Here is a 69,312-nt window from a genome sequence, read left to right on the forward strand (position 1 = left end):
GAAACAAATCAATGATTTAAAATCTCATGATGCATACTCTCTTATACAATTTTATTTACGTGATAATGTGATGAACCATCTGTGGTCGTTTTATATAGTTCTTGTATTTTGTAATGTCTTGTACCATACTGCAAGACTTTTAATGATTTTGTTATAATCCAAATTGAGGAATTTTGAGATTGAAACTTTAGAACATATATAATGTACGTCGATGATGGTAGGATCTATGTGAAATTTAAACGTAGTTTATTATATTTGTAGAGGTGGTTTATCAATATAGCTATGGTAACAGGTGGTGTACAGAGTCATGCAACAGATGGCACCAATGATGGTGATGTTATTATCGATTTCTTGTGGTGATCGTTACCCATTCAACCGTATCTATTCGTTCTTGACATCTTTTTAATGTATCATAACAAAGCTTAACACTAGTCAAGATAAAAACAAAGCAACTTGATAACTTATATAACTCGGAAGGCTTGTAACTACATTTGATTGAACTGAGAAACAAATCATTAGCACAAGAAATATTTGGTGATCATATCATGACATGTCTGGTACTAAATTTTTTTTCCAACTCTTTGACAAAATGATCAAAATCATAACATAATGACATTTTTTTGGATAGGTATCCCAGACTATGTCGATAAATTGTAACTGTAAAAAACCAACTCTGATTTTGAATTACATTTTTTGAAATAACAATGATTTAGAATGAATTCTAAATTTTTTTAATTGTGTTTTAACAATATTCATAAAAATAATTCTAACTTATTGAAAAATGTTATTTTATGACAACCTTAACATGATAACTGATTCTTGGTCACGATGACTTGTCTTTGTACATATGATATGGTTCTTGGTCATGATAACTTGTCTTGTACATATGATGTTGATGTCGGACAAATAATTTGAAAGCTAAATCAGATGATTTTATTTGAACATCTATCAAATTCTTAATAGACACCTATTTACAAATTATGATTACTTTGATTATTTGTTGTCTTTTTAATTTTGTCTAAGGTTTTTGTTATTGTCAATATTTAAGGGTACAATAGTCTAGGGAATTGCATATTATCAAATAATAATAATATTAAGTATGAATATATCATTATTATTATATAATAATAATAATAATAATAATAATAATAATAATATATAATGTGTTGTGTATGGATGCATGCACAAATTGTATATATTATAATACAAATATTTAAGGAACAAAAAGAATAAGACAAAAAGAAACAATAGGGTTAGAGATGTAGTTAGCAAGGGTTGGTTAAGGGTGCCAATAGTTAAATTAGCTTTGACCCTAGGATCGATTGGGACTAGCTATGTCTTTACCATCATTTTCTATGGGATTTTAAAGCTTCATGTGGAACTCCACCCTTTTTTTAATATAAATAAGCCTTTATAATTATAATACAAGTTTTCTAAAATTCTCAATTTTTTTATTTAAATTTTTTATCTACTTAAATGTGTTATTTAAAGTGTATTTTAATATTAAATTTTAAAAATCGTAATTATGAAAACATGTATAATATTTTTATATAAAAAATAAATTTTTTTTTTTAAACCAAGTCTCTGAACCAAACTGAGACCGGTAAGCAAGCCTAAATGGGTCCTGAGACCCGAATTTTGGGCCATCACTTGAATTCAAGTTGTACTGTAGCATGCAAGATCCAATGTTTTTGAATCTCTTTTATTGGAGTTCAATTCCTTATGTTTTTGAATCTCTTTTATTGAACTTGAACTTGAACATGAACATATACAGTTCCAGTTCAATCCCAAGGAATTGAACCCTTTGTTTCCACAAATGCAAGTGGCGCTTGTACTTTATTATTATTTCATCCTTGGTTTTTGGTTTATTTTCATTTAAACTGATGTTGATTTGTGTTTTAGATAGTCTATAACTAATACGTAATTGAATGCTTGCTTAACGCTCCCTTAATTCTAAATTTTGGCTTCGTCCCTGTCAACATGAATGAATACGGACGGCATGCCCATGCCTTATCGAGTACTCGCTCCTAAACTTTGCATATTTAACCCATACACGCAATTTCTGGAGCCCAAGTCATGAATCATGTATAAATCACAATCTCAGCAGTCCTCTCGGTAATCCTGTAACAATCTTTTCATCCTCATAGTTTTCAAAATATATAATATTCATATATGAGAAAACTTACACACTCTTCATCTTTGATGAGTCTTAAACCCATGACACATTCTTGATTATTCACCTTTATCGAGGCTTGAACCCATGACACACACTCTTCATCTTTCGTCAAACTTGACACACACACTCTTCATCTTTCGTCAAACTTGAACCCATAACCTCTAGAAAAGGTGGGATCTACCATATTCACCCAAATATCTATGGCTGAACCATTCACCATTTACAATGCCCATTCTCTCTTGGTACTTCAATGCATTTATGATGTAGTACTCTTGTTCTTCCTTCTCCAAAGAACATATAGCCTCAATTTCTTTAGAATCTACATCCCTCTCAATATCATATGCATATCTTGATGCTAAATTTCTACCAAGACTTGTATGTGTCTTCTTATTTCATTTCAATTTCATTCACTTGCTATATAAACAGAAATCATATACTCGTATCATTGTTTGGTTCTTTCTGCTGTATAATCAATCTAGTTTCTGAACATTGTGTGAAAACAGTTTGAGATACACAGAATAAATGAACCAATGTTATAAATTTCAATCATTCATTGTGAATAACATTCATTCTTAATTAAGTTTTTAGAACATAGATGTAAGATGTAAGATGATGTCCATATGGGTTGAATCCAACCCTTATCTGGTAAAGAATAGTTGCAGCCCATCGACTACTTAAACCTAATAAACATATGATATATTCAACTCCATGATCCCAATTTGGAACTAGAGAACAATATGCATTTCCAATTTCATGACTTGAATTCCATGATCCCATCACTAGATCATACTCAGAATGACCAAATTTCGAATGCTTAAATTCACAATAAACTTAATACTAAGTTCTTGCTTGTATCAAGCAATCATCTCACTGAGTTATAATGTGAATGGAAGAAGAGGAGATATAGAAAAACTGTGAATAATACCTAAATCAATATCAATCAAATAAATTTGTGGAAAAGAATGACATACAAGAATTACCCATTTACAAAGAAGCTCCAGAATCAATCATCTCATCCTCCAAATCTGTAATTTCAATAAATTAAAAAGGAAAAAAAAAAATTCAAGAGATCACTGTTCTGTTAAAGTATCTGTCTTCATGGGTCTTCATCAAATGCCTCCTCTTGATTACCAAAAAGGTCACCACACAAATCTGTAAGATCACGGCTAAACCCGCGAATACAAATCCAAGTTTCTTTCCCAGTTTGAGATTCTTCGGAGGATGGTGGTATTTTCTATGTTGTTGTTTTGATCCCATGGTGTTTCTTGATCCTGGAGGGTGTGGTGCCTTTCTTGGAGGTGGAGGTGGAGGTGGGATTGAAGGAGATCTCGGCGGTGGAGGTGGAAGAGGAGGAGGAGGTGAAGGTGGAGGCGGTGGGGATGGGGTGGGAGGAGGAGGCGGAGGCGGAGGCGGTGGCGGTGATGACCGCTGCAAATCTTGTTGGGAATCAACACATCGAGAAAATACCCAAAAGTATAAGAAAAAGAAAATCAAGAGTGGGGAATCCATGGATGCAGATGAAATTAAGAGAAGACGTCGACAGATTTGGGAAGTAACATCTGGGTTTATTGGGTGGAATCAAGAAAGGGGGATTCTTTTTCTACTCATCGACGATTCAGGATCTACAAACCTGAGATGGAAAGGTGAGAGATTTGTATGAATGGGACTTGAGAAATTGGGTGAGAAGGTGTTGGCGGATGAAGAAAGAGTGTGGGTGGGGGAAGGCGACAGCGAAGATGGCAGAGGGAAGCTGGATATGATCAAAGGATTTTATCGGGAAATAAATATTCATTTCACTTTTTTTAATTATTTTATATATTTTTTTAACTTAAATATTCACAATAAAACTTTACAAAGAAGAATAATGTCTACATAAAGCTTGTTTTCATGTAAAAAATAAAATAAAAAGGTAATTTATGGCCAAAAAAAAACTTTATAAAAAAAAATATTGTTATTTTTAATATATTAACGGGACGATTATAATGATTTGTAATTTATATAAAAAAAGATGTATTTTTTTCTTGTATTTTAATTAATATATGATTATATGTATGAATATAATAAATGTATAAAATGAAAAAAGTAAAAGATATAAAGTAAATTAAATAACTAATTATAAAATTAATTTATGGAAAATATATATATATATATATGTTTGGTGTAAGTTACCAATCCTATCTCTCACCTTCTACCCCGAGGCTCCGTCTACACTAGCTATAAATCAAATCCCCACCTCTAGTCGTTTACAATAACGTAAAGCCATCATGTTTGATCTCAACTACTTGTGTTACATCCTTAGTTATTTACCTTACGTCCTTCTTGACCTATGATAATTAAATTAAATTTAAATCGAGTATTGTATGTGATTCGAGTCCTTTTGTGTAAATTTTCTTTTGAAGGCAACTAATAAGATTAGAAAGTATTAAAACAAATAAGAAGGTTGAAAAAGCAAGAAGTAGAAACAAACAAGCCTACCGCATAAATAGAAGCATACAGAGACTATATATGAAAATAAAATTGGAAGCAAAGAAAGAGGCAGGTGCAGCCCAAATTATGAAGCAAAAGAGCCCATAGAAGAACATAAACGCTATCCACAAGAGATAACAAAAAGAGATATTTGATAGCTAACCTCAATGAGCTTTATAGACCGGTTTCTTTAACAATCGGAAGATAAGAGTTAGTAATTAAGAACCAACATGTTGAATGTGATGGTCAAAGATACACGTCTCAAATGAATGAAGAAAAAATAATTTTCTTTTGATTTCAATGAAACAAGGTTCAGTTTTTTTTTTTTGTAAAAATAGGTTTTTGCTAAGAAAATATCAATACGGAATATGAGACATTTGATGTGAAGGTAGAAATGTAGTGTAAAATATGGGTATGGATTTGGATGAAATTGGGTTCTTGAGGAAAAAGAAATAATTGAGGGTGAGGGTGAGGGTGAGGGTGTCAGAAAGAAAGACGAAAAAAATGAAAAGATGGAACGAGAATCGAGGAGGAAGAAGAAACCAACAATCACACCTCTGATTCACTTATTAGATTCTGCAACCAAATTTTGTTTACCATCTCCATCTCCATGTCCGATCATTGGTTGGGTTTTTCCATCCACCACCACCATTCTTCTTCCATGCCGGTTATGCCTATCCACCCTCATCAAGGTTGCTTCTTTTCTTTCTTTTTAGATTTTAGATTTTAGCTTTTAGCTTTTAGCTTCTGCTTCCATTTCTCATTACTTTTCTTGATGCTAGAATGGAGGTTTGAAAATGGCGACGCTGCTCCAAAGCTAGAAGATTTCTTGGGCGCCGCTTCTTACTCCACCACTGCACAACCGGATGAAGCCGCTGCCGCTTCTTACTCCACCACTGCACAACAGGATCAACCCGGTGCCACTATCAACGTTAACATATCTCCCAACTCTCACTATCGGGAATATCTTCTTACAGATGATGATGATGATGATGATATTGTGGAGTCTAGAGATGCCACCGATTGCTATTTCTCTCCGCCTCCGCCTCCGCCTCCGCCTCCACCGCCGTGTCTGTTATACTATGGTTACCCTTATTACACCACCGCCACCACAGACCAAAACCCACTTCCGAATTGTTTGATCCCAGCAACGACAAACGAAGTCGATGTTGCAATCCCTCCAATATCAGAGTTCAAATCTTGGTTACGACAACCATCACCTCCGCCGCCACCATCAGTACAAACTAGTCGTGAACAACCCAACAACAACGATTACCAAAAGTGTTTGTCACTGGCGGTGACACCACCGACCGCCATCATCTCCATGCCATCAGACTCTCCTACGGCGCATACCCGGAAACGAATGGTGCAGACGAAATCATCAACGAAAAACAGCAAAGCAGTAACAGTTGCTCGCAAATCAGTCGATAATTTTGGCCAAAGAACTTCCCGGTATCGTGGCGTTACACGGCACCGGTGGACGGGAAGATATGAAGCTCATTTGTGGGATAATAGTTGCCGGAAAGAAGGTCAAACCAGAAAAGGTCGCCAAGGTAAACCTCCATCTTCCATTTTACACTAGGACCAAATGGGACTTGTTTATAAGACATGACCAAAACCATCATTTTATAGGATGTTTTTTGGAGTCTTTTTGATAATACCATCGATTCACGTCTGATTCCGTTTCCTTTCATGTGGTTTTCCGGCAACGCGTTCCCCGGCCGATCATCATCGTCGTCCTCAGTTTATCTTGGTAAGTCGATATTTGTCCCTCCGGAGACTCTACTTCTGGCAGCTGCTTCATTCTTTCAAGAATCTAACCGTTTATTTTAGTCGGTAGCGATTCCTTAACTCGATTCAAATCAAGAGCACATCTTTACTTGTGGGTACTGCCTAGAGGTGTTTGAAACAAAGTGTCTCTAAAAAGGCCTGTCAAGACGTATAAAAAGATGCGTAATATGACATTTTTGTTTCAAAATTGTTCTAAAAATCTTGTTCAAAAGCCGGTTTCTATTCTATAAACTTATTACAACACTTTTAGATATGACATACAAATCTATTAAAAAGTAATCTATTAGGACACCAAAACCATGTTGATATTTCTGGGATGGGTTGTTTGAGAAACCGAATTTGGTGGTTGTGTTTTGCTAATTGAGTATATGATCTTCAGGGGGATATGATCAAGAAGAGAAAGCAGCAAGAGCTTATGATTTGGCTGCTCTTAAATACTGGGGTCCTACTACACATATCAATTTCTCTGTGAGTTGTTTGATTTGATCGAATACACACACACACACCTACCTAGAAGTATAGAAGTATAGAAGTATTCGTGCGATCCGACCTTAAATGATTGATTGTATGATGGTGATGTAGCTAGCCATATACGAGAAAGAACTGGAGGAGATGAAGAACATGAGCAGGCAAGAATTTGTTGCCAACTTAAGAAGGTAGTAACATCTATCATACATCAAAATATGTGTGGATATCTATCAAGACTGTTTTATTGAACCTAACAATTGGCGTCTTATATAAAAATGTTAATATAAGTTGATAGAATGCTTTTGGACGATATAAACAAGTTTTTTCCTTGGGAATTTGTAAAAATGAAGTCTTTTTCTTTTACATTATTTAAAAAAAATCTGTTATGGATATAAATTGAACATGTTCATAGAACAGCTGGTCCTATAAAAATAAAAATGAAAGCTAACAGGATATATTTTTGATTTTGTTGATGTGAAAATGAATACAGGAAAAGCAGTGGGTTTTCGAGAGGAGCATCCATGTACAGAGGAGTCACAAGGTAAGAGGTTTCATTAGCTGAATCCGGAAGGACATATGATATGTAGAGAGGAGCCACGGAATTCGCCTGCTGCTTTGTAGGGGGCACATATGAAAAAGCCCAACTTTTTTCTTGATGACAAAACATTATATGATCTCTGCAGTTGCTTTTTTGTGGGGTTACCATCTCAATCTCAATCTCAAATGGCCAACTCATTTCACAGTTTTTCTCATAAAATAAATAGTGTCAATAAAAAACAAAAAGTCTTCTTTTTCATGATAACCCCATGCAAATCTGACATGTTTTATCAAAGGGTTACAAATGAAAACCGTAAATACTTCTGTGAATCCAGGAACCATCAAATCATACATTATTCATTGTGGATGGTGATGATAGATAACCATAACCATCAAGAATAATAATAATAATAATAATAATAATGATCGTTCTTTTTTAGGGTTATTCGGCTCAATGTAGCAGTTGGATTTCAAGATATTTATGGTTTTTATGTGAAGTTTTACGGACCATCATAGAACGAATGTGAAGGATCTTGTGATTAAAGGTCCTTGATCATTTTGCAGGCACCATCAACATGGAAGGTGGCAAGCTCGGATCGGGAGGGTTGCAGGCAATAAGGACTTGTACCTTGGTACTTTCAGTAAGTTCCGTCATTGTACAACCAGCCTTTCATCTGTCTATTCTTATAAGCTATCTTATTTTCTGAGCAGTTCCGTTCAGTTGGCCATAAAATAAACTAACTTACAATATAAACTCATTGCAACTTTGAGAGAAACAACCCTTTTTGTGAATATTCATGATGGATATATTCTTTCATGAATACCAACAAAAGATGGTGGTTTTGGGTTCCTAAATGAACATCCCCTCAAACTTATTTTTCTTTTAGATTATTTTACATTGTTATGAAGTTTATGAGCTAGTTTTTACCAAACATGACCGATTTATCACTTATTTTGTTACAACTTGGGATATGTTATAGGTACACAAGAGGAAGCAGCGGAAGCTTACGATATAGCAGCCATAAAGTTCAGGGGGACAAGTGCGGTAACCAACTTTGATATTAGCAGATACGACGTGAAAAGAATATGCTCGAGTTCGACTTTAATTGCAGGGGAGCTAGCAAAACGGTCCCCTAGCGCGCTGATGGTCGAGGACCCTCTGCTTGCTATAACAAATGGTGATGAGTTTGCGGACATGGTATGGGCTGGGACTTGCAACCAGGAAGAGCAAGCGAGTGCAAGTAACATGGAGTCTGCTACCCCACAAGAAGAAGAGCCCATGTGAGTTGCGTATGGTGCAGGATGGAAGTTATTTCGGTAGAGGAAATAGGAAATTTTTATTATCGAACTTAAAAACATAGATACTTTGTCGGTCGTTTAAGCAAAAAGTCACCGTAGTCGGAAAATTTTGATATTATACAAGGGTGGTGTTATATCCGACTTTATTCATCAAGTTAAAAATGTAAAAAATGAGTTTTGATATTGATGCGTGTGAGTAAATAATTTGTATATACGAGGGTGTATTCTTGTATGTATAAGGGGTTTAATCATTTAAGAAAAATTCAAATTCCAGAAATATATATATCTTGTAACATGAAAACAGAATGAAAAGAATGTTAATATTTAGAACAGCACTCGAATCCGTGATGAGTATAAGTATAAGAAACAAATACATGGATGTTTTTTTACAAAAAAAATTATGATTGGTTTATTATGTGTTCAAGTAAAGTTGAGTTGAGTGTAAGAAAAGCATTGCAAACAAAGAAAATCAACGTGTAATCAAATAGACCATTGGTGTTGGTCAAACAAGACATATCATTATCCGCTAGTGATGGTCGTACGTGTTACAGTCAGCTACTGTGTCTCTGTTGCTACTATTTCAAATCACCTTTCTTTTGCTCCTCCTCTCTTCTCTTCTCCCAAAACCAGTTCATTTCCTTACAAACTAAAAGGCTGATTGGGTGGCTTTTCTTGTGTCCACTAATACATAACATGTTTACAAGATTCTTTCTTAATTAAAAAAAGGTAAGATTTTCAATGCTCACCCAATAAGGTAAGTTAGGTAACTGACACCTCATAAACATTTACCCTTTATTTGGTTTATGTAGAACCAATGGACACTCCACAATTTGAATTATTTCTAATCAAAGGGTTATTGGTCCGAGGGTATCAAGTCATCATAAATTAAATACTCACAAGAAAGATAGATGTTTAATGGGTTCCTAAAATAAACCTGTAAAGCTATGCAATGAAAATAAGAAACAAAGAGGATCTCAACACATGATGCTAAAAACAGTTGCAAACAAAACAACAACATCCATCCATCCATCCATATAATAACCACAATTTGTAAAACTATAGTGTTTGTGTCTGTCTGTTAACTCAAACTACCTCCCTCCCTCTTCTCTATATCATACACTTCCACATCCTCCAATCTGCAAAAACATACCACATACAATCACTAAGACAAACCAAACCAAATACACCCACTAAATCCCACTCGAAAGTAGGCTTAAAGCAGAGACAGAGACAGATTTTTTTTGAGTGATGACACAATTTAACTATAAATATCTAAAGAAGAATTTCATAATATTAGCATAGATCTGTTGGTTAGTTCTTTGTCCTTCCATAGAAGACACCCATGTTGAGTCCTCCCTACATATCTTTTTAGAAACACAAAAGGTATATAGAAAACACCAAAATTTAGGCTAAAAATTAACAATTTTGACACCTGTGAACTCGAACCCGGTTCTTTTCTACAAAGGTAAAAGTATTAACCATCTCCGTCATCAAAGTCTTGTGCTTAAATTTCAGTTTCAAAGACTATATGGTGGCACCCAACAAAATAATATTGTGTTACCTTCAAAAATGTACTTTTTTCCCTTACGACGGAACCATGAAGCGCTGGCCCATGCCACCGTATCAATCAATGTAGGTCCACCCCAGGTTTAGGGGGTGAGATATATACAGACCTGACCTCTATCCTAAGAGAGTAGAGCATTTGTTCCGTTAAGACCCCCGACTTGTGCAAGAGTATGTGTTGTGATAAGAAGCACGAAAAGAAGGAAAAAAAAAAAGTAACGAGTATGTGCATACGAAAAGGTACAAGTTTGCAATAAAAGGCAACAGGTTTTGGACCTGACTTGAGCACCGCGGTTCGACATCACAACTAGTAGCCATCGAACCCTTGTTTGTGTTGAGAATGAGGGTTGAGCTGGTCTGAACTCGGGGAAGGTCTGCTCTGCTGATTGCCACCGAATTGGTTTCGAGGGTGGTCCTGTCGAGTAACTACTACTTCCTTAGAATTATTAGTCATGTTTGTTTCAGAGTATGAGTTCTCCATCAGTCCTTGTATCTGAATCGATCATGTTCGTGTTATCAAAGAAAAAACGATTACAATATCAAAAGCGAGAAATATATGATATGATCGATCGCTCACCAAATCCAGACGCTTCTTGTGGAGATCACTCGGGGTCTGCATATTTAGTTCCAGAAGAAATTGGATTTTAGTTCCAATCACAAATACAATAGAAAGATAAATACATACATAAGTTGAGGGAGGATCAAACGAGAACATAGTCAAAATAAGAGAACACGAGAACGGGTAATTTACATGTGATTTTGCACTGAAATCACATGTGATTACGGAACACGGTCAAAGCAAGGGTGTGATTTTGCACATAATCACATGTGATTTTACACGTAAGTTTCTAGTAAAATCACATGTGATTAGGTTTAACATGAAAGTAGCAATTATAAGTAGATAAATATGAAGTCGGATAGCAATAAGCATAGCATAAAGAAAGGAGCTTACGTGATTTTGTTCTTGTTTCCTCTCTTCACTTGAGAACCCAGGAATCGTCAATTTGTAGTTTTTTTCTGCACATATTACAGAATCGTAAAGAACAATAGAACACATCGCTACCGTCATCCTTATACTGTTGAATTAATTCAATTTTTGTCACATTATATCATTGATTTGTAAGGTGGGTAGTTCCCCAATTTAAAGCTATTTGATCTTTTTGCATTCATCGGTTAATTATGCCTTATTGATGAAATCCCAATTTCAGTTTCATGCGATTGGTGAAGTAGAGGAGATGAGTTTAATTCTTACATTGCTAAACAGAGACTATGTAAACTGAAGTGTTTAAAAGTGGTTGTTTGAGGAGAGGGTTAAAATGGTCATTTATGTCATTCATACCGTTTATTAGGGTTAAAATCTTCAATCCTATGAGCACCCCTACCGTTTATTAAGCACATAAAACAAACAACTGATCATAAATAGACATCATAAAGCACAGAGACATCTTAGTCCAGACAGGTCTTAAGGGTTGGTTGTTTGTGGCTTAATGGGCTTGATGGTATGGAGAGCTTATTCACCAGCCATATGTAGACGTTCGCTTACAACTTGATGAATAAGCCGGTAGCCAATTTGGCTCAAATCAATCAGCCATTGCCCCGGTCCTGTATGCATTCAGCCACATCAATTCCTATAATAACCTTGGATTAAATACCCTTTCTCCATCTCCCATTCACAGAAAAGAAAAAAAAAACCAAGACCTCTTTCCTTCCCTCCAACATAGCTGCTGCTCCCCTTAAAGAGGGGTAAAACGGGTATGATATTGTTTTCTTGGTCTAAGGTCAAGCACCTTGACAAAGGGGTAAAATGGTCAATTTGTGCTGTCAAGACCATTACTCTAGACACAAAATACAAACTACTTGTCTAAATCCATAGAGACAGCCTAATCCGTTCAGGGGTTAATAGAAAAAGAAATAAACAGGCCCTTGGTTGGAAAATCGAACAGACATTATGGATGCATTTTGCAGTGCCCTCGATAAAAATGCAAGTCAAATTGCAAAACGTAAGATATAACATGCATTTAATAATTTTTTTGGGGAATGCTAGGGTCGGATACCCTGAGTGGCCCAACAAGCCCAAGGTCCATGACCCACTTCGGATCCATATGGCCGGACATATGCCAGACCTGACCCAAGAGGTGGGAGGCTCGTCAATCTGACAAACAGACAGGATGTGTCCATGAACCCTACTCTAACTAGACCCCACATTCAATCAACATGAAGGGGGGGGGGGGGGAGCAAGATGCCAAACCGATAACATTTAACGCACTTGATGCCCCTAGAAGTCAATCAACGATATAGTGACATTATGTTGAACTGAAACTAAATGCATTGGCAAGTACATGGAGTTCAACCCACTACGATATAACCACAAGGTCATTGGCCCAATGATACCCAGGTTACCGGTAGAGCCCAGCCTCCCAGGCGATCAAGGGTTCAAACTTCGTCAAAAGTGAGGAGTGCGCCTGAGTGTTTGCGGATATACTTAAAGAAAACCCCACTATGATACTCACTAAATATGCGAAGGGCTGGGGTTTTTGTAAATAGTTGCAATGTGTCAGGAATAAGCACATACCAAGGTGTAGCAACACATCTTTCGATTCCACAATTGATGAATTGCGATGTTTGGCCAAGGTAGCTCCAAATGTAGTAACCTACAAAAATCCACAACCACAGAGCTAAAGTTGTTATAAACTTCCCAATGGCAAGTCACAATAATGTATATAGCGCAAACACACACACACACACATGGTCAGGTTCAGGGGAAAACAACAAAAAAATGAAAATTTGAAAAACATCCTAGTAACCATTCATTTGTACAGTATGCACATGTGCATATAAGTAAGTTGTAAGTAATTTTTCCAGTATGCACGTGCATAGAAACTAGGAAACATCTTCAAACTTGTATGCACATGTGCATACCATACAGATGAACGGTTATTAGGGTGTTCCTCAGTTTTTCATCTTTTTGGGGGTTTTCCCCTGAACCTCACTCACTCTCTCTCTCTCTTTATATATATATATATATATATATATATATATACACACACACACATTTGAGTTGCAACCATGATGATTTGACTCCCAGGCAAACATGAGTTAAACTGGAATACTCCAGTCGCCACCTAGCTTTTAATTTTGAAACATTATGGCTTAAATACACCAAATAAGGACCTTAAACATCACAAACTTCAACAAGTTTAGGCATTGCTTATATGATCAACTGTGAATGCTTTCCTGCTGGTCTTGAGATCGAACAGGCATCAGCAGTGGGGATGAAATACCAAGCAGAGTAAATTTACAAGTCATGCAATTTTAATCATATGTAATTTGCTTTTTTTTATTTAGATCAATCATTGAACACCTTTTTCCCTTGATCTTTTCCAAGGAAATCAGAGAATACATATTAGATTGACCATGGTAAGTACAGAATGTTGATTTGGGAGCATATCTTCGAAGTGATTCAGTTAAATCATATTATGATTTATAATTATGGTGTCGAGGGTTCTTATTTCTTAAAATATAATGAGACAGATTACAGCTTTTAAAAACCCAACAGCTATTATAATACAAAGGTTAATAAAAGGAACCAATCAATAAATAACTGCGGGCAAGGGTGGTTAGTGCCACAACTGAAAACTGTAGATCTGGGATACTAATCACCTAAAAGGAACATGGAAAAATATTAAGACCCCCTGTAGGATAGAAAAATAGAGTATATATATATATATACATACATACATTTAATTTTAAGATTTTCAAGCATATAAGCATCTATCTATTTTGTAAAGACTAAGATTTTGGATAGGGAACCATAACTAATATGCTAAATTTCTGATTGCAAATAGTGGTGTATAAGTCACAGATCAATCTTGATACGAATGATATGTTGGACGTATGCAGACCACATTGAAACACAATCCCATACCGATATAATAAACTTCGTATAGTACAGCTTAGCAAGTCTCACCGAATCGATAAATTCATCAGCAAGCATCAAAAGAAGATCCTCAACTTCGGGATCTAAAGTCGCATTTGGATCTATCTGAAAATTGAAACAGGCATTACATGTGAATAATTTCATACAAAATTCACTAGATGAAAGATACCCGCAGAATTGAGAGTCTTGACTCTTGACCATAAAAAAAACGCTTAAAATCGAAAAACTGGATCTACCTTTTAGGGGAAAAACAGGAATCAACAAACCACAAAAACTAGTTATTGCAAGTCATTCTTGATATTCAAACATCGACACCCCCTAATTTTAATGGGTTATTTAGAAGAAGAAGAATCCTCTGACATATTTAAGAACGCTTTTGTCTAACACAAAAATGTCTCAGGATCCGTCAACAGGTCATGCATTTAAAAAGAATCTATCAGAAGGTCATCCTCATTAATAACCCTAATATAAATGCAGAATCTTGACACTATCGAACGATGCAAACCCACCTGTGCAACCAAATCTTGTATTTTCCTTTTACCGAGAAGATGATTGCTGGCTTCTGTCCCTTGGCTTGAACTTCCACCAGGTGTGGTTGTCCCAGATGCAGTTGCGTCAGGTTGCGATCCAGTCAAACTTAGAGATTTTTGGCCTGCCGATCCTGCAATTCTTGGTGACTGCTGCTGCAAAAGCTGTTGCTGTTGGTGCCCAATTGGTTGTTGCTGCTGCTGGTGTTGTTGTTGCTGCTGCTGATGTTGAACCATTTGAGATAACTGTTGCGGATTCAACGACATAGAATTGTGCAATTGAGAAGAAGGAAGTTGTTGTCCCAAAAGTGCTTGTTGTTGCCTCTGTTGTGCAAATCGATATGAGGGAGAATTGGGTGCGGACATCGATGGCATTTGCTTTGACCACTGTTGTTGGGTTAGATTATTTTGCATCATAGCTAATTGTCCATTTTGACCTAATGCTGACAATTGTGAGTTCATGAATGACGTCCGCGATAGACTCTGTGCCTGCAATTTCTAAAATTAAAATTCATAAATCAATCTAATGAAATCAGCAAGGGTATAAAAGTAAAAAGGATTATGTTGTCCGATTTTTTCTTTTGCTCGGGTTAAACTTCTTTACAGAAATATACTTATACTAATTATCCAATATTACTTTCCTCCTGCCATTAATGTATTTGTTACCAAGCAACCAAATATATACGTCATAAAAAAATATATATATATATATACACACACACATACCGGACAAAACTATGTATCAAAAGTAGATATTTATCTTCTAGATTCTAATGGATTCACACCTTTAAAATTTCTGATAGATCTTATTTTTAGCATATGCCAACAAGAGGAGATAAAAAAGAACCGGTGGTTGTTATTTAGTACTCACTGAAAATCTCACATCCAATAAACACCTATAATAAGAAATACTCCGTCAATCCTTTTCGAAAGTGCTGTTTCCCATGTTCAAGTTCTCTAAAGTCGAATTCAGTTACGGAACCACAACCTTTTCATCTTTTGATGTCATGAGCAGGCTCACCACCTAAAAGTGTAGTTATATAAATTCAGTTGTATGTAGCTCTTAACTTTCTTAAAAAATTGTGCAAAACCAAATGGGACACTTTAAATTTTTATATAAACACCAAAGCACCCTGAGAACATGTTGCAAGGATCCAAATGCGTCTACATGGACACAAAGATGCGATAACTTCAAAGAGAAAATTAAGAATACCGGATGCACACATTTTTGGTCTAATATAAAACCAATAAAAGAAACAAGTTAACTTCATATTTTATAGTTCATATCCAAAAAGGAAGAGGTCTAAGATTGAAATTAACAAATTGTAAATACAATGATAAAACTGCCTAAATAAGAAAATCCTCATGATATATCCCCAACATTATCATTAATGAAATCATCTACTTATAAGTATTGCTTCCACCTCACGCTCATGAAGAAAGAGATCCACAACCCCTCATAGCTTTTTGCACCATTCTCAAGGATGCCGCTCCGCCCTGCCTCCTCTATTGCTAAGAAGTATGTTTGACCTTTAACTCTGATTTAAATTTTAAGCTTTGTCTATCACACTTTTTTTGGTCAAACTTGTACTTTGTGAATTGTCATCCCCTATTCTTTTCTTACGGCAAGACCAAAATTTCCTCCTTATCCCAATCCCATATCTTATCTATTTGTGGTACGCAATTTGAATATACAATCAAGGAAACACGTCGTGTGAACCATGTCATGTTGTCGAAGAATTGCACCCTCAAAGCATTAAGTTCAGGAGTGGGGACAATAGTCATACCCCTTTTTCATTTTCACCGAAATACTAACATCGGAGGTAGGGGTACCACAAAATATGCATATATATATATATATATAGAAGCAGACTGCAGACCCACTTCCAGCAAGCTGGCACTAAACCTCCATGTGAGTTTCACCATAAACAATATACTTCCTCCAGTCAAAATAATAACAAGAGTAACAGTACACAGCCTGCCACTGGAAAATTCGACAAGCAACACTCTGCCACTTGCCAATAGAATCCCGCTTTCAGTCACTTGACAGAATTTATGTGCACAAAAAACTATCCTATTTAATAGTTCCATCAACAAGACACCATTAAGTAAACGTTTTCAAGAGCAAAATAGTCACTTTTCCCTCCATTATCTTTTTCATCATCTTCATCTTTCTATCTCATTGTCTGCCTCATCATCTGCCAATTTTGTTGCATTTGAAATTATTAAATAAAAATGATTCTGAAAATCAAATCAAAACCCAATTGGGGAAAAAGTTGTGCACAGAAAACCATCCAATTTAATAGTTCCATCAACAAGACACCATTAAATAACCATTTTCAAGAGCAAAATAGTCACTTATCCCTCCATCTTTTTCATCTTCATTTTTAATTCTTCTTTGTCTGCCTCGTCACTTGCCAATTTTGTTGCATTTGAAATCATTAAAAAAATGATTCTAAAAATCAAATCAAAACCCAATCGGGTAAAAAATCAAACCTAGATCTAGGTTTCGATATAGTTATGGGTGAAAAAATTAAAAAGGTATTTGAAAAACGAAAACCTCATCTTCATCTTCAAACCCACATCTCAGTCATCCCGAGTTAGGTTTGGGTTTCTAAAACAAATTGAAGATGAAGAAGTTTCGACTTTATAACCCAAATTTGGGTTCGAAAGCAAGTCCTATTGCCTTCAAGTAAGGTCCAACAGTCCATCCAAAACTTCAAAGAGGTTTGGAATCTAATCATTTGCATGTTGAAAGTGGTGATGAACCCTTTTGCTTGTTGAAATTTGTGCAGAAGCCATGACAAGAAAAATTACTTCATCTTCACCTTCTTTATTTCCTCCAACATTCTTTTTTTTCTTTCTAAAGATTGTTCCATGATTTTAACTGCCAAAAACTTCTTCAATTTGTTGAATATTGGGAAAAAACAAATTAACGGTTCAACTCAAATATGGAAAAAGTCATGACACGACCCGTTTAACGGTATATATCTGACGAGAACGTTAGTTTGGATATCTTTAATGCACAAAAAAGATTGTTTCCAAGTATTTCCAAATCTAAATGCCGAAGTGGTAAATAGTTGAGTGGCAGACTGTATATATTAATCTAACAACAATTAAAAACCATGAACAACAATACCAACATCTTTCGATCCAAACCATATGGAATGAGGAAAAGGTTTATGATAACTTGGAAAGAGGTATCCCCTCCGAGAGATATTGTACACGAATAGTATCCTTCCAGACCAACACTTCCATCAAATTTCTACTTTTCCCCGTGTTATGTTGATCTACCCCTATCTCTCCTAACTTCAAACCAATGGTATAAGTCTCCTTTCTAGAAAATGATAAAAGTAAAGAGAATTGCATCTTTTTTCAGTTCCATTCTAGGGAACACACTTCAAGAGTAAGACCAGCACTACACATTTTCCTAACTTCTTTTGTTTTTTACACCATCATTACTGCCATACCATGGCGGAGTTGTAATTCTTGATCATTATTAAGTAGTGTAAAATCATGTTTTTCAAGTGTCAGTTACAATTAGTCCATTTACACATTTCATAAAAGGATTCTATGTCAAAAACGTCTTCTAATATACTCTACTGAAAAGGAAAGGAAAATTTAAGTTGCATACTTGCTTCCCCGAATATAAACAACTGATGACAACTAATTGTGCCGAGTTCCCAGCAAATCTAAAAGGCAGGCGTAAAAAAACAAAGTATGCTGATCTTTTTTATAAGAGATACTAATAGTAGTTATTGTTTAGCAAGGCAGATCCTTTTTCCTCCTATTTAACAGTAAGAAACCCTTTCATACATTTTGATGAATCAAATATCCGCTAACAAAATAGCAGAGGATCAATAAGACTGGTTCATTTCATCCTTAGTTAAGAGCCTTTCGTTTAGCTCCTAGATTAGGGGAAAATGGAAGCCTAAGATGGCAAAATAGCTGGCAACATATTTCGTTGCAGTCACCTATTTGCAGTACTTATGTTATATATTTCTCATCATCTTCCTTCTTTCCTCCCATGGTGATCTGTGCAAGAAAGGTTAGGCTTGAGATAGATAAGAGATTAGAGACTACATTCTTCTGATTTTGTGGGAAAACTAATTCCAATAATCTAATTTTTGTCTCGGGTTTTTTGCTCCCTAGTGTTTTTTCTGTGTTGCTGTGAAGTGTGGTTGGGATTTAGGAGTGTGGAACCCCTCAAGAAGCATATCAGCCCATATGCGCAAATGTGCATACAAGACCAAGGACTATAGATGGCATTTCCTCTCAAGCTTAGTGAATAAGCACCAATTTTGTTTTCTAATGCTACGTAATAGCACCCGATACAGTCACGAATAATGTTAAACCCAATGCAATTGGCGTTTAACAACCAGTTTACATTGATCAGGATTGGTGCCCACACATCTCCAATAAGTAGCATGGATTTATGGTTAACACACTTGGAGGAATCCACCTAGCAAAGAAGTATATACAAATAGATTGCAATGGAACATGAACAAGTCATGAAGACATGAGTTAACTGAAGCAATTCCTAATTACGTAATTCGTCTCTCACTGAAAGGCTGCTAGCACACTACAGATAGAATGGAGTAACTCAAGAAAAAATGTTGCGAGAGAGCAATGAGTTAATTTTCCCTTAAGGAATGGACCTTCCATTAAGTACTAGACCAAACAGTGATCACTTAAAAACAATCTTACTAGGCCCAGGAGTTTGTTACAATAGGAAACATTCATTAGTCATATGCAACTTATCACATCAGAAAGATAAAATGGGTACACCAGAGGGTCATTGACCCAACGGTACCCGGGTTATGGTGCAGTCCAGTCTCCTAGGTCAAGGGTTCAAACCTCACCAAAGGTGAAGAATGTGTGTGAGTATTTGCCATATATCATATACTTCAAAAAAGAAAAGATATGATTAGCTGTATTGCCCTTCATTGTATCCATCCCCTCATCTCGACATGAAGGTTTGTTCAGGTACTCCAATTCCACTACGCCTCTTGTTAACTTAGTTTATTCTCAGAGAGAATGGGCAAGATTCCATGGAAAGATAAAAATGAATCAGATAAATTGTAGAAGGGGAAAGAATATTGTCTTCATATGATATCCTCACATACCAACAGTACATGATGAATACTTTGAGATGTTACCAACACTAGAAACTAATAATTATGGGATAATTTTGTATCATTATACGATTCATATGATCAAAATTGCATTGTTAAAACAGATCACATTCAAAGAAAGAGTTGCCCCCAAAGCAGCCCTATGATGAACATAGTCACCTAAGAACTGTGGTGCATGCCACTTCCAACGAAGTTTCTTATCCAACTTATCATTTCTCTTGGTAAAACCAACTTGAGGAGTGAGTTATTTCAAAAACAAAGTTCTTGTCCATCTTATTATGCACAAACTTGAAGCAAACCCTAACTTACACTTGCAATAAATGATCATATACCTTAATGCATCTGCTTAAATGAATCTCCTGATCCTATGAAGAATTACATCTCTATAAATCAAAGCATTAATCTGTCAATTTATTATGACTAGTTCATCATAACTACAACTGCCAAGAAGCTACAACTTAACTTTTCTTGCCATGTGGTACATCAAAACCATAGAATTGACCAAAAGCTGTATGCATGCTTTTTATTTTTCTATAGAAAGAAGTATATAGTACCAAGGGCATGTTTGTTAGGAGCTTAATGAGACTCACAGCTTATTCGGTCATCAATACATGACGGTTTGGTAATATAGAAAGTGGCTTATTCAGTAAGCTCTTAAAGGAAGCTTTATGCAGAAAGCCAAGTTTTCTCCAAAGCTCCCCCTCCTAATAAAAAAACCTTCCCAATCTCTACAGACAGATTAATCCACACAAATTTTAATGGAAAACCAACCAAACAACCCCTAAATCTTCCAAAAATATCAACAGGTATCATCTTATATGATCTTCTTACAGAAACATCACAGGGCAGTTCCTACACTAGCATAAACCAAACAGATGAATATGATAGTCTTTCATGCATCTTAAGCTTAACATCACCCAAGAGAATAAAGTTTTGAGATAATCTTTGTACCTGACTAGATGCTAGTGCATTTTGCTGGGTCAATTGCGGTCTCATCTGCCCTTGATTTATCCTTTGTTGGGTGAAAGCAAGAGACCCATTTGCCCTAATTTGAGAATTCAAATTGTAAGATCCCATCATATTCATCCCCATTTGAATTCCTTGCAATGATTGTCCAGGTGTATTTCCTGGATGAAATTGAGACCCTTGAACTAACCCAGCTTTCTGCCTTGGCTGAACCCACAAATTGACACAACATATCAGGCATAAATTGATCAAACAAATTAACCCCCTTTTTTTAATTTCAACTGAAGCATAAACCTATAATACTGATAGAAAGCCTTTATTGCTTTTACTAGTTTGAGAACTATTACCGATGCTAATAATTGGGATTGTAAATTAAGCTGAGCAGCGGCGGCAGCTTGACCGGGCAACATTGTAAGATGACCGGTTTGACCCATCAAAGCTGAGCGGGTTAAGGTGGCATTACCCATCTGACCAATTTGTTGATTCTGGGTTTGTTGCTGCTGCTGCTGCTGCTGTGGCAACTGCTGCTGGCTGCTAGCAAAATTCATCTGCCCATAAATTCTGGCAGCATTACCGGCAGTCAAATTGTACTGTTGTTGCTGCTGCTGTTGTTGTTGCATGTGATTCAAGCGCGACATGGAGGGAGATCGCTGTAAACCTTGCTGATGGATTTGGAAATTGGGTGTAGTCATCAAATTACTCTGCTGTTGCTGTTGCTGTTGTTGAAGTAATTGTTGTTGTTGAGATAGAACGTTGGATGATGAAACTTGTGGGATTTGTTGTTGTTGGGATGATAATGATGGGGTTGAGGTGATTTGATTAATGCTGGAGTCGATGGAAGAAGGGAGGTTTTGAGATATGGATTGGTGTGGTTGTTGTTGATCCATGGGTGTGGTGGCGTTGGTGATGGTGGATTGAATTGGGGATGAGGAGGAATTATCCGCCATCATCAAAATTGAAGGGAAGACAGAATGAGGTTGAATGATCAGATCATAGAGGAAGGGGTTGTAATAGAAAGTAAGAGCAGAGTGGGTGGCAGGCAGTAACAAGAAAACTCGATCGAGAGGGAAACTAGAAAGAAAGTCTGAAAGAGAGATTTCTTTGACGAGAACGAGTCGGCTCAATTCTCTATTCATATAAATAAATATATATATATATATATATATACAGCAAGTATCGATATACCATAAAAATAACACTCAACACTTGATAACAAATAAAAGAACATCATCATTTCATTACATTACATTACATGTGATTTTACATTGTTGTATCAACCGTATTTGATAAGATTTTTTACATATGATTTGGCTAACCTTTTTGTTTTATTTTTACCATGTTCTCGTTGTTCATATATAATACATATGCATTACAACTATTTTTTCCAAAATTCAGAACGAGTAATTGCACAACACAAACCCTAATTTATTGTAACTTAGGAATTGGGGAATTTGGTAATTACTCATTTTTTTAATTATAAAAAATATTTTTTGATGATTACTTGGCCCATTTAATATTACAAAAAGTGTTATTTGCCAAGTCCATGGAAGGTTTACAAAAAAATTTCAACTATACATATTATTTATTTAAAATAGGTAATGAGCTTTTGCGTTTTTTACATTTCACTCATGTGGGTGAGTGGGTGGGTGGCGGCGACAGTAGCGGTGTGGTGGTGGGGCATGACGAACAATAGTAGCATGGTCATGGTGGTGGGGCATGACGAACAATAGTATCATGGTCGTGGTGGGTGGTGATGGAATTCAATTCCTTCCATTATATTAAGAAATAATGGATTCATTAACTTGTGGAATTTGAAGGATTTCATCCATTTCAACAAATGAATCAAACAAAGTAATTGGAATTTAGTCAAAAGAATTTGTCATTCCAGTTCATTCGAATTCCATGAACCAAACGGCACCTAAGTTCCTTGCACTATTTTTATAATCGAACAAGATACCTATAAAAGTTATCGGGAACCGATTATTATGGTAAACATCATTAATTATGTGGATTTTAAAGTTAAAGAAAAAAAAAAGCGATGGCCTGAAAACAGTCGACTCTTTTTCATGACTCTTAGCGTCAACTGCATGCAAGAGTATCGAAAATCCAGCTTCTAATTGGGTTTGAAAACCTAATCAAAAGCATGTTCTACTTATGAACCATTTATAGTTACCATTTTGTTTTGGTTGAGAGGCAATTTGCATACGCCTTTTTTAAGAAGAGAATTTAATTTTATGTTAATAGTGATTGAGTCAACTTACTCGTATATCAACTAATTCTAGGGGCTCTAGAAAATAGTCAAAAAAATCTCTAATGGCGTTGGTGGACTCAAACCGGTGACGGTCGAAGCCTTATTGCCAGTTGAATATACTGATTAGTTTTTCTCAAATTAGGATGATATTTGGATTATGTAAAAATAATGGATGAAGTAATACACATCATGACATCTTGAAAGAATCTTACATTTCAAATTTGATTGAATCTTGACTAACTTTTAAATAAATTCGTCATTATGATCCCGGCTCAACCATTGTTGTTACATAATGTGACTTTCTTACGAAGGTTAAACCTCAATGATATACACATTTTTACAAGTTTTGCAATTACATAATGCTCTTTTCTTTCAACATCCTTTATTATCATTCGGAAACACAACACAACAAATGCTTCAAAATCTTAGTACTTTTAGTTGCATTATATGGTACATAACTATATATGGATATATATATATGGGGTCAGGTTCAGGGGAAAACCACAAAAAAATGAAAAACTGAAAAATACTCTGCTAACCGTTTATTTGGACGGAATGCACGTGTGTATACAAGTAATTGTAACATGCACACGTGCATAAAAACTTCAATTACTTGTATCCAGATGTGCATACCACCCATCCAAATGAACGGGTGTTCCTTAGTTTTTCATTTTTTTTACGATTTTCCCCTGAACCACCCTATATGCATACAAGTAATTTTTAAGCAATTTGTCCGGTATACACATTTGCATACGTGCATAAAAAAACCGAAAAACAACTTCAATTACTTATTTGCACATGTCAATACTGTCCAGATGAATATAAATACAAATATAAAACATTTATATGTCTATTTGTATTTTATTAGGAAAAAGAAAGAAGAAGTAAAAGGCGTACATACCCTTCATTTATCTGTGGTTAACACAACAGAAAAAAGATAACTGATGTAAACCACAGCGACCGATTTCAATTAAAAAAAAAAAAAAAGTGTGCAAAGCACCATATCTTCTACGTAATAAATGAAGTTTAGAAACCAAATCCATAAAAACCCGCATACGACAGTAAGGCGGAAGCGAATACGTAATCTACTCTAAGTGATAAGTTATTTGACTGCTTAAATTTAAGTTTCTGTTTTCCGCATGGCTAAATAAACAAATATACAGTTAAGGAAGCAACTAACTACAAAAAACTTATACTCCTGGGGTTTGCAAAGAAATGCTGTCTGCAAACCGTAACCATCTTCGGTTTCTTAAAACCAACAAGGATGGGCGGGGGGCTGTTGGATATGGACTCGTACATCTTCCTCACCATGATATGACCATCTAGAATCATCTCCTCCAACAATTTTCTACAGCTCTGAGAAAAATGTGTTCAAATGATAAGTAACCAATATGAAATATATATCTATACATACATGTGGGCAGGTTCGGTTGCTAACTTAACTTCTGTTGTGAACCAGGGACAAATGAGAGTGCTCCACGTGTCTCATACTCTCCTTTTTCCCCTGGTTCAAAACGGAAACCAGAACTGAACTTTCCTACACACCATATATAGAGAGAGACTGTGTGAGGTTCCAGAAAAATGAAAACTAAGGAACACCCTACTAACTATTCATTTGTATGGCATGCATCTACAAGTAACTGAAGATGTTCTATGGTTTCCATGCACATGTGCTTACCAGAAAAATTACTTGTATGCACATGTGCAGATGATTGGTGATTAGAGTGTTCCTTAGTTTTTCATTTTATAAGTTTTTCCCGGAACCTGACCCTATATATACATGTATATAAACATGGTTTTAAGGCAACATTACTAGTTCTTTTCAATCACAATAAGCAAGGGCCTGCACTGAAACTAACCAAAAAAACATTTGAGTGCAGCATCATACCTGAGGATTCAGTACATCCATTTGGCCTATGATGTGCTCCTGCAACAAATAATAAAATATATCCTTAAAACAAGACCTTATAAGTATACACACACACACACACACACACACATATATATATATATATATATATATCGCTCTCGAAAGTAGGATTTTTTTTTTCATACCTCCATAATCCCCGGATTTTGCATCACGACACCAAGAAGACGGCGTACAAGTCCCTTGTAAACATTCTCATTGATGGTACCATCTACATCTACCCATGGCAATATTGGCTTATAACAAGCTCTATCCATTCTATCAAGATGTTGGTGAGACGTGGCCAAAAGGAAGTACTTTGATTGATATTTGGAATCAACAACATAGATAGAATCATAACCATTAACCTGTATGTATTAAAGAACCGATGAATTCAGTGTGTACCCCAATATCAATTGAATCCCCACTAGAAGGCAACTAGGACAAGAAATTTTCAAATTGCTAGGTTACTGTAAAGCCAACCTTCAAAGCACACCCGAATGCCTCGAGCACCTCAACAATGAGTTCTTCTATCTTTTCCCCTAAAAGGATGAGGATGTTGACATATTATTAGATTCATGTGTGTATATATATACACATATATAGCGTCGGGTTCAGGGGAAAACCGCAACAAAATGGAGAACTAAGGAACACATTAATAACCATTCATTTGTCCGGTATGAACATGTGCACTCCGGATGCATATGTGCAGTCAAACCAAGAAACATTTTCAATTACTTTTATGCACATGTACGTACCAGACAAATGAAGGGTTATTAGCGTGTTCCTCAGTTCTCCATTTTTTGTGATTTTCCCTTAAAATTGAGTCTATATATATGTATATAGACATGGGATCGTGTGAAACTAACAGTTATGATGAGAATGATGAGAACACTTGCTTTTGGATGAGTTGACTTTTTTATCCAACTTCATTTTTGTTCAACTATTTTTAGTACCTTCAACTACATTCATCTATCTTCAATTACCTTCATCTACCTTTATCTTCACTTTGTCACGTTCACAACCTTTTACATACATTTAATCACTTTCACATATATGAATTTGTTAAAGTTTCGGTCATGATGATAAAGATAAGTAAATAAAGGTAAATGAAGATATATGAAGGTTTTGTTCTCACCTTCTCACCATAACTCTTATTCTCACCTGAACTAGTGAACCCAATATATATATATATATAGACGAAGGATAGTGTGAGTATAGGAGTTAAGGTGAGAGATACAAGAAGGGACCTTGATCACTTTTGATTAGTGTTGATCTAATGGTTCAGTTTAAGTCCGAAAATAACCCATGAATTAGCATAGAAGGGCATTTTCAATTTATTTTCAATTAGGATTGATCCAAGGCTGGAGATCCCTTCTTACCCTTCTCATGATAACTACTATTCTTACTGGAAACCAACTCTCTCTCTCTCTCTCTATATATATATATATATGCAGAACAGCCTACTAAAGAACAATATAATTGCATACATACCCTGCTGCACATCATCAATCATATTGGAGATTTCTTCCATGCTTAAGCCTTGGTCACGAGCCTTTAGGATGGCTGAATAAACAGTTTGAAACAGAAAAGGAGATACTTCTAAAGATGTCAGGTGTTTTGCATAGCAAGCCATATCTTCCCATATTGACTTACCGTTTAAAGTCATTACTGATGAAGACTTGTGTTCCAAATTCGAACCAGATCCTGAACCAGGATCCGGACCTGGAGCAGGAGCAGGAGGGGCAGGAAATGACGCAACTGCATCAACTCTTGATATCATGCTACGACTTAAGGATACTTTTATACCAGGGAAACCTTTTTCTTTACGAGAAAATATTTCACTGTCCAATAATTTTGGCTTCTTAACTTTATCAAAATCATTGTCATCACGATTACGTTTCTTCGAGTCCCCAATCTCTCCAACACCTTCATCGGGTAGGCAAGGGAACATCGATACTTCTCCCACACACATTAACAGACACAGCTGGAGGACATCTCCACAATGCACATCAGCATATAGATCTACACCCTTGTCTAATAAATCATTTTCTCGCTCATCAAGCCACTTACCAATCTCATCAGCTCTTTCTCCGGTATTAAGAGGAAACGGAGAAGACGACCTATTACATGTAAATACGTCACTAATCCGACCACCCTTCACCTGCATGCCAAAGATCCATTTACAAGCGGGAATCGGTGAAAAAAGGATATGTATGGAAAGATAGAAACTCCTACAAACGAAAAACACGCAACTCCCGTTACCATGAAGTTTCTTTCTCTGAGATAGTTAACGGCAGTGTGCATATCGTGTTCTGAATATAGGCGGGTTGTTTCAGCCAGCAAGTCTTGAGCGGTTTTAGGCAGTAAGTTTCGAGCTTTTGGGCTCAGACATACAATCTTTAATAACTCGATTGCATTTGAAACTGCTAATGTTATGTATGTTTGTGTACGAAAACCGTTTCCTCCATTCATAAGCATGCCATAGCCTTTGTCGGCCTCAGACTTAGCAGTCTGCTTGTAGCGAAGTACCCCATCAAGAACCATTTTTATATCTTCATTGTCGAAATCATCCCATCGCTCTTCAAAATTCGAATCATTTGTATGATCATCAAGTGGTTTGTTGTTGGAATTTTCAAGATGCTTTGCATATCTTGAACTAAGCATGTTACAGAATGTTTTTACGGCTTTTCTGAACTTCTTGTTGCTGTTCAGCGTCGACATTCTTCTTTTGCATGTATGAGGAGATGCTGGTAGGCTTTGAAGTGAGGCCCAATCTGTACCATGAAATTTTGCTCCAAGAGCAGCTCGGTTTCTTACATACTCAATCACCAACTGTCTGAAAGAGATTATGAATTAAGACTCAGCCACTCAAGTTGATAAATCGAAATATGTACAACAGATATGGATGTAATGACACTACAATAAAATTGGATTTACAGGACACCAAAACTGTCTCTGTCCTAATAAACTACTTTATGACTTAAAATTATAGGACCAAACACTTGTGTAACCTATCTAAAGGTGTTGTAATAAGTTTATAAGATGCTTTTGGGTGTCTTTAAAAGCTTTTCAGGGCACTTATGAAACAAAGTTTCTATTAGCCCTTTTATGGGACATTATCCGAAAAGGTGTCTTATAAAATGTCCAGTAAAAAGATGTGTTTATAGGACACTTCTTAAAAGTGTTCTATAAAAGGGCTAATAGGACACTTCGTTTCAAAAGCGTTCTAAAGCTTGTCAAAATGCCCAAAATCGTCTTATAAACTTATCACAACACTTTTAGATACAACACACAAAGGTTTGGTCCTATAAAGTAGTCTATCAGGACACTTAAACCCTCTTGGTGTCCTATGAACTCGAATTTGTTGTAGTGAGATCCAATTTAATGCCATAGTCTTACCGATCTTTGTTTTCTGTCCATGAAAATCTTTTCTGGCGTGCATAGTTGTGTATAGTAGAATGAGAATGACCATTTTCACCTGCATTTTGTTCCAGATCATCTACAGCCTCTTTCTGGCTGTCCAATTCATCGATCAATATATGCATTTCATTATCTTCCAAGGCGCTTGTTCGTTCTTCTGTGACATCATCTGCAATGAACGTTTTGGCATGCTTCAGTTTGCCCAACTCTTCATCAACATTTTCCATTCCATTATTTACCGGCTTTCCCTTCAAAGGCCTTTTCCTTTTGTAAGAAGGTGGAGCCTGTATCAATGGACGGGATGCCTGCTCGTTGGCACTTTCAGCTCCCTTCGATTTATGCTTTTGTCGCATATCATAACGGAGCACCTGCAAGGAGCATTAATCAATTTATAAAACGGAATAAATATAAGGAACTAACGGATTGTTTGTTAGCAGCTTAACAAGCTTAATGGGACTCACAGCTAATTCGGTCTGCTATACATGACGGTTTGGTAGTGGCTTAATGTATAGGAAGTGGCTTCTTCAGTAAGTTTCTAGGGGGGAGCTTTATGCAGAAAGCCAGGTTTTTTCAAACCTGCTCCTCCCAATTAAAGAACACGCTCTTTCCGTCTACGAAAAAAACCCTCCCAAACAAAAACCTTCCCAATCTATATAGACAGATTAATCTATGGACAACTTCATTCATACAGGACTTAATGAAAAACCAACCAAACAGCCCTTTCATTATATAGAAAAATGAACCATCAATTGTAGCTTAAAAAACATACAATTTAAATCCATATGAACTAAAGACCGAAAGAAATAAACCTGTTCCAAGGTCAAATTAAGATTCTCTGCTATCTCCTTACACTTTTTGTAGGATATCTTTTTGTCTGTGTCTTCATTTGCTACAAGTTTAAATAGCTTAGCCTGCTGATCAGCTGTCATAACTCGGACGGACTCCCATGATCGGGAAAAGAACACCTAATAAAACCAAGCTTCAAAAGAGAGGAATGAAAAATATTCTATATGATGAAAAGAAAACAAACAATGATGGCCTTTCTGTAACAACTCGTCCCACGTGGATAGAAAATGGGATTGATGAGCTCCTTATAAGCCTCAAGTTGTGGGCTACCAATGACCTCCACCATGGTTTTAAGTTGGATTAGAAGTTATTGGGTCAGCCAGGTGCAAGAAAGAACAGCAAACCTCCTTCACAGCAGATCCAGGGAATGCATGCAAAGCAGCTTTTCGATCAGAAGCAGCATAACAATACTCCAAGGTGTTCCAGTATTCGTCAACAACTTTTCTGCTTTCAAGAACAAAATCATGCCTGAAATGAAAGCGAAGATCAAAAGAATCGACATTTGTAGATGGCAAAACCATCCGCGCAGGTTCCTCAATGTACGGTTTAAGTTCTAGTGAATGTCTAAGAATAACATGTGGACCCATACGAACGCCAAGAAGTTCTCCATCAATCAACCGTATCAACTGCAAAGAGATGCAGGACTTGTAAGAACTAATCAAGGATGGAAAACACATTCTGAAACATATCAAGTAAATTTCAAAACTCCTTACGGTGAAGAGCTGTGTTATGGGTGACCTTATTTCATGGTTTCAGAGAGCATTTATGTATGTGATGCAAGTGTACGTGTACGAAAAAGCTGTTACCTTCAAACGTTTCAGGATGTCAATAAGAGCTGAGAGATGTGCAGTTGCTCGAGTGTCCATGAGACACCTATACTTCTGTATGGGAAGCTCGGAAAGGCATAAATCATTCCTGCAATTCTCAATTATACACTCGGATTTGGGGGAGAACCCGACAACCTGCAAGAACAACTCGAGCGGCATGGCCTTATAGGCTGCATCTAGTTCAAACAATTTGCATGCACTACGTGGGTTCTTCGGTTCATATCCATGTCTTCCCGATATAGCATTGTCCCAACCAGGTAACCTCGTGATATAACCCCACAGAAAGACATGAAGCAGCTTTGCACGAACCATTTTGCCCAGTATAAAACCATTGTTTCGATTTGCTTCACGGATCGCAGATTGATCTTTCGTCATACCAATCCTCTCCACGTCATTTAAAACAGGGACTGATATACCACTTCTGTGTCGAGAAAAAACTTGGGTACGTATTTGCCTTTGGAAAGACCTGAGTCTCTCTTGAGCCCGATCCAATAAGTCTTCTGCATTGTATACAGACGGATGCAGAACCACAACAATTGTACACGTGCGGAGACAATTAGTGACAGAAGGGACGGAAACAGATATGCATTTGCATTTTCCTTCGTTTTGAAGCTTATTTAAACTACGATCTAAGGTCTTCTTGTCCATCATAGTATGCTTCTTCTCAAGATTCTCGAGACTCTCGAGCAGCCTAGGTAGCTCGGATTTTATAAGGACCTTCTTTTCCTGCAAAAATGGAAAACTAAAAGATAAATAAGGGGACGTTTGGTTGGCAGAATTCGAAGGAATTTGATGGAATTGGAATGACAAATTTCTTTGACCAAATTTCAATTCTTTTGTTTGGGTCACTTCTTCAAATGGATGGAATCGTTTGAATTCCATAAATTAATAAATTCATCATTCCTTAGCATAAATGAAGAAATTGAATTTCATTCCTTTGCATCCAATTTAACCAACACCGCCCACCCCTACTCCCACCACGACCATGCTACTATAGTCATTCCCCCACCACTACACCACTACTATCGCTGTCACAACCGTCACCCACCTCGCCACCTGACCACCATGCCACAACTGTCCTCATCGCTACCAGCCCGCCACCACCAATACCACTACTATTGTCATCATACTCACCCACCCCCACGCACCCCACCTCCGACCACCAATATCACCATGCCACTAATGGAGATTCCAATTCATTTGAGAGATTCCATTCCAATTTCTACCAACCAAACGCGTTCAAACTCCATCAAATTTCATTTCAGTTCCTTCAAAGTCAAATTCCTTTGATGATTCCAATTCCACCAAATTCCATTCTGCAAACTAAAGTCCCCCCAAGTATATAGCAAGGTAAAAGGAGATGCCAAATATCAATATACGACCTGTAGTATTTCAATTATCCGTTGCTCCCTCTGCAAGTTAGATGAATTCAGACCAAGACGTGGATAGCCTATATACAAGCGGCGACTTTGGGGTGCTGGTTTAGCAGATGAAGATGTTTCCAAAGAAACAACTTTTTCTGCAGGTTTTACGTTTGCCATTTGAAGTTCCGCATCAGAACTTATACCATTTCCATCACATTGCCGAATATATAAACTTCTGGAATCAAGCGGCGTGTCACTACGACCAATAGCCAAGGACTTAACTGGATCAAACTTCTCTCCTTTACCATCAACTTTGGAGGTCAGATGATCTGAATCAAGGTTGGTGTGAGCTAGCTGAAGTTGTCCAACTTTGGCATGATTTGAATATTTCTTATCAACGGTATCTTCTAATTTACCACGAAGGGTATTAGAAACTTCGATTTTAAGGTTCCGAGAAGTCCAAGCTCGGTTCACTTGACCTCTATTAAGCCTTTCTGATTCTAGATGCATCCCATATTTAGACACCATAGCACGATTGCGCTTATCGTACTCTTTACTGTTTATGCCAAGCCTCTTACATGCCTGCTTACAGAAATACATATATGTAAAAGAGTTATAGCTCATACTGCCCATTAAAGATGCAGGGTTGGGTTCCGATGAGAATGGATGGTCAGAAAGGTAAGAAGGGTCCTCCACCCTTGGATCAATCCTAATTGAGATGAACACTAATGAGATGCACCGAGATGCATCGGATCAATTCCGCAAGAAGGAGATGGGGGTGAGATTAAAAGTGATCAAGGGTCCAGATCCCTTCTTACATTTCTCACCTTAACTCCTATTCTCACACGATCCTTCTTCTAAAGATGCAATAACCAAAACCAATAAAGATGATGTACCTCGTTAAGAGTCAACCCTTTTGAACCTTCGGCATCAATCATATCATAAATTTGTCGCTCAATAGGAAGCTCCATAAGTTGTTCAGTAATTTGGCCTCTTTTTGCCGGTTTAACCTGTTGTTCTGTAGCAAGATCATTATGTCCACCTCCACAACTTATGGAAGGTGCATATGATTTAGGGGAAAATTTGTTTAGCAGCCGTAAGCAGATAACTTTCTGAAACACACACAATAAGCATTTTTGAAAGGAATTAAGCACATTTCATGAAGCGAAAACCCTAAACCCTAGAAGACCAGAACATATCTTGATCCAATTTTTGAACCAATCATTTGTATATTTTCTTCAAAAGTTACATACAAATATCAACCAAAAACAATATCGTAATTTGATGGCATTCAATTGGATCTGTTCTATTGGATTCTGGACTATCATCCAAGAACAAACAACTTCCAATTTGGATGTTGAGTTTTGGATCCAATCCAATTATTGTCGGTTGGTTTTAATTGGGTCAGAAGACTTTCTGCATACATTTAATAAATATAGCATAAACAATACAGTTTGACTACCTTATTGTGGACTGTAGCATAAAACTCCTCAACTAGACCAGCATCTTTCAGCTTGTGCAAGATCTAAGAGCAATTTAAGAAATACAATTAAATTAGTGAACAAGAAATTAACTTAAAAGAAGCAAATGTAAAACATTTGCTTACATTTCTCCAAGCTCTATGTCCAGAGGTTTTGCAATAACCTAATTCTTTCTTGATATCCGAAACGACGAGAACCTTCAGATGTATAAAAGATGGATGATTAGCGACTAGAACTTCATTAAGTAGGGGCAGGTTCATTTAGTAACCTTGAAGATTTTGAGAACCCAAGAACCACCTATTTTATGTAGTATTCGTGACTAAGGGCTTGTTTGTTAGCAGCTTAATGAGCTTAATGGGACTCAAAGTTTATTCAGTCAGCTATACATGACTGTTTGGTAGTGGCTTAATTATATTGCTTATTCAGAAAGCTTCTATAGGGGAGTTTTATGCAGAAAGCCAAGTTTTTTCCAAACCTGCCCATCTCAATTAAGAACACGCTCCTTCCATCCATGAAAAACCCTCTCAAACAAAAACCTTCCCAATCTATATAGACAAATTAATCCACATAGACAGCTTTGTCGATACAGGATTTAATGAAAAACCAACCAAACAGCCCCTAATCTGAGTTCTCAAAATATTTAAGGTTTCTAAATGAACCTTCTTCTCATAAAGTTTAAAAGCAAAGTAAATAAGTTTCAGCAGACATAGATAGTAACCTTGTCATTTGCTTTTTCTAGCTTATCACAAATAGCTTTTAAAGCAGGTTCATAGTCTTTTATGTGCACATCCTCTTTTACGCCTTCTTCAGGATCTCCGTCTATGAATGCTTTATCCTCTTTGGTAATTTCGAGTCTTTGTAAACTACCCAAATGTTTTGCATATCGGTATAAATAGAGCATATTCGTGTTCACGGTTGAACCATTTTTGTACTCCCCTTCATGCCCAAATTCTTTGTTCCTTATTAGTGTTGATTGCCTCACAATCAAGCCCCGGGATTCAAGTTTCTTTACTGTATAGAATATGCTTTTGTTTTCAATGCCAAGTTCCTTAGCAAGATCATTTTGGGTTACTCCATCTGTTCTGCACCAGTAGAAAGTATAGCAAGATCAATAACCTTTTATGCATACACATTAATGTTAGAGTTCAACAGGGGCACACCCAATATCGTGCATACTGCATACGGTGGCACGGACCACAGCTTTTGTTGGGTGCAACTGTGTATATCATGAAACTAGAGTAATAACATAAGTTTCTCTTCTGGGCATGGGTTCGAATCTTATTTGTATCATTTTCTTGGAGCATCTTCTCTAAAACGGATAAAATAGAGATTTCGGACTAGTTTTTGCACCAATAGATTCTCTAAAATGAAAAAAACATGAAAGAGTATGAAATTCTCTAAATTTGGATAGCTCAAAAAATTGATCAAGAGAAACATTTTTTATTATAGTTCCATCAATAAGAAAATGTTGACGTTAAAGGAAATAATATTTGATTACAATTAATAAAATATTGTATTAATAATCTAAAAAGAGTTTCTTTTTGGAGATTTTGAGTTTTGGTTGTCCATGTTAAAGAAATTTTGAAGAATCTGTCAAAAATGATAGAAGTTTTTAGAGCATTCTCCAAAAAAAAAAGAATAAAAAGTCAAAATCTCCATGATAAATTTGTATTATTAAAATAATTAATACATTTAATTTGATTTGATGATTCTTATTCCTAAGTAATCATTGACTTGTCTAAACTTAGAGACTTTTTCCTACATAATTATTCATAGGAATATTCTTGACTCTTGAGAATGTTAGAAAAAATTCATCGTCTATCTACTACTTTACTTTTCTCCATATCTATTTTGGAGAATAGCGATGCTCTTAGCTTTTAGATGTTTATGAAATAATTACATACAGAGGATATGATTTTATAGAATATCTTGATAGCTTGCGTTTTCTATATGCTTCTTCTTTGAGTTATAAGTTCATATCATACAAACAAACAAACCTAGCAATGGCAATGCGGTTAAGGACGCGACGATATTGCTGAGGGACGTCTTCATGATCGTAAACTCCGACGAAGCTTTTGAGGAGATGCTCCGCCGGGAGAATCTTCAATTCCATCCTCTCGGAGTCTTCAAAGGACTGAATCTTAGGGTCTCCGTCATTGCATTCAAAATGTAGACTTGGGATACTCAGAAGGTTGGACCAGAGAACCTTCTTCACATTCTTGCAGAGGGGGAGATGATTAGAGGAGAGATAAGAGTGAATTTTGGGCCAAAGATCATGGAGAGTTAGTCCCTCAATTCGTTGGGAGTAAAATAGTCCCTTAATTCCTTCCAAGCAAATTTCTTCCAGTGCTCCAATCACGACGGCGTCCATGGCAGAGGAGCATGGAAGTTGGAACCGCTTAATTTTGTGGGAGGTTTAGGGTTCGAATCCAGGGAATGGTGTTCTGGAATTGTGATTTACCTTCTGCTTTTATATATTATTAATTTATTAAATTTCACTATTTGGTCCCTGAATTTTTTGTTTTTTCATTTTGGTTCTTAAATTTTATTTAATATAAATTTGTGATTGTAGTTTCTATTTTGCTGCATAAAACCGTCGATTTCATTGTTTATTTTTTCATGAGACTGTTTAATATCATGAAATTGTTTCAAATAATTCATTTCATGATGAGAATGTTTCATATATTTTTGTTTCTATGTTAAAATGAAATTGTTTCATGTATTTCTCATTTTGTTGAAATTTGTTTACTAAAATTAATAAAATGAAAATGCTATTGTCCATAATTATTTGAAATGAATTATTTGAAACAATTTCATGAAAAATTTCACTAAAATAAACAATGAAATCAACGGTTTGTATAAATGATTTGGTTTGCAAAATATCTCTCCCCTATATACATGTGTGTGTGTATATATACAAACACACACATAAATACATACATGTCTCTATCATAGGGCACGCCTTGAAAAATGGTGTGGCCTCATTATAATTTGTAAGACTTGATACTTGACCTCACTGTCATGTCATGTCACGTCTCTCATATCATTCAAAATCTTGCTAATTAACATTATACTATAGTTAATTTTTTTATTTTTTTTATTTTTTCAAATAAAAATAGGTTATGAGGTTTTTCAATTTTAAAAGTCTTGTTATAATCGTTTATTTAATCATATCCATTAGATCAATTAATCTAACGGTTGATAAAATATTTTATTTATTTAGGTGTTTGTTTGCTTTTTAAGAGGTGAAGAAATCTTATTTCACGGTTTGATAAACCATGAACAATCATATTTGTCAAAGTGACCCATTAGGTGGAATGCACAGCATGTGTTATAAATTCCTCCTTTTGAGTGAAACTGTTGAATCTTACCGGTAAATGTTTCATGTGTAGAAATTGGATGAACGGCCCTAAAGACCAACTTAATCATCACAAAACTGCTTTCATAAATCTAGTTTTAAGAAATACAAGGACACGGAACAGAACATTATGGTAACTACGACAAAACCATGAAGCGCGGGCACCGGGTCCCCCCCTGCCAAGACATAATTCTAATGTGGTTATCAAACTCAGGCTTCACAAAATTAAAGGAAGAGAAGTCGCCATACGTTTGAATCACACGGCTAAATAAACAAACCTGCACTTAAAATCCATGAAAAGCAACCAGATTCTTGTTATACGAATATATACAACAGTGCAGGAGTCTACAAAAAGCTGATGCTCCGGGGGTTTGCAAATAAATGTTGTCTGCAAACCAACTTGGGTTTCTTAAAACTGCAACCAAGAAGGCATTGTAACATGGGTGGAGGCTCATTGAATGTGGACTCATACATCTTCCTCACTGTGATATGACCATCAAGAATCATCACTTCCAACAATTTTCTACAGCTCTGAAATGTAATATTCAAGGTTAACAATTTATTCTTAGATTGGAACATATAAACATGATTCAATTCCAGACATCCATAACCACCGACTTTATCAGGGCTGATGTCTTACAGTCGCAATTTACTGGGATTAGTCTGGGCATAACCCGGGACACCCTTCCAGAAAAAATATAACAAGATTACCTGAGGATTCAGTATATTCATCCGGCTTAACACATGCTCCTGCAACAAGATAAAAAATTCCCTTAGAAAACGATGAAATCACCAAAACAGTCGTAAATGATTATGCGTCTGTATATATGTATATGCATCATGATACAAATAATCTGAAGCTAAAACAGAACAGATTTCATATCAGACAAACAGGTCTAAGAAAGGCCAGCTTCTGCAGATTTGGCTGTTTTTTCATTAACTGTTGTATGGATAAAGTTGTCCGTGTGGATTAATCTGTCTGTATAGATCGGGAAGGTTTTTGTTTGGGAGGGTTTTTTCATAGATGGAAGAAGTGTGTTTTTTAATTGGGAGCAGGAGGTATGAAAAAAAACTTGGCTTTCTGCATAAAGCTCCCTCTAGAAGCTTACTAAATAAGCCACTTTGTATCTCATTAAGTCACTATCAAACAGTTATATATAGCTGATTGAATAAGCTGTAAGTCCCATTAAGCTGCTAATAAACAGCCCTAACTCATGCTACTACAAGCATATTCAAAAAAGCAATATATTTTTTATTTACAAGTTCATATATACACTTGTTTAGATGCCGTAAAAAAATCTATCTATTTATCCTTCCCGATCTCCTATATATTAGCAAAAGAGAGGTTCAACCAATGCGTACCTCCAATATCCCAGGATTTTGCATCACGATACCAAGAACACGGCGTACAAGTCCCTTGTAAACGTTCTCATTGATGGTACCATCTCCATTTACCCATGGCAATATTGACTTATAACAAGGAGAATCACCAATACGTAATTCACACTCTGGATCCATTCTAGGTTGAGGAACCTCTTCCAGGTGGTTTAGGATGGTGACTCTGTGCATCTTATCAGTACTTGTATGCACCTCCGTGCAGGTTTCTTTCATTAAACTATTGTCATGATCTTCTGGCACCGACTTTGATGGCTCGCCTTCATTAGTGCAGCTCTCTGGCACCTTGAGATCAAGTGATGCCATTGAGGCCAAAAGGTACTTCGATCGATATAGAGAATCAACAACATGGACAGAATCATAACCATTGACCTGTATGTATTAAACAACCGATGAATTCAGTGTGTACCCCAATATCGATTGAATCCCCACCAGCAAGCAACTAGAACAAGAAATTTTCAAATTGCTAGGTAACTGTAAAGCAAACCTTCAAAGCACGCCCATATGCCTCAAACACCTCAACAATAAGTTCTGCTATCTTTTCCCCTAAAAGGATAAGGATGCAGCCATATTATTAGATTCATATATATATATATACACACACACACAGAGGTTCAAGGAAAACCGCAAAAAATGTAAAATTAAGAAATACCCTCGTAACCGTTCATCTGGACGGAATGCACATGTGCATAACATACACACATGCATAAAAACCAAGAAACAACTGCAATTACTTGTATGCACATGTGCATACCATCAAGATGAATGGTTACCAGTGTGTTCCTCGGTTTTTCATTTTTTGGGGGATTGTCCCTTAAACCTCCTCCCTCTCTCTCTCTCTCTCTCTCTCTCTATATATATATATATATATATAGAGAGGGGGGAGGATCAAACTAGAACAATACCTATTTAAAAGAACACGAAAACGAAGGAATCACATGCGATTTTACACCGACATCACATACAAAATCACATGTGATTCAGGCGACCTTGTCTGGCGACCTAAAGACGCAGCCACAAGTTGCCGGGACATCTTTTTTGACCCTTAATGTAAAATCACATGTGATTTTGCACGTGATTTCCCCGTTTTCGTGTTCTTTTAAATAGGTATCATTCTTGTTTGATCTTGCCCCCCTCTCTCTCTCTCTCTATATATATATATATATATATATTATACATATATATCGTTCTCGTTTGATCCTCCTCCTCCTCTCTCTCTATATATATGGGGCAATTCAAGGGAGAACTCAATAATTTGTGATAATCGTGAGACCCAATCTCAACCACAAATCAAAGGTTAAATTAGGAAATTAATAATTATGGTAATTTTAACTTAAAATATTAATTAAGGGCATCTTTGAGATTTTAAAAATCTCATTTCTCCTCTCTCCAGCGAACTTTATTCCAGCAAATCTTATTCCGACGAACCTTATGTGAACACAATATACACAATGTGATACCTAAAAAAATATATACAAATGATATTCATTGTTATACCCATATATACATACAAGATGCACATTGTGATACCTTTGTAAAACAACTAAAATAACGAAAATGCATACTGTGATACACTTTATAAAACAACAAAAATACATTGTGAACATTATTACTATGATACGCTTTGATCCACAAACATCTTTAAAAGACGATATGTATTAGGTAATTAAAATTAATCATATATTTCCTTAAAAAATTTGATTAAATCTTTTGATGAGTTATTATAAATAAAATTACCAAATTACCCTTTTTAACTTATTTAAGAAATATCCTTAAATATCTCAAATGAATGGTTCACTTTGGATCTCGGGTTATCACAAACTACATAGTTCTCATTTGATTAGGCCCCTGTATATATGTGTGTGTGTGTGCGCGCGCGCAAAACAGTTTACGGAAGAACAATAGAATTGCATACATACCCTGCTGCATATCATCAATCATATTGGAGATTCCTTCCATGCTTAAGCCTTGGTCACCAGCCTTTCGGATGGCTGAATAAACAGTTTGAAACAGGAAAGGAGATACTTCTAAAGATGCTACATGTTTTGCATAGCGAGTCATAGTTTCCCATGTTGACTCAGAAGCAACATTTGTCATTGAGAAGGCATAGGGGCTTCGTTTAGAAGGCGAGGAGTTGTGTTCCAAATTCGAACCAGAAGACAATGTAATTGCATCAACTCTTGATATCGTACTACGACTTAAGGATAACTGAATACCTGGGAAACCTTTTTCTTTACGAGAAAATACTTCACTGTCCAATAATTTTGGCTTCTTAGCATTATCAACATCACACACTTCATTGTCATCACAATTATGTTTCTTCGAGTCCTCAATCCCTCCAACACCTTCATGAGGTAGGCAAGGGAACATCGATACTTCTCCCATACACATTAGCATACACAGTTGGAGAACATCTCCACACTGCAGATCAGCATATAGATCTACACCGTTGTCTAATAAATCATTTTCTCGCTCATTAAGCCACTTACCCATCTCAACAACTCTTTCTCCAGTATTAGGAGGAAACGGAGATGAAGACCTATTATGTGAAAACTTCCGAGAGAGTACAAAGTCATTGATGCTATTACCCATGACCTGCCAACAGAATAAAGCATAGGGGCTCAGATAGAAAAAATAGAAGTAAAATGGCTACAAGTATTTCAAATTATGCTTGTTCTTGTATAGAAGATAGAAACTTTTATGTGGCCTACAAACAAAAAAGCAAACAACTCTTGTTACCATGAAATTTCTCTCTCTGAGAAAGTTAAAGGCAGTCAACATGTCGTGTTCTGAATATCGACGCAATGTTTCAGCTAGCAAATTTGCCACCTCTGGAGCTTTTGCAGTGCTAAGATATACAAGTTTTAATAACTCTATTGCATTGGAAACTGCTAATGACTTGTATGCATGTGTACCAAAACCTTTTCCTCCATTCATAAGCATGGCATAGCTTTTGGGAAGATCACATTTTGATCTTCGACCGGATGCTTGCCTCCTTCCACTGCCCTTTAATTCATTGCTAGGAGCAGCTGATGAAACTAAGGTGGTTTCATCAAATTCCTAAAAGCGGGAGCAGAAACAGTAAATCATTAATGAAATCTCAAAAACGATTTGCCAAATGGTATGATATTTAGGACATGAGGAACCAAAAGATAGAACAGCCAGGCTAACTAAGTGAGAAAAATTTGCAAAAAGGTGAAAAAGTGAAAGGGGGCAAGTCTTACATGTCCTTCTGCACCAACATCTGTCTGATTATACTTGGATATATATCGAGCACCCTTTTTGGCCTCCGACTTAGCAGTCTGCTTGTAGCTAAGAACCTCATCGAGGACCATTTTTATATCTTTGTTGTCAAAATCATCCCATCGCTCTTCGATATTAAAATCATTTGTATGATCACCAAGTGGTTTGTTCTTGGAATTTTCAAGATGCTTTACGTATCTTACACTAAGCATGTTACAAAGTCTCATTACAGCTTTTCGGAACTGATGATTCCTATTCAGAGTTGACATTCTTCTTCTGCATGTATGAGGAGGTGCAGGTAGATTATGAAGTGAGACCCAATCCGTACAATGAAATTTTGCTCCAAGGGCAGCTCGGTTTCTTACGTATTCAATCACCAACTGTCTGAAAGAGATCATGGATTAAGACTCGGCTATTATATTTACTTAATCAGCCTCTCAAGTTGATAAATCAAAATATGTACAACAGAATGAATGTTGGTCTCAAACTGTATAGAGATGTCTTACCTATCTATGTTTTCTGTCCATGCAAACCTTTTCTGGCGTGGAGGCAGCTTTGATAAGACGCGCTTGTGTATATTAGAATAAGAATGACCATCTTCATCTGCATTTACTTCAAGATCATCTACAGCCTCTTTCTGGCCATCCAATTCATCGATCAACATATCCGTTTCATGATCTTCTAAGGACCTTTGGGACGAATTTTGTTCTTCTGTGGCATCTTCTGCACTCAACATTTTAGCGTGCTTCAGTTTGCCCAACTCTTCATCAACCAGATCTTCCATTCCATTATTTACTGGCTTTCCCTTCAAAGACCTTTTCCTTTTGTTAGAAAGTGAAGGAGCATTTGCTGCTCCTTTCGATTTTTGCTTTTGTCGCTTATCATAAAATACACGTAGCACCTGCAATGAGCATCAATCAATTTACATAACGGATAAATAAATATAAGAAGCTAAATATTATCATAAGCAATCAATTATAGCCTACATGTAGTTTCAAAAACATTCCATTTATATCAGAATATGCATAAAAGCTTCTCCTAAGCATAATATCAACAAAGCCCATATCACAGATCAAGTCCAACTTTACCAAATACCAAGAGCAAACAAACCTGCTCCAAGGTCAAATTAAGATTCTCGGCTATCTTCTCACACTTTTTGTAGGATATCTTTTTGTCTATGTCTTCATTTGCTACAAGTTTCAATAGCTTATCCCTCTGATCAGCTGTCATAACGCGGAATGACGCCCATGAACGGGAAAAGAACACCTGATGAAATCACGCTTCAGAAGAGAAGAATGAATAATATAGCTATATGATGAAAAGAAAACAAATAATGATGAGTGCATCAGTGGCTCATCAAAACATATATTGACATAAACCGCAATGAACAACTTTTTTAATTAAAAATGAGAGCAAGAGAGAGAATAATATAAAAAATAATTACAGGAACTTCATATCTTCTAGGAAATAAATGCATTCCCTTATCAAACCAATATTTCATTTTATGACCTTGAACCAGAAACTTGTGCCTTCGCAAATTCTTGGATTTATCCAGGAACAAGAATGGCACGACTCTTGAAAACATGATTTGGCAGCATTAAGACAAAGAGACATACCAACAAAAACTTGACCTCCTTGTGCCAGTTCAAAAATAGAATGACTCAGATTTAAGTCCCAAACCACTACACAGGCAATCAACACAATATATAGACAAAAAGAAAGAACATCGGACCTCATGTACAGCAGATCCAGGGAATGCATGCATAGCAGCTTTTGGATCAGAAGCAGCATAACAATACTCCAAGGTGTTCCAGTATTCGTCAACAACTTTTCTGCTTGCAAGAACAAAATCATGTCTGATATGAGGGCGAAGATCAAAAGAATTGACACCTGTAGATGGCAAAACCATTCCCACAGGTTCCTCAATGTACGGCTTAAGTTCGAGTGAATGTCTAAGAGTAGCATGTGGACCCATAGGAGCGTCAAGAAGTTCTCCACCAATCAATCGTATCAACTGCCAAGTGATGCAGAACTTGTAAGAACTAACCAGGAATGCGGAAAGACATTCTATACAAATGAAGTAAACTGCAAAGCTCCTTGAATTTTCATATGAATTTAAATTTGTCAGCCAACTACGTAAAATTTTAACCCTTGAACTGTTTTTACTTGGACTATAATTGATGTCCTGTTCATTTTTCTGCTTCAACTGCATGTTATAATACCCTTTACCCCACCCACCAATATAAATCCGAGTTGGCTGTCATACACCCCATCACAATTACTTTTCTTTCAGGTACATGTTAGTTTGTCATAATTTCCAAAAGTTAAGCAACTGTTAGATGTCCCAACATGGTGGACAAGGCATACAATATGCCCAATAATCTGATTATAGTACATAAACACAATGGACAAATCAACTAAGGCTTCTCCCAAAGTTGTTTGAAGAAATAAGATCGCTAATATAAGGGGCTGTTTGGTTGGTTTTCTATTAGGACCTGTTTGTTAGCAGCTTGATGAGCTTAATGGGACTCACAGCTTCTTCGGTCAACTATACATGGCCATTTGGTAGTGGCTTAATGATATAGAAAGTGACTTATTCAGTAAGTTTCTAGAGGGGAGCTTCATGCAGAAAGCCAAGTTTTTTCCCGAACATGTCCCTCCCAAGTAGAAAAAGGCTCCTTCCATCTATGAAAAAACATCCAAAAAGAAAAAATTTCTCTATCTATACAGACAGATTAATCCACAGACAATTTTATTCATACAGGACTTGATGGAAAACCAACCAAACAGCCCAGTCTTGTATGGATAAAGCTGACTGTGTGGATTAATTTGCCCGATAGACTAGGAGGGTTTTTTCATAGATGGAAGGAGCATGTTTTTTAATTGGGAGGGGCAGGTTTTAAATTTGTTTTGGCTTTCTGCATAAAGCTCCTCCTAGAAGCGTATCGAGTAAGCCACTGCCAAAGAGTCATATGTAGCTGCCAGAATATTTTGAGTCCTATTAAGCTCATTAAGCTGTTAACAAACAGTCCCTTAAGAGGATGTATAGTCCAGAATAAATAAGCACAACACAATCTGCAGATTCTTGCATATCTTGGCAAATACTCAATCTAAGTTGCGCCAGGCGCCAACTAGTTAGAAAACGTTGATTCCTGAGCTCCTATTTAAGATCATTTCATCCTCTACATTCTAATCAGTCCTCTAGCACTTTACACCCTGTTTTAAAGCATATTTAAAACTCCACTGGTGGTTGCCTCATGGAGGCATCCAGAGGCCTACCTTTGAAGGTGGCAACAAATAACTAAACTTGCCCAAGTGAATTTCAGAGTAATACCTTCAACCGTCTTAGGATGCCAATAAGAGATGAGAGACGTGCAGTTGCTCGAGTTTCCATGAGACACTTATACTCCTGTATGGGAAGATCAGAAAGGCAAAAACCATTCTTGCATTTCTCAATCATACCCTCGAGTTTTATAGAGGATCCTACAACCTGCAAGAACAACTCAAGCGGCATGGCCTTAATGGCTGCATCTAGTTCAAACAATTTGCATGTACTATATGGGTTTTTCTGTTCATATCCATGTCTTCCTGATATAGCATCATCCCAACCGGATAACCTGATGAGATAACCCCACAAAAAGATGTGAAGCAGCTTTGCACGAACCATTTTTGCCAATACGAAGCCATTGTCTCGCATTGCTTCAGAGGTCTCAGTTGGAACATATTTTGTTGTACAAATTCTCTCCACGTCATTTAAAACAGGGATCGATTTACCACTCTGGTGTCGAGAAAAACCTTGGGTGCGTATTTGCTTTTCAAAAGACCTAAGTCTCTCTTGAACCCGATCCGATAGGTCTTCTGCATTGTATACAGATGGATGCAGAACCACATCAATTGTACGCTTGCGGCCACAATTAGTGACAGCAGGGACGGCAAAAGAAATGCACTTGCAATGTCCTTCTTCTTGAAGTTTATTTAAACTACGGTCTAAGGTCTTCTTGTCCATCACGGTATGCTTCTTCTCAATATTCTCAAGACTCTCAAGCAGCCTAGGTAGCTCAGGTTTTATAAGGACTTTCTCTTCCTGCAAAAATGAAAAACTAAAAGCTAAATAAGTATATATCAAGGTGGCAAAAGAAGCCAAACATCAATATACGACCTGTAGTTTTTCAAGTATCCGTTTTTCCCTCTGTAAGCTAGCTGAATTCAGACCAAGACATGGATAGACTGTATACGAGCGGCGAATTCGGCGTGCTGGTGAAGCAGATGAAGGTATCTCCAAAGAAACAACTTCTGCTGCAGGTTTTACGTTTGCCATTTGAAGTTCCGCATCAGAAATTATACCATTTACATCACATTGCAGATTATATGAACTTCTGGAATCAAGCGGCCTGTCATTGCAACCAACAGCTGGTGATGCATCAGCAAACCCTGATGAAATAGAATTAATGTTCTGTTCTTCACTGGCTTCACCATCAACTTTGGAGGTCAGATGATCTGAATCTTGGATAGTGTGAGCTAGCTGCAATTGTCCAACTTGTGCATGAGTTGGAAATTTCCCATCCATGGTATCTTCCAATTTACCATCCATGGTATCGTCCAATTTACCACGCAGGGTATTAGAAACTACAGCATTAAAGTTCCCAGGAGTCCAAACTCGGTAGACAACACCTCTATTAAGGCTTTCTGAATCTAGATGCATCCGAAATCTAGACACCATCTCAAGAATGCGAGGATAGTACCGTTTATTGTTTATGCCAAGCCTCTTGTATACCTGTTTGCATTAATTCGGAAATACATGAAGTTATAGCTCATATTGCCAGATATGCATTTGTAGCCCAAAAATTGCATCTTGAATAGAAAACATTAAAAACAATCTGCTTGACTTGCTAGGTTTTGGCTATCAATAAAATTCTTCAGAAAAATTTCAAGTTGGGGAGAGGTGACCTTGATACAAATAATAAAAATTCAGAATTTGGAGGTAAACGAAAGAAAAAAAATCTGCAACAAAGTATGTAAGAACGTGAACGGGTAGATAAATTTTCTAGCTCTAAGAAAGGGAAAAAAAGAGGGGAAGCGAAAGGAAGCTGGAAAATCTGGAATATGAAAGGAAAACAGATTTTTGCAGAACTAATTCCAAGATGCTATAACCAATAAAGATGATGTACCTCGTTAAGAATCAACCCTTTCGAACCTTCAGCATCAATCATGTCATAAATTTGTTGCTCAATAGGAAGTTCCATAAGTTGTTCAGTGATTTGACCTCTTTTTACTGGTTTAACCTGTTGTTCTGTATCAAGATCATCTTCTCCACCTCCACGACTTTTGGGTGCACACATTTTAGGAGAAAATTTCTTTAGCAGCCGTAAACAGCTAACTTTCTGAAGCACACAAAATATATTAGAGAAAACGCCAGTAGCAAATTTGACTGAAGCATACAGCTCATGACTACAGATTCAAGCGAGAAGACACACGAGTCCTAAAGTATAGATTAAAGTTCAGTTAAATACAGTTATTGAAGGATGTAAGTTTCCCATAATTTTCAACAAGTCACATACATGCATCTTTGAAGGGCAATAAGCATATATTTATGAAGCTAAAGATGAACAGAAGACCACCCTGCTGCTCTTATACCTTCTCAATTTGATGTAAGTTTGCAACATGCTACATCCAAGTGTTTGACTATGCCTGTTGGATTCAGATCATAGTTACGACTAAGCTTCTACCTCCTTACTTTTGTCACTGATTCAGATAATAGTCATATATCCTATATATAACTCAAAACTCACGAAAATATATAGAAATTCTGTAAATAGAATAATGGGAATGGATGCTAGTTTGGTATGTCCTTGTGAAATCACCCAGGGTAAGAACAACGAAAATAAACCTTTAGCATGCTAAGTTTTGGTATCAAAGTATAAATATAGCAGAAACGATATAGACCAGCTACCTTCTTGTTCACTGTAGCATAACACTCCTCAACTAGACCAGCATCTTTCAGTCTGTGCAAGATCTAAGAGAAATTTGAGTAATACAATTAAATCAGTGGACAAGAAATTAACCTAAAGAAGCAAATGTAGGATTATGTTAAGTTTTAAAACATTAGCTTACATTTCTCCAAGCTCTATGTCCAGAGGTTTTGCAATAACCTAAATCTTTCTTGATATCCGAGACGACGAGAACCTTCAGATGTATAAAAGATGAACGATTAACAATTAGCACTTCCTTAAGTAAAAGGCAAAAGGTAAATAACTTTCAGCAGAAATAGACAGTAACCTTGCCATCTGCTTTTTCTAGCCTATCACAAATAGCTCTTATTGCAGGCACATAGTCTTTTATGTGCACGTCCTCTTTTATGCATTCTTCAGGAACACCATCTCTTGTACCAACCTCTCCATCTATGTTGTCGGACGCCTTATCCTCTTTGGTAATTTCAAGTCTTTGTAAACTACCCAAATGTTTTGCATATCGATATAAATAGAGCATATTGGTGTTCACAATTGAACCATTTTTGTACTCCCCTTCATTCCCAACTTCTTTCTTTCTTATTATTGTTGATTGCCTCACAATTAACCCGCGAGATTCTAGACCCCTTAGTATATAGTATATGTTGTTGCCTTTGATGCCAAATTCCTTGGCAAGATCATTTTGGGTTACTCCATCTGTTCTGCACCAGTAGAAAGTATAGCAAGATGAATAACCTTTATGCATACAGTGTGACATTAATTTTACAGTTGAACTACATATTGACTTGTTCTTAACAGTTCAAGGAAGCGTGTGTATGATTCACATTTCAGTGATAAACGTTTCTTTCTATCGTAGATTCTGGTATTTTAACGATTGGTCTCAATTCAAATATTCAGTTTAGTAAAAGTTCTCACTAGGACTGATCATACCTGGCAATGGCAAGACGCTCAAGTGCACGACGCTGTAGCTGAGAAATGCCAGCATCTGATGCTGTAATGTCGTAAAGTCCGATGAAGCTGTTGAGCATGTGCTCCGCCGCGACAATCTTCAAGTCCATCCCCTCCGAATCTTGGAATGACTGAATGTTAGGGTCTTGAGCATCGTAGGAAACGGCTTTGCACTCGAAACGAAGGCTTGGAATGTTGAGAAGATTGGACCACAATGCCTTCTTGACATTAGGGCAGAGGGGGAGACCATTAGAGTGGATCTTGGGCCAAAGATGACGGAGATTTAGTCCCTTGACTCCTTGGGAACAAATTTCTTCAAGTGCTCGGTTGAGGAGGGAGTCCATGGATGAGTGAAGATACGAACCTCGTTGGCAGTTAACCGGCAAAAGGGTGAATTAATGGTGGCGGGAGAAAATTTTAGAATGGAGGTTTAGGGTTCGAATCCGTGCCAGGGAGAATGAAGTTTCTGATCACCGCTGCCATATCCTATATGATGAACAGGTACAGGACCCCTTCCGTGAATTGTTGTTTTCTTGAAATACATTGACTTGTTGACTTATTCTTCATAATCCCCATTAAAATTATGAATTAAAATTAAAATTAAAATAAAAACACCATTTTTATTTTATTAAATTAATCTTTATTTACTTTTCAGATTTGTCTCTCTTTTCAAGCTCCATTTTGCAACTTTTCTCATGCAAAATCCCCCTTAAATGAGTCTTTTGTAGTAATAATAATTACGACTAACACATTATCATCTCTTAATCTCAGCTAAATTATGTCAGCTTTTACGTGTCTCGACAGAAAAATCTCAAGTGGCCGTGTAGGACTTGAACCGTTGAGATGAAACCCTGAATACCCGAGACTTACTAATAACGGAGCTAACCCTCATGAAGTTAAAGCAAAAAAGAAATCAAGGGATATCTAACCTCTACAACAACACTTGAATGCACGGCTTGATTAGATGTTAAACTACAACAAAATTTTTGAATATTTTAATGGACTCGTTACTTGTGTTCGAGCCCTTGAATGAGTTTGATTACTTAATAAGTAGTAAACTGCATTAAAATGTAATGTATTTTAGTTTAATTTATATTTTAGCTATTTTAAAAACCATCATTATCTTTTTGAGATTTTATATTCCAAGTTCCAAGATGAAAGTATGCTACTTAGATTGAAGTATATTAACTTTTCGTACAATTTATGCATCAATAAATTACAAGCCAATTTTCTTTTGCATATTTACAGAGAAAAAAATTCACTTTCTATGCTTAGGAGTTATTACAGTAACAAGATATAAGATTACGCCACATTCTTGTATTTTCTCCATCTATGTTTGAGAACCAGTTTATTCCAAACTTACTCTCTAAAAGATTGTAGATACTGAAAAACTAAATGTTACTTTTTATATTTACCTCAATCCGAATCATGAGTTGAAAATTGTGGGTTACTTCAAGTGATAATGAATCTTGTACATTTGAAAATCATTCTTACAACCGTTCAATACATGCAAGATCAGTAATGACTTTCCTAGTTGTTCTTATAGGATATTTGGATTTAGTTGAGATACATGCAAGCCGACTTCAACGCCTATGGTTAACGAAAAAGTTGTTTACAATTTTGTAGATTACGAAATTGTGGGAGCTTTATTTTAAAAGCTTTTTATCTCTTTAGATCCAATTTACTTTACAAAAATAAAATAAAACCCCTTTTGATTTAAAACAGTACCTTTATTTATTTATCATCTCTCTCGTTACCTCTCCCTCTAACACACAAGCACATTCTAAGATTGTGCTTTCGAAATATTTTTTCCAAAGGAAAAAGAAAGAACATGCAGAGAAAGAAAAGAAAAATAAAAAAAAAAGTCATGTTTTTTAAACCTTTTTAGCAGAGTAAATAAATGAAATGATAAATTTGCTTCTAAAGCTTTCCTCCTAAACCATAAGGGTGGTGTCTGATTAGTTTGAGTTTGACTCTAAATGTCAAAAGTACCAGGAGGTCCTAGATTCAAATCCAAGGAAAAATAAAAATCCTCTTGTGGCCACGGAGGTTTAAATGCGGTGATTACGGGCTATTGCAAAGCAAATGGTCGCCCTGGGATTAGTCGGCTCGCATAGCGGGTTGCATATCCAGGTTAATAAAAAAAACTTTTCTCTTAAACGTGGGAGGAACAGGAAATAAATAGAAGAAAACGACATAGATTTAACTTTAAAAAATATTAGAATTATAAAATTACCCGATCTTTCATTCTAAATGATATATTTTTTAAAGTATATTAGCAAAAATGACATCTTTCATTTTCTTCCACTCTTGTTCAAAAACATGAAATTTCTTCTTCCACTCATTTCTTTTCCTTCCCTTCCCGAAACACAAATAAAAAAAATTCATTTTCTTTTATTTATTTTATCTCCCTTCATTTTTTCTCCAAATTCACAAACACAACATAAATATGCACACAAACTAAAAACATTATAAACATTAATATTATTTATATCATATTGTAAATATACAAGAAGGGATATAGCTTGTGAACATATTTTAAATATCAATAAAAATCTAAATCTACCACTTATGAACACCCAGAGTTTGTTTGTTTACTTCTTAATAGTTACATTAAGAGACAATTTCTGAATCGCTAAAAGGTGAATCTTGTTTGACAAAAAAAAAGTTTGCACACTCTCTGAATGATTTTGTATCTTGGGTCTCCCTTAACCATTCAGTGCTCTAATTTAACTGTAAACAATTACTAAACAATTATATTTTATTCTGCACTGTACCATGAGAGTCTCTTAATCATTCTGATCACTTGATAGTTCCGCACCAAATCATTAAGCAACTGCTAAATAACCTATTAATATGAAATTTTATTTGAGGTTAATTATACATTGTGTATGCATGCATGTTATACTTATATGTAGAAGAAAGATATTGAAGGAATTTGAATTTTCTGCAAAATAATTTATTAATTATTTTAAATTTTAAGTATTTAGTGGATGATTTATTTAAAAAGGGGAAAGTAAAGTGGTACTAAATTGTGTAAACATTTTTGGTGAACATTTCTTACAAATAACAACTGGACTGGGCTCGGAAATGGACTGCTTTCAACTCCTCAAATTGGAATTGGAATTGGAATTGGAGTTGGAGTTGGAGTTGGAATTGCAACAGACGACGTACGATAACGCATTCATGATTCATCCACCATCACACTAGTCGTGAAAAGGGGGGTAGCAGCCATCACTACCATCGTTGCCGATTCTTTCTAACTCGACCTCAGCCCTAAAACCCCTGCCGTAATCAAGCGCACAACTTCTCCCTTTTATCCATCCACACATGTATGTATTCGTTTCAACTTCTGATTTCGTTGCAGCTTATTTCTTCAATTGTCGCCTAATCCTCTTGATTTGAGCCTCTAATGTTACTCACTTCAATCACTTATCAGCGATAAGTTAAAAGTCGATGTAAAATTTGCATAAGATATGCCTGAATTGTTTTATCATTTACTAATAACCTCAGAAATCTGAAGCTGCCGTCGCACTACATATGCCTTCTGTTTAAGTAATTACTTTATTTGTTAAGGCCTATAGCAATAATCATTGATGCTTATATCACTTGTTATCTGCACAGATTTTAGGCTGGCTTGTTACCGATAATCTAGACTTGATGAGTACATCTTCCTCACATTGTTTCATTCTACGATACTTCTGAAAGCTTCTTGCAAGTACATACTCTATAATTCCCCTCGCCCCAGAAAAGTAGGAATAAATCAGTACACAGATGTTAAACTGCTCAGCAGAGGTCTGCATATATCATACCCCTTACCCCACCTCCCCATGTGACATACTAGGTTCCTTCGGTTTGGTTTTACAGATGTTAAGCTGCTTGATAGATACAGTTCTTCTTAGTTTGAGCACAACTAGATAATTACATTCAACTTTCATGGCAAGTACCACATTAGGAGTAAATGCTCTTATTAAGTTCTCAACAAAATCCATATGGAACATGCATGGTTTGTGGAGCTGGAGCCGGGTGTCTTTGCCCATCCAAAGGTGAAGTTGAATTCCACTTTCAAGGGGTTTGTGCAGTGGAAGAAAGCTGGGAAGAAGACGCTAAGGGGAAGTGCATTTTCTTTTATCTTGCTTATATCATATTCCACATTTTCCATCTCTGAAAGGCAACTTATAGCATGTTCATTATTGGGACATTTGTCATCAGCATGGCATTCATCTATAGATACACTAGATATATACCTACTCCAGTTCTTTTGGTACAATACATGGTTGTTTTGGACTCAAGTTCACTGTAAATTGATCAGTTGGTTCTGGGCACTTGTTTGTTTGTCTGATGCACTTGTGGCGTACATGTTTTCTTGCATGTGCAACCATGCGTATGGTTGGTTTGGTCCTTACCTGTTGGAACACATAAACAATGCATCATACAATTTACTGATATAATTCTCTTATGTATATCCACAGCCGCTCATAAAGAAAGATGGGGATCATAGAAAGGATCAAAGAAATTGAAGCCGAGATGGCTCGAACTCAGAAAAATAAAGCAACAGGTTTTGAATTAAAGGCTTGCATATTGTTTTTGTTCCTACAGTATGCAAATCATTGGCATTTTATCTTGGTTAGCATATCTTTGAAGGCAATATGTACGCTTTGAGGGAAATCCAATGTTAATATACTAAATTACATTCAGAGTATGTGAGTTCTTGTCATACTTCTTGCATGTTATATTGCTTCCAAGCAGTTAATGCTCATGGCGTATGCAAGTTGTTATACTTGAGATGCAGCTCGACTTTATAGGTTCTTGAACCCCGTCTCAGTTTGTTCTTTTGCTTCTTTGCTAGTATACCATATTTCTGTCAATGATACATCATTCTCTATATGAAGATTATTTCACAAATATGTAGTTCATTTTGCCTCTTTTTACACACAGAATATCATTTGGGTCAGCTGAAGGCTAAGATAGCAAAGCTAAGGACACAATTATTAGAGCCACCCAAAGTAAGCAATTGATATGATGCTTGCTATACTGTTTGCTCGTTTGAACCATGCTTCTATATTGTTATGTATACCGTCATATTCTTTTTCATGATAAACAGGGTTCTAGTGGAGCTGGAGAGGGTTTTGAGGTTACAAAATATGGCCATGGTCGTGTCGCACTTATAGGATTTCCAAGGTCTGTTACTGGGATTGATCTGATGGTCCCCTTCTCCACCTACAGAAAATCAAATACAAATTAACACCAAGTTATAACCATGTGATTTTAATGTGGCATTGGAGTTATTCCTTTTGTTAGGCCTTTTGTGAATTGTAAGCTCTAAGTGTGTATTCCGATGCAAATGATCTCATTTATATCACTTCTCAATGTTCTGATATTGTTTCTTTCATACAGTGTGGGAAAATCGACACTCTTAACCATGTTGACGGGAACACATTCAGAAGCTGCATCATATGAATTTACAACTCTGACATGTATTCCTGGGATTATTCACTACAATGATACTAAAATTCAGTTGCTTGATCTTCCTGGAATTATCGAAGGGGCCTCTGAGGGTAAGGGGCGTGGTAGGCAGGTATGGGCATTTAATTTTTTTAAATAAGACTAGCTGTCATCTTTTTTCTAGTGACTTAACTTGTTTTGCATGTTTAATAGACGTATAACGTGCAGGGTTTAGGGCAAACATAATAGTGAAGTCTTCAATCAGAAAATACTGCTCATTAAACTATTGAATCGAGTTACCTTATCCATCTTTGCTAAATGCTAAGGCACATCATTCTTTTTCATCTCAGGTTATTGCAGTTTCGAAGTCATCAGACATTGTGCTGATGGTTCTTGATGCTTCAAAAGTAAGTCCTCATTGTGACTTGAAACCTTGTTTAGCCCATCTCTATTGGTGAAACAGTGATTTGGAAACTATATTTAATATCTGATCATGTTTTCATACACTTGATGGAACTAATATTACCTATTAATTTCAATGCTATAATCCATTATGCTTTCTGGGTCACTTGTCACCACGATATGAAATGTCAACAAATAATACTTGAGGAATCAACATCTCCTTTCTCGTGTCGAAAAATTCTTGAGTTGAAAAAAGGAAATATCCGGAGAAGTGAAGATGAAGAAAGAAGAAAGGAAAAACAATCTGAAAATGGGAGAATAAATATTTTGTGGAGATATTTTGAAGAATAAGAAATATCTATAGAAGTTTTTTGTTGGTGAAATTTATATAAACTTCCACCTAGTATAAATAGGGATTAGATGTGGCAAATGTGAGTCATAGAAAGTGGGTGTCTTGAGATTGAAGTGAGCAAGCAATAGATCATAGAGTGCAGTTGAGTGGGTAGTGTGCTTCAAATACTAGTACTCTCGTATTTATACTAGCAATTTGTCGTGATAAAATTAGTACTACATCATTCAGTTCGTCTGCTTAAGTCCAACAATATTATCAGGCAATGAATGTGAAAAGTGGCAACTGAATGGAAGCACTGGAATTTGCAATTTCATTGCCTTCAGAATCATGTTTAGAAATTCCAAGTCAAAATGAATGTCATGTTTCATAATGATCTCATTTTGTTTTCAGAGGCAAATATTCCTTAATTCACAAGCAGCCAACTTGGTTTTCCCATTTGCATTTGCTTATTGATAATGTGCATCACCAAAGTACACTACCAATGCTCATGTCTCTGTCGTGTGCATTGTATTTTCATTTTTTGCACTTTATTGTTGGTAGTTAAATGTTGATTTATGGTTGAGGTATCTTCAGACATTTTTTAAGAATCTCCATCTAACTAACAAATTTTCAGAGTGAAGGGCATCGACAAATATTGACAAAGGAGCTGGAAGCTGTTGGCTTGCGCTTAAACAAGAAACCACCACAAGTAAAGTGTCAAACCATTGATTCATTGTATTGGAAATGTTGTAGTCCCATGGGCTGTCTACCCAAGTTTAGGCTTGCGGTTTTCTTGATTGGGATAGAAAATTGTTTGTTTGGAGAAGGCAATTTTTTTCCCATGTCCTTCAAGCGTACATCTCGTATGATAAAAGCCTTTTAGTGGGATCCAGGGGTCGTGTTTTTTAGTACCTGTAGTTGTTAATGGTTGCATCTTTTGGAGAGGCACTTCCCTTTACTTGATTGCCTCATCAGATGTGGCACTTACAAGCATCTGATAGTAAATTTCTTTCATCACCTCCTACAATTTTTCTTATTTTAAGTGCTTGCTTCTTTTTATCTTTTCTTGTTTGACTTATTGGATCTCTCCTGGCAGATATACTTCAAAAAGAAAAAAACTGGGGGTATTTCCTTCAACAGCACCATGCAATTGACTCATGTGGATGAAAAGCTTTGCTACCAAATTCTACATGAATACAAGATTCACAATGCAGAGGTAATCTAAAGTTTCAGCTTTGTTTATAGGCCGTATGTAACCTGATGACCAACTGGCTTCGCTTGAGAAATCATTTTGGTAATTGAATTCAAAAAGAAATTTCTAGTGTTTATTGTACTTTGTAAGTTGAAACATCAGTTAAATTATTTAAACCAGAATGTAACTCATTTTTTATCTTCCCTTGGGCGGAAGGAGAAATTCTTTCAGCAAGTACTTTTACAGTTACTAAGCACCAACTATTTTCATGACTTACAAAAGTGGTTGTGGTAGATATGTATGTACATATAGGCGAAGGATCGTGTGAGAAAGGAAGTTATGGTAAGAAGCGTAAGAAGAGATCTGAACCCTTGATCACTTTTAATCTCATGCCCACCCATGAATTCCGCTGTAGAAGGGGATTGATCCGGTGCATCTCGTTGCACCTCACTAGTGTTGACATTCAATTAGGATTGATCAAAGGGTGGAGATCTCTTCTTACGCTTCTCACCATAGCTTCCCTTCTCATCGGAACCCAACCCTACATATAATTGATCCGGTGCATCTCGGTGCACCTCATTAGTGTTGACATTCAATTAGGATTGATCCAAGGGTGGAGATCTCTTCTTACGCTTCTCACATAACTTCCCTTCTCATCGGAACCCAACCTTGTATATATATATATATATATCTATATATATATATTAGAGAGAGAGAGATGCAAGAGGAGCTCCAAGGCAGGGTTTCTCCAGATGTCACAAATATCATAAAATCTTCCTTTCTTCTCATATGTAGGCAGTTCTATGAATTGCATCACAAAAGCAATAGTTTCTTGATTTTTCTCAAGATCCCACGAGTTATTTGTATGTGTAGGCAATCGCAGTACTGAAACAGTGTTCTCCTTTTTAACAAGTTAACCTTGATAACTCAACTTAAAATGGTTATCTGGAAATCCAAGTATAGGGTCATCAGGTGATATTTGATCATCATCTGTAGGATCTTGTTTGCATAGGCTCACAATCTTTCATGAAGTCTACTTGATAAGTTTGTAACGTGTCTACAAACATTTGCGTTTTGTTGTCAGCGTGTTTTCTTTTTACTAGCATATATGTGTTTGTGTGTGACTAAGGGTTATTCTTAATACTAAAACTAGTGGCTTATTTGTCATCCATTTTTTCTTTCGCTAAGTTAATAGTTGTGCAAATCCTCTATGCACCACTCTGAATTAGTTTTCCAAGAATTAGAGAAAATATTTGAGTTCATTCGTAAAATCACTTTAACTAACCTATCTGAATCCCTACTTTACATAACCTATTCTCTATGTAATTATTGCTGCACGGATTGAAGATCCAAAATTGCACACAGAAATTGAGATGGATCCTGTGAAAATGCTTTTTCTTTATGTTGTGTCATGTATGGGCACCTGGTTTGTTGGTATCTGTTTAACAAATTGTCTAATAGCCTTTCAAGTTTCAACTTAAGGTGTCCTCATCATAGTACTCTGTTTTTGTATGCATTCTCTTGCAGGTGTTATTTCGTGAGGATGCCACTGTGGATGATCTGATCGATGTTATAGAAGGAAATCGTAAGTACATGAAGTGTATATATGTCTACAACAAAATAGATGTTGTAGGTATCGATGATGTTGACAAATTAGCACGTCAACCGAATTCTATCGTTATTAGCTGCAACCTAAAGGTATATTCTATACTTCATCTTGTGTGTTAATTTCATTATTGCAATTCTACATAACCATAGGAGGTCTCTTCATTTGCTCATTTGCATAGAAGTGTAGGCAGATTTTGATATGAATTGTTAATTTTCTATAAAAGTTTCCATATTGTTTCTGTGTAATAGCTTCCAACAACTTCCCCAGGTTTCTGTACCGAAATTGGGTTCTAGATAGTTTCATTATCTTACGAAAATAGAAAGCTGTTTCATTAGTTGTAGAAGGGATCCGCTTATCTTCGTGACTTGTCACAAGAAGATATCCTAGGATTGACGTGCTTGTTTTATGTCTTGCATGGTGTTTGCCTAGTTAAAAAAACTGAGGACAGTTAAGGGGCGTTTACTAGATGCTTACAGAGTAACCATTTACCCATATCACATACCTTATCGATTGAGTATGACAAGGACCAAGAAACTTACCCGGTAAGAGGATAATAGGGACCAAGAGTCTTACTCGGTAAGTGGGAGAAAAGACTCTTACCCGGTAAGCACTTACTGGGTTTAGGACGTTTAGGAACAATCTATTTTGATGGCTGAGAATGTTACATGATAAGTGAGAGAGGGTGATTTCTCTTGGCGCCGGCGGTAAGCATTTGGTAAACAGCCCCTAGGTCTCGCCTAGCATATTGTTGGTGGAAAAGTGTAAATTCTGCCTTTATACGTCATCTATGTTTATAATGACAATGGGTGTTGAAGCGAAGTTTCATTCAGGATTTCTTGAAAGTAGTTTGAATCGACATTTTTAGTTTGTTAGCGAAATGTCGGTTACAGCTTTAGTTACTCTCCTGCATGTGTTATTTGTTCAAGAAAGTTGTATTAAAATCTTCAACCTCTAATCCGCTTCTTTTAACAGCTGAATTTGGATAGACTGCTTGCAAAGATGTGGGAAGCAATGGGGCTAGTCAGGGTTTACACGAAGCCACAGGGCCAACAACCTGATTTTGGCGATCCTGTGGTTCTTTCTGCTGTATGTTTATTACACTTTGTGTTGGGTGTGTGTGTGTGTTTCTGTATACTTATTACGCTCTCGAATAATTACTATTGTTGTATTTCCCGAAATAAAATAGGTCCTACGTCAATTCCATATATGGATTAATAACTACAGATATTGAAGATAAAAACTGATATAGTACCAACTTTATTAGAAAGTCAAGTACAACTTTATACACTACAATAACACTAATAGGGAGTATGGTAAGAAATAAATTTATTTCTTACTTACCATACTCTCGGATCTCATAGAATATTGCCGATTATAGCCTAATTGTTTTTTTTTTCTTTCTGATTTCAGGATAGAGGTGGGTGCACTGTAGAAGACTTCTGTAACCATATACATAGAAGCCTGGTGAAAGATGTGAAGTATGTTCTGGTCTGGGGCTCAAGTGCAAGGCATTACCCCCAGCACTGTGGGCTTAGTCATGTTCTTCAGGATGAGGATGTCGTTCAGATCGTCAAGAAAAAGGTATAATTCATTTCGAGCATATTGCAATGTTCGACACCCCTACCATATGCACACAAACATACAGAATTCAACAATGAAAATAGCTGATAAATCCATTAGCAATTTACAATAGGGCAGTCTAATCTTTTGCCACCTTTTGTGAAAATTGCAGAAGTTTCCAATTGCCACATTTCAGTTGATGGCAAAATTGTAACCCAATTTACCTTGTTTCCCCCAAGTCCAGCTAGTCTTTATACTGATTTTGGTTCACAAGATTTAGGGGCTGTTCACTTTTTTTTTTTCATTTGGGCTGTGTGGTTGGTTCTCCATCAAATCTTGTATCGATACAGCTGTCTGTATGGATTGAGAAGATTTTTGTTTGGGACGGTTTTTTCATAGATGGAATGTGCGTGTTTTTAATAGGGTGGAGCAGGTTTGGGAAATACTTGGCTTTCTGCACAAAGCTCCCTCCTAGAAGCTTACTGAATAAGTCACTTTTATATCATTTAGCCACTACCAAACAGCCATGATTAGCTGACCAAATAAGCTGTGAGTCTCATTAAGCTCATTAAGCTGCTAACAAACAGGTCCATATGAGTTAAGTTGTGTGTCTGGATGTCTATTTAGATAGAAATGTGTTGTTGTTTGAGGGAGGCAAAGATAGAGGGTTGGATTATTTCTAGGGCAGATGGGTTGATGGGGACAAGTGAGGGGTCGTGGTTTCTTCCATATAGCCATTTTATTTTAATGGTTTAACAATTAAGGCATAAAGAAATACTCCTGTATGGCTGAGCGAATAAGCCGCCCAGAGTGTTAAGCTCATTAAGCCGTAAGTAAACAGCCCCTTTAATTTCATAGGAAAAAGTATGTATTTTGTTTGAATGGTTATTGAGATATATGTTGATTACAGGAGAGGGAAAGCGAAGGAAGAGGCCGGTTCAAGTCACACACAACTGGCCCTGCTCGAATTGCTGATAGAGAAAAGAAGGCTCCTCTGAAGACTTAAAACATCTCCTTGGCTACTAATACTGTGTTTTTTGTGGGGTTTGGAAGCTGGCAGATGAAAAAATATCAAAATTTTGAGAGCATTCTTGTGTTACCACCAGCTTAAAAATCTTTTTGTATCGTTTTGATCGGACATAGGTAATGTTTTCATTATTGAACCCTTAAACCTTGTGAGGCTAATATTTTACGCTGAACCGAGGAACAGACGATGATACGTGTTTCGGAGTTTCTGTTGGTACTCAAATGTGGTTTTAGAAAGCTTTCGCTTTGTTTCACTCTTTTAAGTTTCAAATTGTTGGTACTCGGTTCCATTTAGAGGTGCACGTCTCGGTTTTGGTTTGCATGTTGATTCATACCAACATACCATCCTTTTGCTTACAATTGACTTTGCTACATCATATGGTTATTGATCTAAACATATAGCTTGTATATTAAGTAGGGTGTGTAAAAAGATATCGGTTCCAATTAGAACTGATCGAGATTGAATCGTATCTAAGATTTCAACAAGTCTAGAATCCAATGAATAAATACATATAATTAATTATATTTTTCAACATTTTAAGTTGGTCTTTTTATGTAGTGTTTTTCTAGGAAATTAGGAAAATATTCAAACAATTGGATTAAAATATTAAATGGAATAGACCGATTTAATCATCATTGGAATCAGAGATACATTGGACTTATTGATTTCAACAGAGGAACACCCCTGATATTAACAATACTTTTAATAAAAACAACGTTATTTTAGTGAAAATTGTATGGTTATTAGATAGTGAGACTGTTCTTGCTATTTTCATCAAAATAAGTCACCATACAGCATAAATTCGGCACATTTAAAGGAAAATAAACTACATCACCAATTCAAATACGAATAATTCACTTGGGAAACAGCTGGTGACTCGAGAACAATAAAGTTGTGAACATTCTTCCTAATGCACTCAGCAGAGATACACCACCATGGAAACAGTCCCAACCTCAGCTCAGTATCTAGTCACGCTCGCTGACGGCGGTCAAGTGCTCATCAATTTCCTCGGTCGATAGCACATGAAAGACTGGATTCTCCTTTCGCACAACTCCAACCTGCCCACAATTACAGCCAAGTTATGTGTGTAATCACAAATGGTAGCAGCCCGACACAATCGAATCCCTTTAAATGGTTATAAACTGGCTACATCTAAGGGCCTGTTTGTTAGCAGCTTAATGAGCTTAACAGGACTCGCAACTTATTTGGTGAGTTATACATGACTGTTTGGCAGTGACTTAATGACATAGAAAGTGGCTTATTCAGATTGCACGTTTAAAAACACGTTATATCAAAAAACCTGCCCAAACAAAAATCTTCTCAATCTATACGTACAGATTAATCCACACAGAGTTTTATCCATCAGACTTAATGGAAAACCAACCAAACAGCCCCTAAACGACCTATTAACTTGATGGTGGTTTCTTGCATACCTCAATCTCATTGGCCTTGAAATCTTCTTGTAGAACAGATTGCAAAGCAGAAATCGCAGTCTGCAATCAGTCATAGGATGCATGATGTAAAATTCAATCAATATATGAGCAAGTAGTAACAAATTTGATGAAAACCAAACGGGATTCTGTTCCAAAACAGAACGAAGAATAACTCACCTGTACAGTCTCCTCGTAAGAAAATTCAGGATCATTTTTCATTTTCTTCTCGAGGAAGTTAATGGCCTCTTGCTCTTTCAACCCAGCACTTGTTGCCTGAAAAAAATAATTTAAAAATGGAACTTTATAGTTTATATCATGGATAGGAAAGCGTACGGTCTAGGTCTGCAGATTACAGACACATTTATCCATACAACAACACATTATCCATGCAAGACTTGCAAAAAATTTGGTAAACAGTCCCTAAATCTATGAACCACCCATATTATATAGCTCCAAAAAGTGTACAGACCCATTCACCATTTTTTGTACTCCTTTACATAATTACATGCCAAATGCTAAGCTTTATTCACTTGACAAAATCAAAGATTTTGATAGGATCTTGTACTACTTCACTTTTCATATTATAATGAAAAAGGGTCTTCATTGCTCTTAAAACTAGCCTCCTTGATTGAATAAATCTTCTTGCTAAGAAGATTCTACAGCAAATACCCCATAAAGCCTTTGATTGTGCATTAAGGGTGCGTTTGGTACACTGGACAAGACAAAACAGGGATCACTGTTCCACATTTGGCAGAAGTTTATGTGGAACAGACAGGAACAGAGTGGAATAGGCATGTTCCCGTGGAACAGACCTATATTTTACCAATACAACCTCAAAACAGAACAGGCGGAACAGATAAATGACAGTGCAGGACAGAAAATAACAGGTATGAAGTGTAATTAAATCATAAATTTCATTTAATTAAATCATAGAATTCGTGATTGTCATTGTTCATAAAAACTCTTTGCTGAAGTTACAAACATAAATGAAACACCGTGATATGGTAAGCATTTGAGAGTAATGGGGTAAAAAAGATTGGCTGCTGATAAATACCAATATAAATCTCCGTTATAAAAGTTCACACACCTTATGACCAAAGAAGTGGCCTGCTGGATCACATTTGAAGAGTCGAGGTCCGTTCTCATCATCAATACCCAAAACCATAGCGACTGCAGAAGGAAGAAAGCAATGCAAATAGACAATTAAGCACCACCAACAACTGAATAAGTAAAAAAGCTCATATATTTAAACCGATCTGTCTGGATTAACTAAATAAATTGTTTTGTATTGCTCCCTAGTCTACATAAAGCTGGATGATGTACAATAAGGCGTTCGTGACTTGTGAAAGGCAAGAAACAAACCTACTCCAAGTGGTCTCATGTAAGCATGTTGAGTGTAGACTTGGGACTTGTCTGCAATCCTGCCACACAGTTTTAAAAAATAATCAACAAAAGCAAACCTGTATTAATATGTTAGCATAAGGATTTATGATTTTTTGGGCATGCTCTTTCATGAGGGCAGTGGAGTGGTATTTGTGCATCTGTAAGTAGAGAAATCAGTTGAAACTTTTTGTTGTTATCGAATATATAATCCAAAACTTAAAGCACACACTTAACAGAAGCAAAAGCATCAAAATATGACACAATGGAATAAAGAGGAACCCCTGTAAAATATAGACCATAATTTCCTTTGATAACTTCACCTAGAAAAATATAAAAAGTTGTATTGATTGACAAGTACAATATGTGTGTATGATACATCTTACAAACAAAGTGCAGTTGCAAGAATTATGTCCAACAAATTTAATAAGGTACAAGAAAATTGACTTACCATCTAGCCAATACATCAACGGGCATCTCATATCCATATTTAAAACGAAACTCGGCTGCTTCATTCCTTGCTTGTTGAACCAAGGTCCTTGCATCAGCTGGAAAATTGTACCAAACGCTATTCAACCTTGGCTTACAACAAAACAAATGCATACCTCGGGTATAACACTAACATAACATTATAAAGATAGCATGCACCAATAAGCTGCCATATTAATAATGGACATGTCAAGGACCACCATTAAGCTATGATTCTTTACATAAGCAGATATAGAAAGAGGCAACCCCCTTGGGGTAGAAAAACCTCCCATCAAAATTGTAAACCTAAAAAAACACTAAATTTAACTAAACAACCTTATAGGATCATTTTTGTTGGCATCTCTCCTCTCACATTGTCATTAAAAATGCACAAAAGTTAAACCTAATACTCAACAATGCACAAAAAGATCATGGATGCTTGACCACAAATTGTTGGCTAATGATAATATATTTCTGCTTCATATCATTAAATAACAACCTGTAGTTCCAGTAGCCAACAATCCAAGAAACTTGGTGACTGGGAAAAGATGCGTAACGCTGGTTGGATCCAGAAGCTTGTCCTGCATCAAGATTAGAAATTACAGAAAACCATAAGGCTTAAAGACATTAAAAACCATTTCATCTCAAAACATAATCGAAGAAACTCACCGGCACTTTCTTCTGGGTCACAACACAGACGGAGTCCTTGCCTCGGACGCCAATTGAGGTGACCCCAGCTGCTTTAACAGCTTTAAATGCATATTCTGTTTCCATCCAACACAATTCATAAGGAAAAACCCTAATTCAAAACAAGATCGTAAAGCACTACCTCAAGTCAAAACCATTTTTTTTGGAATTACACATGCTAGGTTAAACATAAACGTAATTTCTTTAGCCAATGAACCTTCTTTCTAACAGAAAATCTGTATTCTGGAATAATTTGGATTTAATTGTAGTGGAAGAGGGGTTTGGGGATTCATACCGACTTGAAAGAGACGACCTTCGGGCGAAAATATAGTAATGTGACGATCATATCCACCTCCACTTCCACGACTCATGATGATGTTCCGATCACCGTTCTTCGCTGATTTTCTACTTGCCCGTTTGAATCAAGAACACGAATCCTTTCTTTCTTCCCAAGACAAGATCCTGAAGCAAGAGCAAAGATTTGGAACTGGTTCTTAATCTTAAATAGAGTAAATTACATTTTCTATCCTCTCATTTGTTGAAATTTGCTATTTTTATTCCTCAACTTTTAAAATTATCATTATCATGACTTATTTTTCTTTTTAATTCATTGTTATTTGATGATTAAGTCACGTATTAATAAAAGTCTGTTTATATAAAGTATAAAGATTTTTGTTTTTAGTGAAAGATTTGAAAGTGGTAGTCTTGGAAGACTTTTTGTCTTTCTACTTAAATAAGTCACTACCAAACAATCATGTTTAGCTAATCGAATCAACTGTGCGTTTCATTAAAATCACTGAAGTTAGGACTTAGGAGTTAACCTCAGGAACAAAAATAACAATAAATTATAAATCAAAGGAGTGAAAATCATAAACTCGAAATCATAGTGTCACGATTCGTAACAATCTATAGAGACTAGAAACGTAATTTACTCTGTTAAACAAGTATAACTGTGATCCTTAATTTACGACCCGACCCGACCCGCATTCTGAAAACTATGAATTGGGCTTTAATAATTGAATTGGGCTATAAACGTTGGCTAGAAGAACCAAAAATATTCTTTGGGCTTATCGGGCCTTCGTGTAAGAACACTATAAAAGCCATCGCATCGCAGCGGCCATCCATCGCAAACTGCAAAATCTAGGGTTTTGAATTTCTCCGTTTCAAAGCTCGGCGCCTCCGTAAGAAGAAGAATGGGTCACTCGAACATCTGGAACTCACATCCAAAGTTATACGGACCTGGTTCCCGTACCTGGTCAGATTCATCTTGATTTCCTCGTATTTTTGCTTAATTAGTTTTTTGATTTGATGTATTACTCTGTATCTCTTGAAATACATGTTTGACCATCGATATTGGTATCATGTGTTACTTGTAATCGTTGAATCTATTTAATTTTATTCAAGGGGGTGAAGATTTCTTAAGTTGTTGCGTCGTTGAATCTAATCACGATATACTGTTCATGGTATTTGGAGGTGTTAACTCTTCTATAAGCTTATTAATCGCATTTGAGGAGTGGTTGCACCTGGTGCGATTGATGCATCTGCTCACTGTGTTTGCTTGTATGGCAGTATACATTTGTTAACTGTGATGAGTTGATTTCTGATATGGTTTCTACTTATGGTATATACCAGCCGTGTGTGTGGTAACTCGCATGGACTGATTCGAAAGTACGGGCTGATGTGCTGCAGACAATGCTTCCACAGCAACGCCAAAGAAATTGGTTTCATTAAGGTTAGTTTTAAAACGTTGTCCATTTGATGAGATGATTTTGGAAATAATTAAACTTTTGTTGTTTATCTGTGATATCCTATGAATTTGTCAAGGTGATGTCCGCAATAAAAATATAAATTTCTTACACACCATGTGTGCTGACGTGTTGATGAATTTAGTGAGAGTTTTTAACGTGTTCTTGGTCTGCCATGTTGTATGAGATTTGATTGCAGGTTTGTTTTTGGATGGTATTTTTGTAAGTGTCTTTTCCTTATCAAATAAAAACCATGTTGTGAGAAAAATCTTGAATGCTTTTGTATAAAGATTAAAGAAACAGCATCCCTTTTACCCAATATAAGATGGAGGTCATGTGAGCATGTCTGTCCTGACCCGAGCCTTTTCTTCTCAGTGTATCAAACTATCAATCATTCAGGATATAAGCAATGATTATAAGTTTTTGGTGTCCTGAAATTATATCAAATTGTAGAGCTTGTATAAAGTTTATTTGCAGAAATGTGCCTTGTATCAAATTCAATAATGATGGTGTGTATGTGCTTCAAAAGAGTATATGAAATTATGCTTTTCAAGCTTCGTTTTTCATGATTCTGCAACAGTTTTAACACATTAGGTTTGAAACAAGTAGGGGATCATCTGTAAGATACAAAAGAGGTGGCTAATATGCATTTTAATACATCAGTGGAAGATGTGTTTTTGTTTTTCTCACATTTGTGATTTCTTGTTTTTTGTCTGCCAGATTTTGTGTCTTTTGAGTTTCTAATTTTTGTAACTTGTATATTACAGTATCGTTGATTCTATCGGAAGGTTCCAATCTCTATTCGGAAGTATGATATCAGGAAACTGTTGGTAATGTTGGAGAATGTAGTCTTTCAATTTTAAACTAATGCTGATGTCTTTGTTAAGACTTTTTGTTGAGTGAAATTGCACCTTTCTTTACTCTTTTCTGCTATAATTATATTATTATTACTTTGTCACCGAAAGGTATCATCTCATCGATGTGTCTCCATATTGCTATCTGTGTTACGGCAAATGAACTCAGATACCCTCCCCAATGTTGGTGAGGGCTTAAACACTTGAACCCCTGGGTACTATGTCATAAACCCCTTGGTTATAGAACACTTTATACCATAACAGGCAACAGCCGGGAGAGGTGGCTTGTGTAAACCATTGATACATTCTGTTGTAAAGTTATTATCGTGTATTATTCTGTGTGCTTTTGGTAGCCATTTGATTGATCTGTTGATGTGAGAATCAGTTAACATGGGTCTGATATTGGTTAGATTTAAAAAAAAATGACGAATGAAAAACGGTTAAAAAGAAATGGCAAAACTTTTTTATATTGTTTTTTTTGCTGAAAAGTTGATAGGTAGTTTGGATTTTATGATCGACGGTTACTATTTTGAGTTTTAAAGCAATCGAGGGTTGTGTATTCAAATTCCTTGGCATGGATTGGTCGGTGTTGGTTGATTATAAAAATATAAATCTTAATTATGATATGAGATGAGTGTTGATAATGATGGATGTTTGAACCATATCCCATGTCTTGGTGGTATTGTTTATTTCAACAAAAGTAAAGGCAAAATGATTTTATAAATCCCTCTCACTAAAATTTTAAATGCAAAACATGAAAATATTACAAACTATATAAATCGATTGAGATGTTTATTGGAAGATAATATGACAGTTCAGTTTGTTTTATGATAAGAGGGATTTAGAAACTTAAGTCACTGGGGTTAAACTTAAGGAGAAATATTGTTTTACTGATTCGGTTAAACCAAAAAGTAAATTATACCATACACTTTATTTATCTCTAGATAATTGGATTGAGAATATGAAAACAATCTATATTAAAGCTAAAACAACAAAGATATTGAATTGGATTTTTCAAAAAATTGAGAAGAAGTTGATTCTGTTGGTTTTGGGTGGAAGAATGAAAAAATAATATTATTTTGTAAGCTAAATTCCAGTTTTTTTTTTAAAAGGACCCATTTAGATTTGCATGTAATAGAAATGGTAGGATCAAGATATGTATTAAAGCTGCTGCATGAAATGTTAATTTGTATGATTTATATATAAAATTGTGTTTATACAAATACAAATACAATACAAATTAAGATGATAAAATGTAATAGTGAAGTGGAAGATGAGATGAGATGGTATGGTATGGCAGACATGAATGAGCATGCGCCATGCGCAGTCATTCACAATCATAATTTCCTCCCTTTTCTTTATTATTTTAATAAAATCTTGTGTTTATTTTTATTTTTATTTTTAAGATACGTTGCGTTTATAAAACTACAAAGGAGAAAGTCAAAACATATACTATCACTCTCTTATCTAATTAATACGGCCATCGTCGGGATTTATGTAATGGCCATGGCCGGCCTCGACGAGTTTTCAAGGTCCGTTGATATGGGACTCAGGCTTTCCAAGCGTATATACTACGGAAAAGACCACCCACCCTCCACGGCTGCTCCCAAACCCCCGTCCATGGATAAGTGCTTCTCCTCGTCTTCCTCCGTTTCCTCCTTCCAGTTGGGGTTGGCGCAGAATCATGATCCAACGGGGCCCATGGTTTATGCCGTCATAGCGGAGCCTGTGGTTGTGGATAACCCGGACATCCGGAGCTATCAGCCGTACGTGCACGGACGTTGTGATCCACCGGCGTTGATTCCGTTGCATATGGTGGGAGTAACCTTGGAAGTGGAGTGTTATTTGGATACGGCCTTTGTGACCCTTAACGCTACTTGGCGACTTCATTGCGTAAGGTCAAGCGCATTCTCTGACTGTCGTCTGGTGATTCCCATGGGGGAGCAGGTACGTTAACGTACATAATTAATGCTACCCACGTGATCATCTCGATCTTTTGTGTATCACTATATATCATTGATAGATAAATGTGGTTCTTCTCAAATACATTAATATTTATATATAAAGCTTTATTTGTATTAAAAGATTTGAAGTAATATGTATGTGTTGGTTTGGGTGGCACAGGGTTCAGTTGTAGGTGTGGAGGTGGAGACCAATACAAGATCATATTTTACCCAATTCATATCTCCCAAAGACCACGATCAACACACCACACCAAAATGTGGCTTCTTCATCAAACCCAACATATACATGCTTCAAATCTCACAGGTTCACTAATTCCTCTTTTTTCTCTCTCTCTCTCTACCCCTATATATATATATATATATATATATATATATATATATATATATATATATATATGACTTAATTAACTTTTCCTAGCTAAGGTTGAAGGAGGATCCAATTTCCAAGTGAAAGCTAGATGGTCTCAGAAAATGTTGTATCAAGGCCATGAATTTTGTGTGAGCCTGCCTTTTGCTTTCCCTGCTCACGTATTTCCAGTTTTCAAGAAAGCTCCTTGTAGAGAAAAAATAGTGGTATATGTGAATTCTGGCACCTGCACTCAGATTACATGCAACACTTGTAGCCATCCTTTAAAGGCAAGGCATGCATATCTTCATCATCATCATCATCATCATCATCATCATCATCTCATCATCATCATCATCATCATCATCATCATCATCATCATCATCGTTTGTATCATTCTAATTTTAAATTTGTTTCCTTCTTCACAGGAACTAAAAAGACAGGCTGGCCAATTAAGCTTCTTGTATGATTCAGAGGTTCTCAACTGGTCTTCTCAACATTTCTATTTTGCTTATTCCGTAAGACATACCATCTTCATCTTTTAGCGAATGCCACCTTTCTAAGGTTTTTTTTTTTGTTGATTTCAAGGGACTTTTTGAGTTTTTTGGTTGATATTCTTTAAAGTACTCCTCAAAGTTTAGTGTTTTCACCTTTCATACCAAAAAAATACTACTTAGGATAATCGGTTGAGTTGTGCTAAAAGTTGTTAAAAATGTCATGTCAATTTATTGTAACACATTTACATATGATGTATAATTCTTTGAGTTATCTCCTATCACATTTTTTATACATTTTTAATATCCTATAAACCAGATTTTGTTGTAATATTATATTAAAACCAAAAGCATGTGGTGTTGGGTTCATGGGTTGACTGCTCGGATGAAATATTTGGAGGATTGCTCCGGCAGGCTCCATCTTTACAAGATGATGACCAGAGAGACATTTTTTGCTTGTATCTTCTCCCAGGTAGTAACAGAAGCATGAAGGTTAGTGGTA

The 69,312-nt window shown here is 36.2% G+C and overlaps 10 protein-coding genes across 26 annotated transcripts in view; 5 read left to right on the forward strand and 5 right to left on the reverse strand.

Moving 5' to 3' along the window:
- LOC112511033 (lipase 1) overlaps positions 1-75 on the forward strand; it is a 6,019-nt gene extending 5,944 nt beyond the window's left edge. Inside the window, exon 4 of the mRNA XM_025116403.1 lies at positions 1-75. This exon is cut by the window's left edge and continues 286 nt beyond it. The gene's annotated coding sequence lies outside the window, so the exon portion shown is untranslated.
- Positions 76-3,080: 3,005 nt separating this feature from the next.
- Positions 3,081-3,843, reverse strand: LOC112511785 (proline-rich receptor-like protein kinase PERK2). The gene has a single exon (XM_025117550.1). The coding sequence runs from the start codon at positions 3,683-3,685 to the stop codon at positions 3,239-3,241; it is 447 nt and encodes a 148-aa protein (XP_024973318.1). The 5' UTR covers positions 3,686-3,843; the 3' UTR covers positions 3,081-3,238.
- A 1,360-nt stretch (positions 3,844-5,203) lies between these two features.
- LOC112511500 (AP2-like ethylene-responsive transcription factor AIL1) lies at positions 5,204-8,974 on the forward strand. Of its 2 annotated transcripts, XM_025117142.1 has the most exons (9): positions 5,204-5,334; positions 5,425-6,195; positions 6,387-6,395; positions 6,813-6,901; positions 7,016-7,089; positions 7,392-7,442; positions 8,003-8,079; positions 8,419-8,478; positions 8,551-8,974. In XM_025117142.1, exons 1-9 carry the CDS (start codon positions 5,253-5,255, stop codon positions 8,721-8,723), a joined length of 1,386 nt encoding a protein of 461 aa, XP_024972910.1. In that variant the 5' UTR covers positions 5,204-5,252; the 3' UTR covers positions 8,724-8,974. The 2 variants fall into 2 exon arrangements, with proteins under 2 accessions (XP_024972910.1, XP_024972908.1); XM_025117140.1 differs by having other exon boundaries at positions 8,419-8,974.
- A 731-nt stretch (positions 8,975-9,705) lies between these two features.
- LOC112511770 (transcription initiation factor TFIID subunit 12b) lies at positions 9,706-21,915 on the reverse strand. 3 transcript variants are annotated; one of them, XM_025117513.1, is made up of 9 exons: positions 21,213-21,915; positions 20,851-21,072; positions 14,747-15,253; positions 14,268-14,342; positions 12,873-12,951; positions 11,253-11,317; positions 10,878-10,913; positions 10,577-10,793; positions 9,706-9,873 (listed from the first exon to the last, which is right to left on the reverse strand). In XM_025117513.1, the coding sequence occupies exons 1-8, from the start codon at positions 21,813-21,815 to the stop codon at positions 10,608-10,610; spliced, it is 1,773 nt and encodes a 590-aa protein (XP_024973281.1). In that variant the 5' UTR covers positions 21,816-21,915; the 3' UTR covers positions 9,706-9,873; positions 10,577-10,607. The 3 variants fall into 3 exon arrangements, with proteins under 3 accessions (XP_024973281.1, XP_024973280.1, XP_024973282.1); XM_025117512.1 differs by having other exon boundaries at positions 14,747-15,262; XM_025117514.1 differs by lacking the exon at positions 20,851-21,072 and having other exon boundaries at positions 14,747-15,262.
- A 2,219-nt stretch (positions 21,916-24,134) lies between these two features.
- Positions 24,135-35,379, reverse strand: LOC112511735. Of its 9 annotated transcripts, none has more exons than XM_025117458.1 (17): positions 34,961-35,379; positions 33,682-34,045; positions 33,089-33,160; positions 32,945-33,007; positions 32,379-32,594; positions 31,899-32,067; positions 31,501-31,811; positions 30,098-30,844; positions 29,636-29,917; positions 29,255-29,410; positions 28,425-28,813; positions 27,288-27,861; positions 26,517-27,186; positions 25,506-25,564; positions 25,172-25,390; positions 25,005-25,043; positions 24,135-24,472 (listed from the first exon to the last, which is right to left on the reverse strand). In XM_025117458.1, the coding sequence occupies exons 1-17, from the start codon at positions 35,332-35,334 to the stop codon at positions 24,296-24,298; spliced, it is 4,881 nt and encodes a 1,626-aa protein (XP_024973226.1). In that variant the 5' UTR covers positions 35,335-35,379; the 3' UTR covers positions 24,135-24,295. The 9 variants fall into 9 exon arrangements, with proteins under 9 accessions (XP_024973226.1, XP_024973227.1, XP_024973228.1 ...); XM_025117459.1 differs by having other exon boundaries at positions 26,517-26,588; positions 26,679-27,186; positions 31,501-32,067; XM_025117460.1 differs by having other exon boundaries at positions 31,501-32,067; positions 32,379-32,492.
- A 982-nt stretch (positions 35,380-36,361) lies between these two features.
- LOC112511438 lies at positions 36,362-48,312 on the reverse strand. 4 transcript variants are annotated; one of them, XM_025117054.1, is made up of 17 exons: positions 47,856-48,312; positions 47,236-47,621; positions 47,071-47,142; positions 46,910-46,972; positions 46,128-46,340; positions 45,119-45,733; positions 44,294-45,043; positions 42,692-42,973; positions 42,070-42,225; positions 41,466-41,860; positions 40,941-41,343; positions 40,456-40,776; positions 39,636-40,311; positions 38,204-38,262; positions 37,684-38,088; positions 37,033-37,071; positions 36,362-36,852 (listed from the first exon to the last, which is right to left on the reverse strand). In XM_025117054.1, exons 1-17 carry the CDS (start codon positions 47,908-47,910, stop codon positions 36,667-36,669), a joined length of 5,076 nt encoding a protein of 1,691 aa, XP_024972822.1. In that variant the 5' UTR covers positions 47,911-48,312; the 3' UTR covers positions 36,362-36,666. The 4 variants fall into 4 exon arrangements, 3 of the variants coding, with proteins under 3 accessions (XP_024972822.1, XP_024972821.1, XP_024972823.1); XM_025117053.1 differs by having other exon boundaries at positions 47,236-47,626; XM_025117055.1 differs by lacking the exon at positions 47,856-48,312 and having other exon boundaries at positions 46,910-46,961; positions 47,236-47,250.
- A 2,701-nt stretch (positions 48,313-51,013) lies between these two features.
- LOC112511067 (developmentally-regulated G-protein 2) lies at positions 51,014-59,739 on the forward strand. 3 transcript variants are annotated; one of them, XM_025116456.1, is made up of 12 exons: positions 51,014-51,205; positions 52,346-52,431; positions 52,812-52,879; positions 52,978-53,054; positions 53,271-53,451; positions 53,669-53,725; positions 54,686-54,760; positions 55,148-55,267; positions 56,771-56,941; positions 57,825-57,938; positions 58,263-58,433; positions 59,323-59,739. In XM_025116456.1, the coding sequence occupies exons 2-12, from the start codon at positions 52,362-52,364 to the stop codon at positions 59,416-59,418; spliced, it is 1,200 nt and encodes a 399-aa protein (XP_024972224.1). In that variant the 5' UTR covers positions 51,014-51,205; positions 52,346-52,361; the 3' UTR covers positions 59,419-59,739. The 3 variants fall into 3 exon arrangements, with proteins under 3 accessions (XP_024972224.1, XP_024972225.1, XP_024972226.1); XM_025116457.1 differs by lacking the exon at positions 51,014-51,205 and having other exon boundaries at positions 52,428-52,678; positions 59,323-59,561; XM_025116458.1 differs by lacking the exons at positions 51,014-51,205; positions 52,346-52,431; positions 52,812-52,879; positions 52,978-53,054 and adding an exon at positions 53,074-53,188 and having other exon boundaries at positions 59,323-59,561.
- A 420-nt stretch (positions 59,740-60,159) lies between these two features.
- LOC112511482 (proteasome subunit alpha type-6) lies at positions 60,160-63,879 on the reverse strand. The gene is made up of 9 exons (XM_025117118.1): positions 63,703-63,879; positions 63,390-63,484; positions 63,220-63,301; positions 62,704-62,800; positions 62,235-62,293; positions 61,960-62,042; positions 61,050-61,145; positions 60,873-60,932; positions 60,160-60,497 (listed from the first exon to the last, which is right to left on the reverse strand). Exons 1-9 carry the CDS (start codon positions 63,776-63,778, stop codon positions 60,405-60,407), a joined length of 741 nt encoding a protein of 246 aa, XP_024972886.1. The 5' UTR covers positions 63,779-63,879; the 3' UTR covers positions 60,160-60,404.
- Positions 63,880-64,517: 638 nt separating this feature from the next.
- LOC112511271 (40S ribosomal protein S29-like) lies at positions 64,518-66,112 on the forward strand. The gene is made up of 3 exons (XM_025116830.1): positions 64,518-64,662; positions 65,040-65,139; positions 65,920-66,112. Exons 1-3 carry the CDS (start codon positions 64,601-64,603, stop codon positions 65,926-65,928), a joined length of 171 nt encoding a protein of 56 aa, XP_024972598.1. The 5' UTR covers positions 64,518-64,600; the 3' UTR covers positions 65,929-66,112.
- Positions 66,113-69,201: 3,089 nt separating this feature from the next.
- LOC112511764 (von Willebrand factor A domain-containing protein DDB_G0292028-like) overlaps positions 69,202-69,312 on the forward strand; it is a 4,125-nt gene continuing 4,014 nt past the window's right edge. Inside the window, exon 1 of the mRNA XM_025117502.1 lies at positions 69,202-69,302. Within this exon, the coding sequence (XP_024973270.1) occupies positions 69,297-69,302 (6 nt within the window). The 5' untranslated portion in view covers positions 69,202-69,296. The remainder of the gene's footprint in view (positions 69,303-69,312) is intronic.

This window comes from Cynara cardunculus, assembly GCF_001531365.2.
Source record: "Cynara cardunculus var. scolymus isolate 2C chromosome LG 4, CcrdV1, whole genome shotgun sequence".
Lineage (NCBI taxonomy): Eukaryota > Viridiplantae > Streptophyta > Magnoliopsida > Asterales > Asteraceae > Cynara > Cynara cardunculus.

Coding starts and splice junctions, on each gene's coding strand:
- LOC112511785 (XM_025117550.1), bottom strand. CDS start 3,685: ATGGATTCCCCACTCTTGATTTTCTTTTTCTTATACTTTTGGGTATTT.
- LOC112511500 (XM_025117140.1), top strand. CDS start 5,253: ATGTCCGATCATTGGTTGGGTTTTTCCATCCACCACCACCATTCTTCT. Junction 5,335..5,424: donor GCCTATCCACCCTCATCAAG/GTTGCTTCTTTT, acceptor TCTTGATGCTAG/AATGGAGGTTTGAAAATGGC. Junction 8,080..8,418: donor CTTGTACCTTGGTACTTTCA/GTAAGTTCCGTC, acceptor GATATGTTATAG/GTACACAAGAGGAAGCAGCG.
- LOC112511770 (XM_025117512.1), bottom strand. CDS start 21,815: ATGATGGCGGATAATTCCTCCTCATCCCCAATTCAATCCACCATCACC. Junction 11,318..12,872: donor AGATGTGTTGCTACACCTTG/GTATGTGCTTAT, acceptor TAATATGTGCAG/AAAAAAACTACAAATTGACG. Junction 10,914..11,252: donor GGAAACAAGAACAAAATCAC/GTAAGCTCCTTT, acceptor CTAAATATGCAG/ACCCCGAGTGATCTCCACAA.
- LOC112511735 (XM_025117454.1), bottom strand. CDS start 35,334: ATGGACGCCGTCGTGATTGGAGCACTGGAAGAAATTTGCTTGGAAGGA. Junction 33,161..33,681: donor TAGAAAAAGCAAATGACAAG/GTTACTATCTAT, acceptor ATACATCTGAAG/GTTCTCGTCGTTTCGGATAT. Junction 25,565..26,516: donor GATTGATGATGTGCAGCAGG/GTATGTATGCAA, acceptor TCATCCTTTTAG/GGGAAAAGATAGAAGAACTC.
- LOC112511438 (XM_025117053.1), bottom strand. CDS start 48,217: ATGGACTCCCTCCTCAACCGAGCACTTGAAGAAATTTGTTCCCAAGGA. Junction 45,734..46,127: donor AAGGGTTGATTCTTAACGAG/GTACATCATCTT, acceptor TAATGCAAACAG/GTATACAAGAGGCTTGGCAT. Junction 42,974..44,293: donor GCATCCTAAGACGGTTGAAG/GTATTACTCTGA, acceptor ATCACTTGGCAG/TTGATACGATTGATTGGTGG.
- LOC112511067 (XM_025116456.1), top strand. CDS start 52,362: ATGGGGATCATAGAAAGGATCAAAGAAATTGAAGCCGAGATGGCTCGA. Junction 53,055..53,270: donor GCACTTATAGGATTTCCAAG/GTCTGTTACTGG, acceptor TCTTTCATACAG/TGTGGGAAAATCGACACTCT. Junction 58,434..59,322: donor TTCAGATCGTCAAGAAAAAG/GTATAATTCATT, acceptor TGTTGATTACAG/GAGAGGGAAAGCGAAGGAAG.
- LOC112511482 (XM_025117118.1), bottom strand. CDS start 63,778: ATGAGTCGTGGAAGTGGAGGTGGATATGATCGTCACATTACTATATTT. Junction 61,146..61,959: donor GCCACTTCTTTGGTCATAAG/GTGTGTGAACTT, acceptor TATTTTTTTCAG/GCAACAAGTGCTGGGTTGAA. Junction 60,933..61,049: donor CTTACGAGGAGACTGTACAG/GTGAGTTATTCT, acceptor GACTGATTGCAG/ACTGCGATTTCTGCTTTGCA.
- LOC112511271 (XM_025116830.1), top strand. CDS start 64,601: ATGGGTCACTCGAACATCTGGAACTCACATCCAAAGTTATACGGACCT. Junction 64,663..65,039: donor GGACCTGGTTCCCGTACCTG/GTCAGATTCATC, acceptor GGTATATACCAG/CCGTGTGTGTGGTAACTCGC.